At 40.6% G+C, this 72,089-nt stretch overlaps 4 protein-coding genes across 4 annotated transcripts; all 4 read right to left on the reverse strand.

Moving 5' to 3' along the window:
* Nucleotides 1–15,883: 15,883 nt before the first annotated feature.
* LOC131900154 (periphilin-1-like) lies at nucleotides 15,884–16,960 on the reverse strand. The gene has a single exon (XM_059251521.1). The coding sequence runs from the start codon at nucleotides 16,958–16,960 to the stop codon at nucleotides 15,884–15,886; it is 1,077 nt and encodes a 358-aa protein (XP_059107504.1).
* A 9,749-nt stretch (nucleotides 16,961–26,709) lies between these two features.
* On the reverse strand, nucleotides 26,710–27,786 carry LOC131900155 (periphilin-1-like). The gene has a single exon (XM_059251522.1). It carries the CDS (start codon nucleotides 27,784–27,786, stop codon nucleotides 26,710–26,712), a length of 1,077 nt encoding a protein of 358 aa, XP_059107505.1.
* A 9,753-nt stretch (nucleotides 27,787–37,539) lies between these two features.
* On the reverse strand, nucleotides 37,540–38,616 carry LOC131900156 (periphilin-1-like). Its single transcript, XM_059251523.1, has one exon. The coding sequence runs from the start codon at nucleotides 38,614–38,616 to the stop codon at nucleotides 37,540–37,542; it is 1,077 nt and encodes a 358-aa protein (XP_059107506.1).
* Nucleotides 38,617–48,374: 9,758 nt separating this feature from the next.
* On the reverse strand, nucleotides 48,375–49,459 carry LOC131898935 (periphilin-1-like). Its single transcript, XM_059250237.1, is given in 2 exon segments — nucleotides 48,375–49,320; nucleotides 49,322–49,459. Coding segments are annotated over 2 exon segments (1,065 nt in total). The 5' UTR covers nucleotides 49,441–49,459.
* Nucleotides 49,460–72,089: the final 22,630 nt, after the last annotated feature.

A 72,089-nucleotide genomic window follows, 5' to 3' on the forward strand; every position in this document is an offset into this window, starting at 1 on the left:
TGTTCATCACTGATATCAAAACTTATAAAAATATGATTAGAAATAATAATTCTGCAAGGATGACTAGACTGCTACTCACATCACAAGGGGGCTACCTGGAAAACAGGACCCCAAGAAAGACAAAGGGATCACCCAATGACAGAGATATGGAATGAGATCTACATGAACAGCCTGGACATGAGTGGGGGTAGTGAAGGGCGAGGGTCGAGGGAAAGAGAGCTTGGGGGAGCAGGAGATCCCAGCTGGATCAACAACAGAGAGGGGGAACAAGGAATAGGAGACCATGGTAAAAGAAAACCACATGAGAATAGGAAGAAGCAAAGTGCTAGAGAGGCCCACAGAAATCCACAAAGATACCCCCACAACAGACTGCTGGCAATGGTTGAGATACAGCCCGAACTGACCTACTCTGGTGATGGGATGGCCAAACACCCTAATTGTCATGCTCGAAACCTCATCCAACTACTGAGGGATCTGGATGCAGAGATCCATGGCTAGGCCCCGGGTGGATCTCTGGGAATCCAATTAGGAAGAATGAGGAGGGTTTATATGAGCAAGAATTGTTGAGACCAAGGTTGGATAAAGCACAGGGACAAATAGCCAAATGAATGGAAACACATGAAATATGAACCAATGGCTCCCCAACTGGATCAGGTCCTCTGAGTGGGTGAGACAGTTGATTGGCTTGGTCTGTTTGGAAGGCATCCAGGCAGTGGGACCAGAGCCTGTGCTCATTGCATGAGTCGGCTGTTTGAAACCTAGGGCCTATGCAGGATCGCTTGGCTCGGCCTGGGAGGATGGGACTGGACTTACCTGGACTGAGTCTACCAGGTTGATCTCAGTCTGCAGGGAAGGCTTTGCCCTGGAGGAGATGGGAATGGGGGCAGGCTGGGGGAAGGTGAGGGGGGTGGGAGGGGGAGAACAAGGGAATCCGTGGCTGATATGTAGAACTGAATTGTATTGCAAAATAAAAATCAAAAAATCCTACAAAAAATAATAATAATTCTGGCCTAAATATATTTTATTAATTTTGATCAAATAGCAAACAAAATTTGATATATGTAAATGACACATTTCAGATTCCATTCTCTGGCTATCCTGCTGTCTTGTTGAGACTCCAAGGATTCATAATTTTGCTTTGACAAAATTCACCACTGTTATCATATTGCTAATATGTCTAAAGATTTTGACATTTTAAAAAGGTTATTATAAACTTCAGGAGATCAAAACTCACCAGCACTCACAAGCCAAGAAGGACTGGGAGAATTATAACGTGACTACAGATTATTTCTCCCACATACAAATTTTCTGTATTTTCTTCGGCTGGGGAGTTCCCTCTCACTCTGGGCTGATATACTCTTCTCTCATCAGCTAAAACGATGCATTTAATATTCCATAGGTACACCTGTGGTGATATTTTATTTGTACTGAAATGTGATTTTATTTGTATGTTAATAAATTAAATTGCCTTTGGGTCAGAGCTAATAGCAAGCCATAGCAGAAGCCTGGCAGTGGGGGTGCACACTTTTAATCCACATCACATGACAGACATATCTCTGTGTGTTCAAGGACACAGCCAGCATGGAGACATGTCTTTAATCTCAATACCAACCATAGAAGACCTGGAGGTCTGTATAGACAGGCAGTGATGAAGAGGTCATGTGGTTGGGTTTACAAACAATGAGAAGGCAGAACAGAAAGTCAATAAAAAAAACAGATACACAGGAAGTAGGTCTCTTTCTGAGGGGAAGGACAGTAGCAGCAGGAAGGGTAAGAAGGTGGTTTTAAGTCTCAGCTCTCAGCTACTGCTCTGACCTCTTAAGCATTTAACTCTGCATTTGACTCTACGTTTCTTATTAAATAAGACTGTTCATCTACATCTGGTGCCCAGTGTTCGTGGTACAAATTCATGAAAAAGCCACTTGCCTGTGGCCTTTCAGGCCCCCGCTCACACCTGAGTTACACATAGCCAGTTGTGGCAGCTTGGCAGCCTACCAGCTGACTGACTCCCTAGCTGGGGACAGCTTGGCCTAGGCCCCAGGGCTGACCAACTGAATGTAGCTACACCAGTGCTATGAAAAACTCAGGCCTGCCAGAACTACCGCTAATTGCAGTAGCTACATGCAACTGCAGATAGAGCTGCTGTTGGCTGAAATGTCAAAGCACCTGGTCGGAGCTTAAGGAAGCCTGAGCCCAGGCTCGACTGGACTCAAGCGGGAACACATGGCTAGATATAAGCATTTAGACAGAATTCTTGGCTATGCTTTCTCTCTCTCTCTCTCTCTCTCTCTCTCTCTCTCTCTCTCTCTCTGGAATCACACCTCGGACACTAGGTAGCTGTTTTGAAATTCCCTCAGATTTCTACTGTTCTATGCAGACTTGGTAAGTCAATTAAGGTATCAGATATTTTAAAGGAAAAAAAAACTATTTAAAAGAGAAAATTTTTTCCACATTAAAAAAAAGGGTTTTATGTGTACATTGGTAGAAAATTGGGCTTTGTTTGATAAAATTTTAGGCAGTCTTCAAATGAAACAACTATATGAGCAGATTAATGTTGATGGGATTATGCACATTATTACTTTCCTTATCCTTATTTTACTATTTAAAAAGATAGTCAATTTGAGTGCCAGGATAAAAGCTTCCTAAGACACCAACAACTCTACCTTTAAAATGATTAACAGACAAGCCTGTATGGGTTCATCAATGGCCTTTAACAACAGAGAAACTGCAGGCTTTAGAAGAGCTGGTAGAAGAACACTTACATGCTCAGCATATTGAAGAATCAACCAGCCCTTGGAATTCTCCTGTATTTGTTATTAAAATACAGAAGAATTAAAATATTCTTAATTATATTACATTAAATTAAATTATCATATTAATTATACTATTAGTATTATAATTAATATAATTTTTAATTATTATAATTATCATAATAATATTAAACTATTATATTAATATTAAAATAATTAAAAATTAATATTAAAAAGAAATCTGGTAAATGGAGAATGGTAACAGACCTTAGAACATTTTACAAAGTAATTCAGCCAGTGGGCTCTCTACAACTTGGAACTCCGTTGCCTACTCTGTTACCAAAAGGATGGCTTCTCATAGTAATTGATTTAAAAGACTGTTTTTTTTCAATACCCTTACAAGAAAAAGACAGAGAAAGATTTGCCTTCATGGTGCCTACTTACAATAATCCTCAACCAGTTAAGAGGTTTCAATGGAGAGTCCTCCCACAGGGAATGTTGAATAGCCCAACCCTGTGCCAATATTTTATACAACAGCCTTTGGAAGTGACACGTAAAAAATTTCCTAAATCTCTAATTTATCATTATATGGATGATATTTTACTAGCTGACTCAAATGCAGATACTTTAGAAAGAATGTTTGAAGAGGAAAAGAAAATTTCGCCTTACTGGGTATTACAAATTGCTCCTGAAAAGATGCAAAGAGGAGATTCTATTAATTATTTAGGATATAAAATAGGTCTACAAAAAAATTAGACCCCAAAAGGTGCAAATTAGGAGAGATCGACTACAGACTCTTAATGACTTTCAAAGATTATTTGGAGACATTTCTCACCTATGAAATATAGTTGGGGTAAAAAATGATGAACTGAATAATTTGTTCAAAACCTTAGAAGGTGACAAGGACTTAAGTAGTCCAAGAGAATTATCACCTGAGGCTGAGAAAGAACTGGCCTTGGTAGAAAAGAAAGTACATGAAGGGCATGTATATTGTATTGATCCAAAGCTGGATTGCATTTTGATTATTTTAAACTCTAGGCATTCTCCTACAGGAATATTAATGCAGAGGGAAGATATTATGTTGGAATGGATATTTTTCCCAAACAAACCAAATAAAAAATTAAAAACTTATGTGGAAAAAAATCTCTGACTTGATTTGGAAAGGAAAATTGAGACTTCATCCATTAGCAGGAATAGACTGAGTAGAAATTATCCTAACTTTAACTAAGGAGGATATTGAAAAATTATGGACAGAAAGTGAACCTTGGCAAAGAGCTTGCAGTAATTTTTTGGGAGAAATTAATAGCAAATATCCAAAACGCGATAGAATTAATCAAATAAAGAGAGATGATTGGATTTTGCCTTGAATTGTATGGGAAATACCCATATATGGAATTCATACATTTTATACAGATGCCAACAAACAAGGAAAGGCAGGTTACAAATCAGAAAATTTAAGTAAAGTGGTTCAAAGTCCTTATAATTCAGTTCAAAAATCGGAATTGTATGCTATTCTGTTGGTATTAATGGATTTTTCAAAACCTCTCAACATAGTTACTGACTCTCAGTATGCTGAAAGAGTGGTATTACCTATTGAGACTGCAGAATTTATCCCTGGTGCTTCAGAACTAACTTCAATATTTATTCAATTACAAGATAGAATCAGGAAAAGGAGTCATCCTTTATATATAACTCAAATCCTATCCCATACTGGTCTGCCAGGCACTCTAGCACAAGGCAATGATAAGATTGATAAATTATTGATAGGAAATGTGCTGGAGGCCTCAGAATTTCATAAAAAACATCATGTCAATAGTAAAGGTTTAAAAAAGGATTTTTCCATTACCTGGCAACAAGCCAAGGAAATTATAAGGAAATGTCCTACATTTTCCTTTTACAAACAGACACCATTTCCAGAACAATGTAACCCAAAGGGTACTCAGAGGAATGAAATCTGGCAGATGGATGTGTTTCACTTTTCAGAATTTGGAAAATTAAAATATGTACACCATACCATTGATACTTATTCAGGATTTCAATGGGCAACTGCTTTGAGATCTGAAAAAGCTGATTCTGTAATCACTCATTTACTAGAAGTTATGGCCATCATGGGTATACCTGCCCAAATTAAAACTGACAATGCTCCAGCCTATGTCAATGTTAAAATGAAACAGTTTTTTGCTTATTACAATATAAAGCATATTACAGGTATACCACATAATCCTACAGGCCAAGCAGTTATAGAAATATCAAACAGAACTCTAAAGGATATACTAAATAAACAGAAAGGAGTAACAAAAACCCCCAGAAATAGACTGCATAATGCTCTATTAACTTTGAATTTTCTCAGTCCTAATGAGAAAGGAACAACAGCTGCAGAGAGGCATTGCATAACAGAAAAAACTACAGAATTAAATCAGCCTATATACTTTAAGGATATGCTGACCTCAGAATGGAAACCAGAATATGTGTTCTGTTGGGGACGAGGTTTTGCTTTTGTTTCTACAGGAGAAGATAAGCTGTGGATACCATCAAAATTGATAAAGGTTTGATTTGAACAAGGGAGACCTCTTAGAGGAGGTGATAGTTCATCAACCAACATGACTATACAATTTAAACTAACTTACATTTTTAACACATACTTTTTCACTTAATCAGACAATAACTTCTCGAAAGGGAACCTGCCCTAAATTAGTCTTGGGGAGAGGTTTTTGTTTTTGTCTTTTAGGAGAATGAAGGCTAAGGAATCTGAAGAACACTGGACAAATGAGACATCTGAAGAAAAAGGACAAATCATCTGTCCCAAGAAAAAGAGTAAAATGGCCTACTGGTATATCATTTATAAAATTTTATAAGTCTTCCTAAATGTTTGTTTCTGCTCTTCTCTAAAGAAATTTAACACTGTTGGTCTTCCTGTACCCCCAGTTCAATTAAAATTTAAAGCTGACTTTGGAGTTGGAGAATGGCTCTCTCCTTCTTTAAACTCAAGCAGGTTGTTAAAAGGAAAATGCAAACTCCCTGTATCATGCCAGAAGAAAGAGCCATCTTCTGCTATGGGACAGGAGAAAAACCAAATTAATTAAGGGACTATTCTATTACTACTAATCTCAATTCTTTGATTCTATTCTGATTTCTAAACTTTTCTTAAAGTATGAATTTTATATCAAAGTTTACAGAATTTATATATATTATGTATATATGTACATTTTAAACTTTGTTAAGACATTAATGGTCATATAGAGTACTAATTCTAGAAAAAAGGCTTCAATTAGCTGCTTATACATGTCTTTGTGTTCGAGTCTCTTATCAGTTTTCTTGCAGGAAATCACAGCCAGGCCTATCATCAACTGAAGTCTCCAGGAAGAAGATGGGGCCCCACAGCAACCACAATTCCACATGGACAATAATAATACCACTAAGCTGACAAACATCATCTACAGATCAGCTTTGCACTACAAAATGCTAAGAGCAGTTTTGAGAGGGCTAGCTGAGATGATCCACTTTCAAAGACTACTTAAATAGGACTTGAGATAAGTACTTGACTTTGGCATTATGTTCAAACTGGACAACAAAGGAAATAGCTACCTTTCCTAGAATTTGACAATTAACCCAAAATTTTTCTTTTCAGAACAAAGATACATTCACCCACTCCCAGCAGGAAGCAATTTTAAGAATACAATGCCCACATTCCCAAAGAGGTGGTGTGGAGCAGGTGGATTTTTGGTCTTTTAATGAGTTTTGTGTCTGGGATAATTTTCATTGTTTAGGAGGGTTGGTTACAAGTTGTTGTTAAGGGTTAGGAAAAGGGCTAAACAAAGGAGAATAGATTTAAGGTTCTTGTTTAAAAAAAAAGACAGTTACTAGTTTTAAATACTTTACACTGGATTGGATTTTTTTATTGTATACAAATTATATATATTTAGATTGATATTGTTAGAGAATGATATACGTAAATTTCTAATCTTGTTCAAGATATTGTACTTATACTGTTCATTTAACAATGTAATGCAATTTGCTGATCCTTGAATGTCATTATTACCAACTATCAGGATATAAAGAAATGAAAGTTAGTAGTTAGACATTACAATAGAACTTGTAGTCATATTAGGTATGTTTTCAAGATTGAGCAGATATATTTTAGATAGACAGGTCCTCTTCAAACCCATCAGAGAGCTACAGAATATGGCATTTAAAGTGTTTTAATAACTTAGAAAAATTTTTCTTTTTTGTTATGACTATGAGACATATCGGCTCCTGACAGTACCAATCTACTTCAGAGAAAATATAGGCATTGAAGAAACTGCATATGGAGTTAACTTTCATCGTGGCAAAAGTTAGCCACTGGACAACAAAGTATCCTCAAATTAACTGCTGACAAATACGACAAAATGGACAGACAGGACACAAAACAAAGGACTACCAATTCTTGCCAAGACAAGTGTGGTTGTGGCTTTAAAAAAAGGCATCTTCTGAAGCCAGGATAATAGGGCACCATCCCTGAAGTGGCCTTTGCAATCGGGAAAAGGTACAGTGCCCTTTTCTCCAAAGACAACTGAACAGGCAGTGGGCCGATGGCTTCTGATGTGCAGTGGAACAGCAGCTGAAACAGTTATTCTTTTTATTTTATTTTACAATATAATTTAATTCTACAAATCCGCCATGGATTCCCTTGTTCTCTCCCCTCCTGCCCCCTCCCCCCCCCCCAAAACAGTTATATTTGAAGAGTAACTAAGCTCACACCTCTCAGTGGTAGACTGGCATTTAATAGAGGGATGTGGAGAAGAATGGGATGTTGAGATGAAGTCACACACACACATAGCCAAGAAGAATGGACAGCTGAATTAAAAAAACATCAACAATCTCCAGAATTTAAAATCCTGAATCATGACATGACACTATTGGAATTCAGGTGTTTCTGGTATGTTGACTGCTCTCACCAAATGTGAGGTCGAACTGTTGACATTGTGTACATCCTAGTTCACAAATGAGTCTGTCAGATACGCTAAGCCTATAGGCTGAAGATGATGTCCCAACACTGTGGAGAAACCTTAGGTGACTGTCCAGGCAGCTGGCTGTTACTGTCAACTCACATGTTTGGAAGTTGCTTGCATGCACTTCCTGTTTTTATTTTTGTTAGCTAATATTATTTCCTTCTTGGGTCTCAGAGGGAGTTGAAATTTAGTTAGTTATAACTGAAGATTAGTTAGGATAGAAAGTGAATTAGGTACATTTTGCACTTACCAAAATAGGATAGATAATGGAATTATTTTCTCTGAATTTGTCAAATAAAAATGCACTAGACATTTTTTAGGTATCTATTGCTTGTATATATGGTATATAGTTATTGTACTTTTGTATATAGTTTTCTTATATTATTATATCTGTTTTATTAAAATAGAAAAGGGGAAATATGGTGATATTTTATCTGTACTGAAATGTGATTTTATTTCTATGTTAATAAGTAAATTTGCCTGGGGGTCAGAGCTAATAGCAAGCCATAGCAGAAGCCTGGTGGTGGTGGTGCATGCCTTTAATCCCAGCACTTGGGAGGCAGAGCTAGGTAGATCTCTGTGTGTTCAAGGATACAACCAGCATGGAGACACTCACCATTAATCTCAATACGAACCATAGAAGACCTGGAGTCCTGTATAGATGGGCAGTCACAAAGAGGTCATGTGGTTGGGTTTACAACCAATGAGAAGGCAGAACAGAAAAAAGTATATAAAGACAGATACACAGGAAGTAGGGCACTCGCTAAGGAGGACAGCAGCCACAGTGAAGGTTAAGGTTTTTAGCTCTTAGCTATTGCTCTGACCTCTTGGGCTTTTAACTCTGCAATTGACTCTGTGTTTCTTATTTAACTTGATGGTTACATCTACAAGCTGCAAAGGAAAAAGTTCAAGTAACATATGAAGGAAGACCTATCAGAATTACACCCAGCTTCTCAAAGGAGATTCTGAAAGCAAGAAGGTCCTAGACAGACCTTTTGCAAACACTAAGGGATCACAGATGCCAGCCCAGAATACTATACCCAGTAAAGTTTTGAATGACCATAGACAGAAAAGCAAAGTATTCCATTATACAACAGGATTAAACAATACCTATCCACAAATCCAGCCCTATAGAAAGTACTAGAAGGAAAACTCCAACCCAAGGAAGTTAGCTGCTCCCACAAAAAAAAAGGCAATAGATAGCAGCAAATCTCAAAGAAGGAAAATGCATACACACAAACGCCACCACCAACAAAAAAAATAACAGGAATTAACAACCACTGGTCATTAATATCTCTTACTATCAATGGACTCAATTTGCCCATAAAAAGACACAGGCTAACAGAATGGATATGAAAACAGGATCCATCCTTCTGCTGCATACAAGAAACACACCTCAACTGCAAAGAAACACACTACCTCAGAGTAAAACTGGAAAAAGAATTTCCAATCAAATGGACTTAAGAACCAAGCTGGAGTGGCTATCCTAAATTTTAACAACATAGACTTCAAACTAAAATCAATCAAAAGAGATTGGGAAGGACATTACATACTCATCACAAGAAAGATCCACCAAGATGAAGTCTCAATTCTGAATATTTATGCCCCAAATACAAGGGCACCAACATATGTAAAAGAAACATTAATAAAGCTTAAATCGCACATCAAACTCCACACATTAGTAGTAGGAGACTTCAACATCCCACTCTCAATACTGTACAGATCTGCCACATTGAAACTTAACAGAGAAATAAGGGATCTAACAGATGTTATGACTCAAATGGACCTAATAGATATCCACAAATATCCCACCATAACAATAAAGAATATACCTTATCCGTAGAACCCCATGGAACTTTCTCTAAAATCAACCACATGCTCGGTCACTAAGCAAATCTCAATAGATACAAAAAAGTTAGAATAACATACTGTAGTCTATCAGACCACCATGGTTTAAATTTAGATTTCAACAACAACAAAAATTACAGAAGGCCTACAATCTCATGGGAACTGAATAATCCTCAACTGAATCACCAATGGGTAAAGGAAGAAATGAAGAAAGAAATTAAAGACTTCCTACAATTCAATGAAAATGAATGTACTACATACTCAAACTTATGGGACACTATGAAAGCAGTGCTAAGAGGAAAATTCATAGCACTAGATGCCCATATAAAAAAAAATGGAGAAATCTCACACTAGTGACTAAATAGCACACCTATAAGTTCTAGAACAAAAAGAAACAAACTCACCCAGAAGGAAGAGATGCCAGGAAATAATCAAATTGAGAGTTGGAGTCAATGAAATACAAACAAAGAGAACAAACCAAAGAATCAATGAAACAAAGAGTTGGTTCTTTGGGAAAATGAATAAGATAAACAAGCCCTTATCCAAACTAACCAAATGGCAGAGAGAGAGAGCGAATCCAAATTAACAAAATCAGAAATGAAAAGGGAGACATAACAACAGACAACGAGGAAATCCAGAGAATCATCAGGTCATACTTCTAACACCTGTACTCTTCAAAATTGGAAACAGACAATTTTTCTAGACAGGTACCACATACCAAAGTTAAATCAAGACCAGATAAACAATTTGAATAGACCAATAACCCCTAAGGAAATAGAAACAGACATTAAGAGTCTCCCAACCAAAAAAATCCCAGGACAAGATGGTTTCAACACAGAATTCTACCAGATTTTTAAAGAAGAGTTAATACCAACACTCTGCAAATTATTCCACACAATAGAAACAGAAGGGACATTACCAAACTCCTTTTATGAGGCTACAGTTACTCTGATTCCCAAGCCAAACAAACATTCAACAAAGAAAGAGAATTAGAGACCAATCTCCCTCATTAACATTGATGCAAAAATACTCAGTAAAATATTGGCAAACCAAATCCAAGAACACATAAAAAAAAAGGATCCACCAGAATCAAGTAGGCTTCATCCAAGACATGTAAGGATGGTTGAAAATACTACATTTACTGTAAATTTATAATTTACAGCAAGAAAACAGCCAACATCAAAAAGTTCAAAAAGATTCTACTAAAAGCAGGAACAAGACAATGCTGTTCACTCTCTCCATATTTATTCAATATAGTACTTGAAGTTCTCTTGAGTTTCTCTCCATCAAGCTGTTGGCTTGCTGTAAATTGTCTTTATTATGTTTAGGTATGTTCCTTGTATTTCTGAACTCTCTAAAACTTTTATCAAAAAGGGGTGTTGGATTTTGTCAAAGGCCTTCTCAGCATTTAATGAGATGATCATGCGGTTGTTTTCTTTCAGTTTGTTTATATGGTGTATTACATTGACAGACTTTCATATGTTCAACCACCCTTGCATCCCTGGGATGAAGCCTACTTGGTCATGGTGGATAAATTTTTTGATGTGTTCCTGAATTTGGTTGGCCAGTATTCCATTGAGTATTTTTGCGTCAATGTTCATGAGGGAGATTGGTCTGTAATTTTCTTACTTTGTTGCATCTTTGTGTGTTTTCGATATCAGGGTAACTGTAGCCTCATAAAAAAAATTGGGCAGGCTTTTGAGAATCTGGTGCCTGTGGTGTGATGCCTTGTGCAGCCTTGGTGCAGTGGGAAGGGGCTTGGACTTGCTCGGGCTTAGTGTGCTGGGCTCTACTGACTCCACATGGGAGACCTTGATTTGAGAGAGGTGGGGATGTTGGGTGGCTTGGAAGAGAGGGCTGGTGGTTGGAGAAGGAAGGAGGTGGGATCTGTGGGTGGTATGTAGAGTGAGGAGACAATGTCTTAATAAAGAAAAATGAAAAAAGAGAAAGAAATGGTTCATGTCTCAGTGGTTAACAGCATTTTTCTCTTGCAGAGGACCAAGCTTCAATTCCCATAAACTACTTAGAGGCTCACAACATTCTTTATCTCCAGTTCCAGAAGAACTGACACCTCTTCTGATTTCTGTGGGCATGACATACATGTAGTGTGCATATATATGCAGGAAAACTCATACCTTATAAGCAAGCTATGAAGTTCTTTGGCATGTGTCCAAAGTTCTTGACATCCTACCCCAGATACTTGCTCAGTCTTGTTCATTACCACTCTATTCACATAGACTAGGAAAGAGAAATAACCTAAATAGCTTTCAACTAATGAATGGGTAATGAGAATGCAGTACATATACACTGTGGAATACTATTTATCTGTAAAGAAAATGAAATCTAGAGGCAAAGGGATGGAACTAGAAAATATTGTATTAAGTGAATTAACACAGACACAGAAAGTCAAATGACACATGTTCCCATTCTTCTGTGATTCCTAACTCCAAATCTTCAGATGTGAATATTAAACCTGAGTAAATTCAGAAACTATGAAAGTCAAGTGGTAGCACAGAGGGGAGGGCATGGGAAGGAGCCCTAGAATGAAGAATAACAATATACAAATGATGTGAGGGGAAATAGTGAAAACAGGGGAGATTTTCATTGGAGTGGAGAGAAGGTGGTCAATACAATTGGGGATGGAGAGGAAGAGGTGTAAATAACAGTAAGGTTGCTTGAAAAAAGCCACAGCAATTGTGCTGGCTAGTTTTGTGTCAACTTTACACAAACTAGCATCATCTGAGTGGAGGGAGCCTCAACTGAGAAAATGCCTCCAAAAGATTGGGCTGTAGGCAAGCCTGTAGGGCATTTTCTTAGTTAGTGATTCATGGGGTTGGCCCAGCAAACTGTGGGGGGTACAATCTCTGGTCTGGTGGTTCTGGGTTCTATAGGAAAGCAGGCTGAGTAAGCCATGGGGAGCAAGCTAGTAAGAAGTATTCCTTCATGGCCTTTGCATCAGCTCCTGCCTCCAGGTTCCTGTCCTGACTGATGAACAGTGATATGGAAGGTAAGCCAAATAAACCCTTTCCTCCTCAACTCATTTTTGAGTCATGGTGCTTCATCACAGCAACAGAAACCCTAAATAAGACATGATTATTTATCTAATATTACTTGTGTGTGTGTGTTTGTGTGTGTGTGTGTGTGTGTACATCTGTACTTTAAATGACAATTCCCCCACCTCAGATGTCAATATTTCTACAAAAAGCCATAGACTGTCTAGCAAAATCTCTAGTAACAGGGATGAAAAACTCCCTTTTGAGTTTTTGGTAAGGGGAGTTTGAGAGTCCCAAAACAATATGGGGTATTGACATTGCCCTTGACCATCTCACAAAAGTTGGAGGTAAGTCTCTCTTGCTGAAAATACCATGTGCTTCAGACACAGGATTGGAAGGATCCAAGCTGGAACTGACCTGAAAGTCTGCACCCTGAGGACTAGTTTTCACAGTACTGGCTGCTGTTCAATCAGCCAAGGGAAGGAAACAACAAATACACCTAACCAGCTGTGACATCAAAGTACCACAAAGACCAGCTTGGCAAAAAATCAATAAGTATGTAGTGTGGAATAATTGTTTTGTACACTGTGAAGATGTGTCTTTGTCAAGGCACCTTCTGATATCTTTAATAAAGAGCTGAATGGCCAATAGCTAGGTGGAAAGAGGTAGGACAGGAGTTCCGGGCAGAAAGTGAGGAAGAGAGATGAATCTAGGCATGTGATAGACACCAGGGCACATGGAGAGGAAACAGGAGTTGCAAGACAGAAAAGAGGTAAAAAGTCATGAGGCAAAACATAGATTGATATAAATGGGTTAAGTTATGGGAGCTAGTGGGACAAGCATAAGCTATAGGCTGAGCTTTTCATAATTAATAGTATGTCCCATGTCATTTCTAAAATTGTGAGCTGAGGGCCCAAAGGAAAAAAACTAGGCCTGTAAGTATGCATCATAACTCTTACATCTTGGCCATAAGGAAGAGAATACTGAGGATGGTACCACATGTGTTTAATCCCAGCATGCAGGAGGCAGAGGCAGGGCGATTTCTGTGATTTTGAGGCCAACCTGGTCTACACAATGGTTTCCAATCTAGCTAGGTCCAGACTGTAAAACCTTTACTCAAAAAAAGGAGATAATGAAATTGGGTTGTAATTAAAACCATGATTTTTAATGTATCTATTGTCCCAAATTGTATATTTTGGCTCAGTGCTATGCTGGGAAGGATCAAGAAGTGAGTGGAATGTTCTAATTTTCTCTTCGCTTGTTCACTGACTCACTTAGAATGTGAGGGGACCTCTGCTGCCCTTGCTGTCTTCGGTCACATTTCTTTTTTTTATTTTAATTTTTATATACTTTTTTTTTTCGTTTTACTTACCAACCCCAGTTCTCCCTCCCTCCCCTTCTCCTGCTTCCTCGCAAGTTCTCCTCATCCCATCCTCTGGCAATGGGACCAGGTCTTATCCTGGGTACACGAAATGGCTTTATTTTTTAATTTTTTAATTCAATTTACATACCAACTACAGATCACCCTCTCAACGCTCCTCCAATTCCTCCCTCCTTTCCCCCCAATGACCCATGCCCTCCTCCAAAAGGGTTAGTCCTTCCATGGGGGAACAGGAAAGCCTGGTACATTTAGTTGAGTCAGGACCAAGCTCCTCCACCATGCGTCAAGAGTGAGCAAGGTGTCCCACCACAGGTAATGGGATCCAGAAAGCCAGATCATGCACCAGGGATAGATCCTGATCCCACTGCCAGGGGCCCCTCAAAGACACCAAGTTTCTCCCGCATGCAGAGGGTGGTATAGTCCCATGAGGGCTCAACGGCTATTGGTCTAAAGTTCGTGAGTTTCCACGAACTTGGTCCAGTTGTCTCTGTAGATTTCCCCATCATGATCCTGACCCCGTCTTCCTCATTCTTATTCCCTCTCTCAACTGGCTCCTGGAGCTCGGCCTGGTTCTTGGTTGTGGATTTCTTTACCTGCTTCCATCAGTTACTGGATGAAGGCTCTATGATGACAGGATATTTATCGATCTGATAACCAGGTTACGCCAGTTCAGGCACCTTCTCCACTATTGCTAGTAGTTTATTCTGGGGTCATCCTTGTGGATTCCTGGAAATTCCCCTAGCACCAGGTTTTTCCCTAGACCCATAATGACACCCTCTATCCAGACATCTCTTTCATTACTCTCCCACTCCAAGTTCCCTAGGTTAACCATGTTCTCAATCCCCAAACCCTTCCCCCACTGCCCCCCTCACCCCCAGTTTACTCATGTAGATATCCTCTGTTTCTCCTTCCCAAGGTGATCCATGTGTCCCTCTAAGGGTCCTCCTTGTTTCCTAGCTCATGAACTGCCTTTTTAGAGCACATTCCCTGTGGTGTGATGCCTTATTCTGCCTTGTTTCTATGATAACACATGTGAAGAGGGAGATTCTCTAAGTCTACAGAACTAAGATCACGGAAACTAACCAAGAAATCTATCATTTTATCCCAATCATGAGCTCCTTGTCAGGTCCCTCTTTAATAAAGAACAGGCCTAAAACAAAACTCCAGGTTGTTGTATAGTCGAATTTGTTATCACTACCAGAAGAGTTTCTGAGAAATTTCAAATTAAAATGCATCTTTGTCTCAAGTTACCCCCTCCTATCGGTCTTATCTATAATGTTGTTCAGAGAGAGCAGTTAGGAGCCTCACTTCATAGACGAGACAAACTAAGTTCAATGACTTGAGAGGAAGGTTTTGTTTCAATGTGTCCTTTAGAGATTTTTTAAGTGCTTCTTTCCTATACAAAAGAAGAATTATTCTCAAAGCAAATATTGCAAGACAGCTAAGTTCTACTTCCTTAAGACAGCATATTTTGACACCACTGAAAGTTGCAAAGCAGAAAAAAAGCAGGCAACAAGTGAAACTCAACTCAAAATGCTAACAATGCCTATGATGCAACCTGGAATGATCTCTAACTACAAATTATACCCCGGAGACCAGCACATCATGGAAGACTATTGATCATGAGTTAAGTACAGAGAGCTTCTCTCCAGAACTGCCTTTTCAAACATTAAAAAATTAATTGAACATCATTTTTGGAAGGGAGGGGATGTATTAAGATGGATTAGACGATTCTACACATAGGGAAAACATTTTAATTAAGCGACTTTAAAAACTGTTGTAGATGTTTATTTGATACTAGCAACGGGGTCAGTTATCATAAAGTATTTCTCTTCATCACAAAATAGTAAGGATTTCAAAAGTACAAAGGGAAAAATCTAGAAGCTTTAAAAATTTGTTTGAACTGAGCCCTAATTCTTCTCAAAAAGGGCCTCCAAAATCTGGAGTAGAATTATCATACTCCATAATGAAATGCTTGAGTTCTTCAACATGTTGCTCACCTATTTCATGCAAACTCTGCTTCATTGCAAACTGTATAGATTTTTCTAAGGAACGATCCTTTTCAACCAGCCTTTCCACCACCATCCCGAAAGTTTCACAGACTTGTCGGTAAACCTTCTCAATCTCCGTGATTTTTGATGCAATCACTTTTGAGCGACTGCTAAGCTGGCTGTCTTCACACAATTCTGTGCCAGCTGTTGTGTTGGACTCGGGTTCTTCTGTCTGGTTGATACATAACGGAGCCTTGGATCCCGTCTCAAACTCGGACATTTCAGCCAAGTGATTTTCTTCTGACTTCTTGGGATTTTCATTAGCCCACTTGCTTGCAGCATCAGCCTGTTCCTTCTCAGTCAGCCGGCTGGGGCTTTTTAACACCTTGGATGAAGAACCTGAAGGCACAGTATCTCTTGATGTTTTCAAAAACTGGATGGCTCTCTCTTTACATCGATGTCGAGACTGATGGAAGGAGCGCATCCTGCTTCTACTGCTGAGACTGGAGCCAAATCTGCTGTGTAGGGAGTCCTGCCCGCCCACACGTGATTCTCTCAAAAAAGGAGCGCCCCATTTATGGGGAGATCGTTGTCTTGAATAATGGGAAGAATACAAACGTCTTCTTCTAAAGCCGTTTCTCATGACCCTGTACTGAGGCTGTCGGCTTGTGGCATACTCATCTCTTGACCATCGGTAGCCATAGGGGCCTCTTTGGTAGGGTGGGCCACTTCTTGGATTCTGAGAAAAACAGCGGCCCTCATCACTTTTTTGGTAATCCACGTGACAGTAGTATCTACTGTAGCCTCCTTCATCGGGTCTGGCTAGCAGAGATGATCTCTTGTCTCCCAGAGGCGGTCTCTTTGGCACGTTAATTAATCGATGGTTGCCATCACTGGGATGGCAACAAGGAGGCGCTTGTTTTCGTGGAAGTCGCTTGTAGTCATAGCATCCCTGTGCTTGATTTCCTGGAAGTCGCTTATAGTCACACCATCCTTCAGACCACATCTCATCTCGTGGAAGCCACTGGACTTCTGCGAACAGAAATGTGTACTTCCGTTCCTGTTCACTTTCAATTTCCAACCATACTCATGGCTCAGTTCAAGAATCTGTTATTGTCTAAAAATTCGTCCTTGGAACTCTCCAACACAAACGTTCCACCACTGCTGCTGAAACCCCACCAACAGCTCTCTAATTAGACTTAGGACCACTCAACAGCAGGGAAATCATGCCAGGTGCTTGAAAGCTAGGAAATTAGCTGGGGCTAGTGAGGTCATGCGTCCTAGAGGAGAATGCAGTACTACTACTTGACTAAATCAGTACAATTCCTAAGTGAATTCCAGTTACTACAAATAAGTGTAGCTCTCACCCCTCACCAAAAAAAGCTTCTCTTTGCAAAATAGAGAGACCATTGCACAAAATCACAACCACTCAAATTCAGAGAACAAGTGATTGTGGGGTGTCTAGCCCCAAGATACACACACACACACACACACACACACACACACACACATATATATATATATATATATCAACTCCTTTGCCTAAGGCTCAGGGAACATTATTAAGAGGAAGAGGAAAGTTTGTAGGAACCAGAAATCAAAGGGAAGCTTCACGCATGATATTTCAACAATATGACTGCCTAAACAAGACCTGAATAAAGACAATACCAATCAATATGCTCACTTGAAAGGGGGAAATCTCATAGAGTTCACCCCTAAACAAAGAAGTACAGACTGCTAAAGAATTAGTCTTCCCCAGGGATGACCCTTTTAACTGGTTACCAATATCAAGTCGTTGCTCTGAATCATATACATATACAAGAAACACTAAATAGACTGGGAATGCTGTAATTATATATTTATGGGTGTGTGTGTGTGTGTGTGTGTGTGATAATTAAGGAAAAGAGATCATGAATTTGAAATGTAACCAGGAAGAGAGGATATAGAAGGGAAGGAAATAGAAAAGGAAAGAATGTGATTGTATTATCATCTTTAAAAATTTAAAAATTGAATAAAATATAAATAAACATTGAAAACATATAAGGAAAAGAACATAAACACATAAAATATTTATTTAACAGTGAACAAATGTAAAATGATTTAAAATTAATTTATGTAATAGCAAAAAATCATAATATTCTAATAAAATTCACTAGTGAAAACTATAAAGTATGTTAAAATACAAGCTTATAAAATATTTATTTAACATATTGAACAAATGTAAAATGAATTAAAATTAATTTATGTAACAGGAAAAAATCATAATGTCATAACATTGTATATAGTTTTTCTTACATTAATTATAACTTTTGTCCTTTTTTCTTTATATTAAAATAGAAAAGGAGAAATATGGTGATATTTTATTTGTACTGAAAAGTGATTTTATTTGTATTTAATAAACAAAATTGCCTGGGGATCAGAGCTAATAGCAAGCCATAGCAGAAGCCGGGCAGTGGTGGCAGACACCCTTAATCCAGATCACATGACAGACAGATCTCTGTGTGTTCAAGGATACAGCCAGGATGGAGACACATGTCTTTAATCTCAATACCAACCATAGAAGACCTGGAGGTCTGTATAGACAGGCAGTGATGAGGAGGTCATGTGGTTGGGTTTACAACCAATGAGAAGGCAGAACAGAAAGTCAATAAAAAGACAGATACACAGGAAGTAGGTCTCTTTCTGAGGGGAAGGACAGTAGCAGCAGGAAGGGTAAGAAGGTGGTTTTAAGTCTCAGCTCTCAGCTACTGCTCTGACCTCTTAAGCTTTTAACTCTGCATTTGACTCTATGTTTCTTATTTAATAAGACTGTTCATCTACATCTGGTGCCCAGTGTTCGTGGTACAAATTCATGAAGAAGCCACTTGCCTGTGGCCTTTTGGGTCCCCGCTCACACCTGAGATACACATAGCCAGTTGTAGCATCTTGGCGGCCTGCCAACTACCCGACTCCCCAGCTTGGGCAAGCTCGGCCTAGGCCCCAGGGCTGACTGACCGACTGTAGCTACACCGGTGCTATGAAAAACTAAGGCCTGCCAGAACTACCGCTAATTGCAGTAGCTACACTCAACTGCAGATAGAGCTGCTTTTGGCTGAAATGTCAGCACACCTGGTTGGAGCTAAAGAGACTCAAGCAGGAACACATGGCTAGATTTAAGCATTTAGCCAGAACTTGTGGCTGGGCTGAGCTTTCTTGTGCTCTCTCTCTCTCTCTCTCTCTCTCTCTCTCTCTCTTTGGATTCACACCTTGGACACTAGGTAGCTGTTTTGGAATTCCCTCGGATTTCTACTGTTCTATGCAGACTTGGTAAGTCAATTAAGATATCAGATATTTTAAAGGAAAAAAACTATTTAAAAGAGAAATTTTTTTCCACATTAAAAAAAATGGGTTTTATGTGTACATTGGTAGAAAATTGGGCTTTGTTTGATAAAATTTTAGACAGTCTGCGAATGGAACAACTATATGAGAAGATTAATGTTGATGGGATTATGCACATTATTACTTTCCTTATCCTTATTTTACTATTTAAAAAGATAGTCAATTTGAGTGCCAGGATAAAAGCTTTAGAAAAACCTGTTAAACCTGTTAAAATGAATTGTAGAGAAATTCAGATTCAGACAGAAGAAATTAACAGTGAAATGGTTTCAGGATTGGAATTTAAGGTTACAGAAAGAAAGCCTCTTTACACACAATCACCCTTAATTTATCTGGTAATCATACAGCAGCTACCTTAGGGCACTCGCTAAGGAGGACAGCAGCGGCAGTGAAGGTTAAGGTTTTTAGCTCTTAGCTATTGCTCTGACCTCTTGGGCTTTTAACTCTACAATTGGCTCTGTGTTTCTTATGTAACATGAAGGTTACATCTACAAGCTGCAAAGGAAAAAGTTCAAGTAACATATGAAGGGAGACCTATCAGAATTACACCCAGCTTCTCAAAGGAGAGTCTAAAAGCAAGAAGGTCCTAGACAGACCTTTTGCAAACACTAAGGGATCACAGATGCCAGCCCAGAATACTATGCCCAGTAAAGTTTTCAATGATCATAGACAGAAAAAAAAATTATTCCATGATAAAACCAGATTAAACAATACCTATCCACAAATCCAGCCCTATAGAAAGTACTAGAAGAAAAACTCAAACCCAAGGAAGTTAGCTGCTCCCACAAAAAAAAAGGCAATAGATAGCAGCAAATCTCAAAGAAGGAAAATGCATACACACAAACGCCACCACCAACAAAAAAATAACAGGAATTAACAATAACTTGTCATTAATATCTCTTACTATCAATGGACTCAATTTGCCCATAAAAAGACACAGGCTAACAGAATGGGTACGAAAACAGGATCCATCCTTCTGCTGCATAAAACAAACACACTTCAACTGCAAAGACAGACATTACCTCGGAGTAAAAGGCTGGGGAAAGACTTTCCAATCAAATGGTCTTAAGAAGCAAGCTGGAGTGGCTATCCTAAATTCTAACAACATAGACTTCAAACTAAAATCAATCAAAAGAGATTGGGAAGGACATTACATACACATCACAAGAAAGATCCACCAAGATGAAGTCTCAATTCTGAATGTTTATGCCCCAAATACAAGGGCACCAACATATGTAAAGGAAACATTAATAAAGCTTAAATCGCACATCAAACTCCACACATTAGTAGTAGGAGACTTCAACATCCCACTCTCAATACTGTACAGATCTGCCACATTGAAACTTAACAGAGAAATAAGGGATCTAACAGATGTTATGACTCAAATGGACCTAATAGATATCCACAGAATATTCCACCATAACAATAAAGAATATACCTTATCCGTAGCACCCCATGGAACTTTCTCTAAAATCAATCACATACTCGGTCACAAAGCAAATCTCAATAGATACAAAAAAGTTAGAATAACCTCCTGTAGTCTATCAGACCACCATGGTTTAAATTTAGATTTCAACAACAACAAAAATTACAGAAGGCCTACAATCTCATGGGAACTGAATAATCCTCAACTGAATCACCAATGGGTAAAGGAAGAAATGAAGAAAGAAATTAAAGACTTCCTACAATTCAATGAAAATGAATGTACTACATACTCAAACTTATGGGACACTATGAAAGCAGTGCTAAGAGGAAAATTCATAGCACTAGATGCCCACATAAAGAAATTGGAGAAATCTCACACTAGTGACTAAATAGCACACCTATAAGCTCTAGAACAAAAAGAAACAAACTCACCCAGGAGGAAGAGATGCCAGGAAATAATCAAATTGAGAGTTGGAGTCAATGAAATACAAACAAAGAGAACAAATCAAAGAATCAGTGAAACAAAGAGTTGGTTCTTTGGGAAAATGAATAAGATAGACAAGCCCTTATCCAAACTAGCCAAAAGGCAGAAAGAGAGAGAGCATCCAAATTAACAAAATCAGAAATGAAAAGGGAGACATAACAACAGACAACGAGGAAATCCAGAGAATCATCAGGTCATACTTCTAACACATGTACTCTTCAAAATTGGAAACAGACAATTTTTCTAGACAGGTACCACATACCGAAGTTAAATCAAGACCAGATAAACAATTTGAATAGACAAATAAGCCCTAAGGAAACAGAAGCAGCCAACATCAAAAAGTTCAAAGAGATTCTACTAAAAGCAGGAACAAGACAATGCTGTTCACTCTCTCCATACTTATTCAATATAGTACTTGAAGTTCTCTTGAGTTTCTCTCCATTAAGCTGTTGGCTTGCTGTACATTGCCTTTATTATGTTTAGGTATGTTCCTTATATTTCAGAACTCTCTAAAACTTTTATCATGAAGGGGTGTTGGATTTTGTCAAAGGCCTTTTCAGCATCTAATGAGATGATCATGCGGTTGTTTTCTTTCAGTTTGTTTATATGGTGTATTACATTGAGAGATTTTCATATGTTCAACCATTCTTGTATCCCTGGGATGAAGCCTACTTGGACATGGGGGATAAATTTTTTGATGTGTTCCTGGATTCGGTTGGGCAGTATTCCATTGAGTATTTTTGCATCAATGTTCATGAGGGAGATTGGTCTGTAATCTTCTTACTTTGTTGCATCTTTGTGTGTTTTCGATATCAGGGTAACTGTAGCTTCATAAAAAAAATTTGGGCAGGCTTTTGGGAATCTGGTGCCTGTGGTGTGATGCCTTGTGCAGCCTTGGTGCAGTGGGAAGGGGCTTGGACTTGCTCGGGCTTAGTGTGCTGGGCTCTACTGACTCCACATGGGAGACCTTGATTTGGGAGAGGTGGGGATGTTGGGTGGCTTGGAAGAGAGGGCTGGGGGTTGGAGAAGGAAGGAGGTGGGAACTGTGCGTGGTATGTAGAGTGAGGAGACAATTTCTTAATAAAGAAAAATGGAAAAAAAAGAGAAAGACATGTCTCATGTCTCAGTGGTTAACAGCAATTTTCTCTTGCAGAGGACCAAGCTTAAATTCCCATTACCTACTTAGAGGCTCACAACATTCTTTATCTCCAGTTCCAGAAGAACTGATACCACTTCTGATCTCCGTGGGCATGACATACATGTAGTGTGTATACATATGCAGGAAAACTCATACCTGATAAGCATGCTATGAAGTTCTTTGGCATGTGTCCAAAGTTCTTGATATCCTACCCCAGATACTTGCTCAGTCTTGTTCATTACCACTCTATTCACAAAGACTAGGAAAAGGAAATAACCTAAATAGCTTTCAACTAATGAATGGGTAATGAGAATGCAGTACATATACACTTAGGAATACTATTTTTCTGTAAAGAAAATGAAATCTAGAGGCAAAGGGATGGAACTAGAAAATATTGTATTAAGTGAATTAACACAGACACAGAAAGTCAAATGACACATGTTCTCATTCTTCTGTGATACCTACCTCCAAATCTTCAGATGTGAATATGAAAACTGGCGTTTGTGCAGAAACTATGAAAGTCAAGTGGTAGCACAGAGGGGAGGGCATGGGAAGGAGCCCTAGAGTGAAGAATAACAATACACAAATGATGTGAGGGGAAATAGTGAAAACAGGGGAGGTTTTCATTGGAGTGGAGAGAAGGTGGTCAATACAATTGGGGATGGAGGGGAAGTGGTGGAAATAACAGTAAGGGTGCTTGAAAAAAGCCATAGTGATTGTGCTGGCTAGTTTTGTGTCAACTTTACACAAACTAGCATCATCTGAGTGGAGGGAGCCTCAACTGAGAAAATGCCTCCATAAGATTGTGCTGTAGGCAACCCAGTAGGGCATTTTCTTAGTTAGTGATTGGTGGGTATGGCCCAGCAAACTGTGGTTGGTACAATCTCTGGGCTGGTGTTTCTGGGTTCTATACAAAAGCAGGCTGAGTAAGCCATGGGGAGCAAGCTAGTAAGAAGTATTCCTTCATGGCCTTTGCATAAGCTCCTGCCTCCAGGTTCCTATCCTGACTGATGAACAGTGATATGGAATGTAAGCCAAATAAACCCTGTCTTCCTCAACTCAATTTTGAGTCATGGTGCTTCATCACAGCAACAGAAACCCTAAATAAGAAAATGATTATTTATCTAAAATTACTTGTATGTGTTCCTCTGTGTGTGTGTGTGTGTGTGTGTGTGTGTGTGTGTATACGTCTGTACTTTAAATGAAAATTCCCTCAGCTGAGATGTCAATGTTTCTATAAAAAGCCATAGACTGTCTAGCAAAATCCCCAGTACCAGGGATGAATCACTCCCTTTTGAGTTGTTGGTAAGGGGAGTTTGAAAGTCCCAAAACAATATGGGGTAATGACATTGCCCTTGACCATCTCACAGAAGTTGGAGGTAAGTCTCTCTTGCTGAAAATACCATGTGCTTCAGACACCGGACTGGAAGGATCCAAGCTGGAATTGACCTGAAAGTCTGCACTCTGAGGACTAATTTTCATAGTACTTGGTGCTGTGCAAGCAGCCAAGGGAAGGAAACAACAAATACACCTAACCAGCTGTGACATCAAAGTACCACAAAGACCAGCTTGGCAAAAAATCAATAAGTATGTAGTGTGGAATAATTGTTTTGTACACTGTGAAGATGTGTCTTTGCCAAGGCGCCTTCTGATTGCTTTAATAAAGAGCTGAATGGCCAATAGCTAGGTGGAAAGAGGTTGGACAGGACTTCCAGGCAGAAAGTGAGGAAGAGAGATGCATCTAGGCATGTGACAGACACCAGGGCACATGGAGAGGAAACAGGAGTTTCAAGATGGAAGAGAGGTAAAAAGTCATGAGGCAAAACATAGATTGATATAAATAGGTTAAGTTATGGGAGCTAGTGGGACAAGCATAAGCTATAGGCTGAGCTTTGCATTATTAATAGTATGTCTCCATGTCATTTTTTAAATTGTGAGCTGGAGGCCCAAAGGAAAAAAACTCTGCCTACAAGTATGCATCATACCTCTTACATCTTGGCCATGAGGAAGAGAATACTGAGGATGGTAGCACATGTGTTTAATCCCAGCATGCAGGAGGCAGAGGCAGGGGGATCTCTGTGATTTTGAGGACAGCCTGGTGTACACAATGGTTTCCAGTCTACCTAGGTCCAGACTGTAAAACCTTGACTCAAAAAAAGGAGATAATGAAATTGAGATGTAATTCAAACCATGATTTTTAATGTACCTATTGTCCCAAATTGTGTATTTTGGCTCAGTGCTATGCTGGGAAGGATCAAGAAGTGAGTGTAATGTCCAAATTGTCTCCTCTCTCTTCCCTGACTCACTTACAAGTTGAGGGGAGCTCTGCTGGCCTTGATGTCTTTTGCCACATTTCTTTTTTCATTTTAATTTTTTATATACTTTTTTTTTTAATTTTACTTACCAACCCCAGTTCTCCCTCCCTCCCCTTCTCCCGCTTCCCTGCAAGTTCTCCTCATGCCACCCGCTGGCAATGGGACCAGGTCTTATCCTGGGTACACGAAATGGCTTTATTTTTTAATTTTTTAATTCAATTTACATACCAACTACAGATCACCCTCTCAACGCTCCTCCAATTCCTCCCTCCTTTCCCCCCAATGACCCATGCCCTCCTCCAAAAGGGTTAGTCCTTCCATGGGGGAACAAGAAAGCCTGGTACATTTAGTTGAGTCAGGACCAAGCTCCTCCACCATGCGTCAAGAGTGAGCAAGGTGTCCCACCACAGGTAATGGGATCCAGAAAACCAGATCATGCACCAGGGATAGATCCTGATCCCACTGCCAGGGGCCCCTCAAAGAGACCAAGTTTCTCCCGCATGCAGAGGGTAGTATAGTCCCTTGAGGGCTCCACATCTGTTGGTCTAAAGTTCGTGAGTTTCCACGAACTTGGTCCAGTTGTCTCTGTAGATTTCCCCATCATGATCCTGACCCCGTCTTCCTCATTCTTATTCCCTCTCTCAACTGGCTCCTGGAGCTCGGCCTGGTTCTTGGTTGTGGATTTCTTTACCTGCTTCCATCAGTTACTGGATGAAGGCTCTATGATGACAGGATATTTATCGATCTGATAACCAGGTTATGCCAGTTCAGGCACCTTCTCCACTATTGCTAGTAGTTTATTCTGGGGTCATCCTTGTGGATTCCTGGAAATTCCCCTAGCACCAGGTTTTTCCCTAGACCCATAATGACACCCTCTATCCAGACATCTCTTTCATTACTCTCCCACTCCAAGTTCCCTAGGTTAACCATGTTCTCAATCCCCAAACCCTTCCCCCACTGCCCCCCTCACCCCCAGTTTACTCATGTAGATATCCTCTGTTTCTCCTTCCCAAGGTGATCCATGTGTCCCTCTAAGGGTCCTCCTTGTTTCCTAGCTCATGAACTGCCTTTTTAGAGCACATTCCCTGTGGTGTGATGCCTTATTCTGCCTTGTTTCTATGATAACACATGTGAAGAGGGAGATTCTCTAAGTCTACAGAACTAAGATCACGGAAACTAACCAAGAAATCTATCATTTTATCCCAATCATGAGCTCCTTGTCAGGTCCCTCTTTAATAAAGAACAGGCCTAAAACAAAACTCCAGGTTGTTGTATAGTCGAATTTGTTATCACTACCAGAAGAGTTTCTGAGAAATTTCAAATTAAAATGCATCTTTGTCTCAAGTTACCCCCTCCTATCGGTCTTATCTATAATGTTGTTCAGAGAGAGCAGTTAGGAGCCTCACTTCATAGACGAGACAAACTAAGTTCAATGACTTGAGAGGAAGGTTTTGTTTCAATGTGTCCTTTAGAGATTTTTTAAGTGCTTCTTTCCTATACAAAAGAAGAATTATTCTCAAAGCAAATATTGCAAGACAGCTAAGTTCTACTTCCTTAAGACAGCATATTTTGACACCACTGAAAGTTGCAAAGCAGAAAAAAAGCAGGCAACAAGTGAAACTCAACTCAAAATGCTAACAATGCCTATGATGCAACCTGGAATGATCTCTAACTACAAATTATACCCCGGAGACCAGCACATCATGGAAGACTATTGATCATGAGTTAAGTACAGAGAGCTTCTCTCCAGAACTGCCTTTTCAAACATTAAAAAATTAATTGAACATCATTTTTGGAAGGGAGGGGATGTATTAAGATGGATTAGACGATTCTACACATAGGGAAAACATTCTAATTAAGAGACTTTAAAAACTATTGTAGATGTTTATTTGATACTAGCAATGGGGTCAGTTATCATAAAGTATTTCTCTTCATCACAAAATAGTAAGGATTTCAAAAGTCCAAAGGGAAAAATCTAGAAGCTTTAAAAATTTGTTTGAACTGAGCCCTAATTCTTCTCAAAAAGGGCCTCCAAAATCTGGAGTAGAATTATCATACTCCATAATGAAATGCTTGAGTTCTTCAACATGTTGCTCACCTATTTCATGCAAACTCTGCTTCATTGCAAACTGTATAGATTTTTCTAAGGAACGATCCTTTTCAACCAGCCTTTCCACCACCATCCCGAAAGTTTCACAGACTTGTCGGTAAACCTTCTCAATCTCCGTGATTTTTGATGCAATCACTTTTGAGCGACTGCTAAGCTGGCTGTCTTCACACAATTCTGTGCCAGCTGTTGTGTTGGACTCGGGTTCTTCTGTCTGGTTGATACATAACGGTGCCTTGGATCCCGTCTCAAACTCGGACATTTCAGCCAAGTGATTTTCTTCTGACTTCTTGGGATTTTCATTAGCCCACTTGCTTGCAGCATCAGCCTGTTCCTTCTCAGTCAGCCGGCTGGGGCTTTTTAACACCTTGGATGAAGAACCTGAAGGCACAGTATCTCTTGATGTTTTCAAAAACTGGATGGCTCTCTCTTTACATCGATGTCGAGACTGATGGAAGGAGCGCATCCTGCTTCTACTGCTGAGACTGGAGCCAAATCTGCTGTGTAGGGAGTCCTGCCCGCCCACACGTGATTCTCTCAAAAAAGGAGCGCCCCATTTATGGGGAGATCGTTGTCTTGAATAATGGGAAGAATACAAACGTCTTCTTCTAAAGCCGTTTCTCATGACCCTGTACTGAGGCTGTCGGCTTGTGGCATACTCATCTCTTGACCATCGGTAGCCATAGGGGCCTCTTTGGTAGGGTGGGCCACTTCTTGGATTCTGAGAAAAACAGCGGCCCTCATCACTTTTTTGGTAATCCACGTGACAGTAGTATCTACTGTAGCCTCCTTCATCGGGTCTGGCTAGCAGAGATGATCTCTTGTCTCCCAGAGGCGGTCTCTTCGGCACGTTAATTAATCGATGGTTGCCATCACTGGGATGGCAACAAGGAGGCGCTTGTTTTCGTGGAAGTCGCTTGTAGTCATAGCATCCCTGTGCTTGATTTCCTGGAAGTCGCTTATAGTCACACCATCCTTCAGACCACATCTCATCTCGTGGAAGCCACTGGACTTCTGCGAACAGAAATGTGTACTTCCGTTCCTGTTCACTTTCAATTTCCAACCATACTCATGGCTCAGTTCAAGAATCTGTTATTGTCTAAAAATTCATCCTTGGAACTCTCCAACACAAACGTTCCACCACTGCTGCTGAAACCCCACCAACAGCTCTCTAATTAGACTTAGGACCACTCAACAGCAGGGAAATCATGCCAGGTGCTTGAAAGCTAGGAAATTAGCTGGGGCTAGTGAGGTCATGCGTCCTAGAGGAGAATGCAGTACTACTACTTGACTAAATCAGTACAATTCCTAAGTGAATTCCAGTTACTACAAATAAGTGTAGCTCTCACCCCTCACCAAAAAAAGCTTCTCTTTGCAAAATAGAGAGACCATTGCACAAAATCACAACCACTCAAATTCAGAGAACAAGTGATTGTGGGGTGTCTAGCCCCAAGATACACACACACACACACACACACACACACACACACATATATATATATATATATATCAACTCCTTTGCCTAAGGCTCAGGGAACATTATTAAGAGGAAGAGGAAAGTTTGTAGGAACCAGAAATCAAAGGGAAGCTTCACGCATGATATTTCAACAATATGACTGCCTAAACAAGACCTGAATAAAGACAATACCAATCAATATGCTCACTTGAAAGGGGGAAATCTCATAGAGTTCACCCCTAAACAAAGAAGTACAGACTGCTAAAGAATTAGTCTTCCCCAGGGATGACCCTTTTAACTGGTTACCAATATCAAGTCGTTGCTCTGAATCATATACATATACAAGAAACACTAAATAGACTGGGAATGCTGTAATTATATATTTATGGGTGTGTGTGTGTGTGTGTGTGTGTGTGTGTGTGATAATTAAGGAAAAGAGATCATGAATTTGAAATGTAACCAGGAAGAGAGGATATAGAAGGGAAGGAAATAGAAAAGGAAAGAATGTGATTGTATTATCATCTTTAAAAATTTAAAAATTGAATAAAATATAAATAAACATTGAAAACATATAAGGAAAAGAACATAAACACATAAAATATTTATTTAACAGTGAACAAATGTAAAATGATTTAAAATTAATTTATGTAATAGCAAAAAATCATAATATTCTAATAAAATTCACTAGTGAAAACTATAAAGTATGTTAAAATACAAGCTTATAAAATATTTATTTAACATATTGAACAAATGTAAAATGAATTAAAATTAATTTATGTAACAGGAAAAAATCATAATGTCATAACATTGTATATAGTTTTTCTTACATTAATTATAACTTTTGTCCTTTTTTCTTTATATTAAAATAGAAAAGGAGAAATATGGTGATATTTTATTTGTACTGAAAAGTGATTTTATTTGTATTTAATAAACAAAATTGCCTGGGGATCAGAGCTAATAGCAAGCCATAGCAGAAGCCGGGCAGTGGTGGCAGACACCCTTAATCCAGATCACATGACAGACAGATCTCTGTGTGTTCAAGGATACAGCCAGGATGGAGACACATGTCTTTAATCTCAATACCAACCATAGAAGACCTGGAGGTCTGTATAGACAGGCAGTGATGAGGAGGTCATGTGGTTGGGTTTACAACCAATGAGAAGGCAGAACAGAAAGTCAATAAAAAGACAGATACACAGGAAGTAGGTCTCTTTCTGAGGGGAAGGACAGTAGCAGCAGGAAGGGTAAGAAGGTGGTTTTAAGTCTCAGCTCTCAGCTACTGCTCTGACCTCTTAAGCTTTTAACTCTGCATTTGACTCTATGTTTCTTATTTAATAAGACTGTTCATCTACATCTGGTGCCCAGTGTTCGTGGTACAAATTCATGAAGAAGCCACTTGCCTGTGGCCTTTTGGGTCCCCGCTCACACCTGAGATACACATAGCCAGTTGTAGCATCTTGGCGGCCTGCCAACTACCCGACTCCCCAGCTTGGGCAAGCTCGGCCTAGGCCCCAGGGCTGACTGACCGACTGTAGCTACACCGGTGCTATGAAAAACTAAGGCCTGCCAGAACTACCGCTAATTGCAGTAGCTACACTCAACTGCAGATAGAGCTGCTTTTGGCTGAAATGTCAGCACACCTGGTTGGAGCTAAAGAGACTCAAGCAGGAACACATGGCTAGATTTAAGCATTTAGCCAGAACTTGTGGCTGGGCTGAGCTTTCTTGTGCTCTCTCTCTCTCTCTCTCTCTCTCTCTCTCTCTTTGGATTCACACCTTGGACACTAGGTAGCTGTTTTGGAATTCCCTCGGATTTCTACTGTTCTATGCAGACTTGGTAAGTCAATTAAGATATCAGATATTTTAAAGGAAAAAAACTATTTAAAAGAGAAATTTTTTTCCACATTAAAAAAAATGGGTTTTATGTGTACATTGGTAGAAAATTGGGCTTTGTTTGATAAAATTTTAGACAGTCTGCGAATGGAACAACTATATGAGAAGATTAATGTTGATGGGATTATGCACATTATTACTTTCCTTATCCTTATTTTACTATTTAAAAAGATAGTCAATTTGAGTGCCAGGATAAAAGCTTTAGAAAAACCTGTTAAACCTGTTAAAATGAATTGTAGAGAAATTCAGATTCAGACAGAAGAAATTAACAGTGAAATGGTTTCAGGATTGGAATTTAAGGTTACAGAAAGAAAGCCTCTTTACACACAATCACCCTTAATTTATCTGGTAATCATACAGCAGCTACCTTAGGGCACTCGCTAAGGAGGACAGCAGCGGCAGTGAAGGTTAAGGTTTTTAGCTCTTAGCTATTGCTCTGACCTCTTGGGCTTTTAACTCTACAATTGGCTCTGTGTTTCTTATGTAACATGAAGGTTACATCTACAAGCTGCAAAGGAAAAAGTTCAAGTAACATATGAAGGGAGACCTATCAGAATTACACCCAGCTTCTCAAAGGAGAGTCTAAAAGCAAGAAGGTCCTAGACAGACCTTTTGCAAACACTAAGGGATCACAGATGCCAGCCCAGAATACTATGCCCAGTAAAGTTTTCAATGATCATAGACAGAAAAAAAAATTATTCCATGATAAAACCAGATTAAACAATACCTATCCACAAATCCAGCCCTATAGAAAGTACTAGAAGAAAAACTCAAACCCAAGGAAGTTAGCTGCTCCCACAAAAAAAAAGGCAATAGATAGCAGCAAATCTCAAAGAAGGAAAATGCATACACACAAACGCCACCACCAACAAAAAAATAACAGGAATTAACAATAACTTGTCATTAATATCTCTTACTATCAATGGACTCAATTTGCCCATAAAAAGACACAGGCTAACAGAATGGGTACGAAAACAGGATCCATCCTTCTGCTGCATAAAACAAACACACTTCAACTGCAAAGACAGACATTACCTCGGAGTAAAAGGCTGGGGAAAGACTTTCCAATCAAATGGTCTTAAGAAGCAAGCTGGAGTGGCTATCCTAAATTCTAACAACATAGACTTCAAACTAAAATCAATCAAAAGAGATTGGGAAGGACATTACATACACATCACAAGAAAGATCCACCAAGATGAAGTCTCAATTCTGAATGTTTATGCCCCAAATACAAGGGCACCAACATATGTAAAGGAAACATTAATAAAGCTTAAATCGCACATCAAACTCCACACATTAGTAGTAGGAGACTTCAACATCCCACTCTCAATACTGTACAGATCTGCCACATTGAAACTTAACAGAGAAATAAGGGATCTAACAGATGTTATGACTCAAATGGACCTAATAGATATCCACAGAATATTCCACCATAACAATAAAGAATATACCTTATCCGTAGCACCCCATGGAACTTTCTCTAAAATCAATCACATACTCGGTCACAAAGCAAATCTCAATAGATACAAAAAAGTTAGAATAACCTCCTGTAGTCTATCAGACCACCATGGTTTAAATTTAGATTTCAACAACAACAAAAATTACAGAAGGCCTACAATCTCATGGGAACTGAATAATCCTCAACTGAATCACCAATGGGTAAAGGAAGAAATGAAGAAAGAAATTAAAGACTTCCTACAATTCAATGAAAATGAATGTACTACATACTCAAACTTATGGGACACTATGAAAGCAGTGCTAAGAGGAAAATTCATAGCACTAGATGCCCACATAAAGAAATTGGAGAAATCTCACACTAGTGACTAAATAGCACACCTATAAGCTCTAGAACAAAAAGAAACAAACTCACCCAGGAGGAAGAGATGCCAGGAAATAATCAAATTGAGAGTTGGAGTCAATGAAATACAAACAAAGAGAACAAATCAAAGAATCAGTGAAACAAAGAGTTGGTTCTTTGGGAAAATGAATAAGATAGACAAGCCCTTATCCAAACTAGCCAAAAGGCAGAAAGAGAGAGAGCATCCAAATTAACAAAATCAGAAATGAAAAGGGAGACATAACAACAGACAACGAGGAAATCCAGAGAATCATCAGGTCATACTTCTAACACATGTACTCTTCAAAATTGGAAACAGACAATTTTTCTAGACAGGTACCACATACCGAAGTTAAATCAAGACCAGATAAACAATTTGAATAGACAAATAAGCCCTAAGGAAACAGAAGCAGCCAACATCAAAAAGTTCAAAGAGATTCTACTAAAAGCAGGAACAAGACAATGCTGTTCACTCTCTCCATACTTATTCAATATAGTACTTGAAGTTCTCTTGAGTTTCTCTCCATTAAGCTGTTGGCTTGCTGTACATTGCCTTTATTATGTTTAGGTATGTTCCTTATATTTCAGAACTCTCTAAAACTTTTATCATGAAGGGGTGTTGGATTTTGTCAAAGGCCTTTTCAGCATCTAATGAGATGATCATGCGGTTGTTTTCTTTCAGTTTGTTTATATGGTGTATTACATTGAGAGATTTTCATATGTTCAACCATTCTTGTATCCCTGGGATGAAGCCTACTTGGACATGGGGGATAAATTTTTTGATGTGTTCCTGGATTCGGTTGGGCAGTATTCCATTGAGTATTTTTGCATCAATGTTCATGAGGGAGATTGGTCTGTAATCTTCTTACTTTGTTGCATCTTTGTGTGTTTTCGATATCAGGGTAACTGTAGCTTCATAAAAAAAATTTGGGCAGGCTTTTGGGAATCTGGTGCCTGTGGTGTGATGCCTTGTGCAGCCTTGGTGCAGTGGGAAGGGGCTTGGACTTGCTCGGGCTTAGTGTGCTGGGCTCTACTGACTCCACATGGGAGACCTTGATTTGGGAGAGGTGGGGATGTTGGGTGGCTTGGAAGAGAGGGCTGGGGGTTGGAGAAGGAAGGAGGTGGGAACTGTGCGTGGTATGTAGAGTGAGGAGACAATTTCTTAATAAAGAAAAATGGAAAAAAAAGAGAAAGACATGTCTCATGTCTCAGTGGTTAACAGCAATTTTCTCTTGCAGAGGACCAAGCTTAAATTCCCATTACCTACTTAGAGGCTCACAACATTCTTTATCTCCAGTTCCAGAAGAACTGATACCACTTCTGATCTCCGTGGGCATGACATACATGTAGTGTGTATACATATGCAGGAAAACTCATACCTGATAAGCATGCTATGAAGTTCTTTGGCATGTGTCCAAAGTTCTTGATATCCTACCCCAGATACTTGCTCAGTCTTGTTCATTACCACTCTATTCACAAAGACTAGGAAAAGGAAATAACCTAAATAGCTTTCAACTAATGAATGGGTAATGAGAATGCAGTACATATACACTTAGGAATACTATTTTTCTGTAAAGAAAATGAAATCTAGAGGCAAAGGGATGGAACTAGAAAATATTGTATTAAGTGAATTAACACAGACACAGAAAGTCAAATGACACATGTTCTCATTCTTCTGTGATACCTACCTCCAAATCTTCAGATGTGAATATGAAAACTGGCGTTTGTGCAGAAACTATGAAAGTCAAGTGGTAGCACAGAGGGGAGGGCATGGGAAGGAGCCCTAGAGTGAAGAATAACAATACACAAATGATGTGAGGGGAAATAGTGAAAACAGGGGAGGTTTTCATTGGAGTGGAGAGAAGGTGGTCAATACAATTGGGGATGGAGGGGAAGTGGTGGAAATAACAGTAAGGGTGCTTGAAAAAAGCCATAGTGATTGTGCTGGCTAGTTTTGTGTCAACTTTACACAAACTAGCATCATCTGAGTGGAGGGAGCCTCAACTGAGAAAATGCCTCCATAAGATTGTGCTGTAGGCAACCCAGTAGGGCATTTTCTTAGTTAGTGATTGGTGGGTATGGCCCAGCAAACTGTGGTTGGTACAATCTCTGGGCTGGTGTTTCTGGGTTCTATACAAAAGCAGGCTGAGTAAGCCATGGGGAGCAAGCTAGTAAGAAGTATTCCTTCATGGCCTTTGCATAAGCTCCTGCCTCCAGGTTCCTATCCTGACTGATGAACAGTGATATGGAATGTAAGCCAAATAAACCCTGTCTTCCTCAACTCAATTTTGAGTCATGGTGCTTCATCACAGCAACAGAAACCCTAAATAAGAAAATGATTATTTATCTAAAATTACTTGTATGTGTTCCTCTGTGTGTGTGTGTGTGTGTGTGTGTGTGTGTGTGTATACGTCTGTACTTTAAATGAAAATTCCCTCAGCTGAGATGTCAATGTTTCTATAAAAAGCCATAGACTGTCTAGCAAAATCCCCAGTACCAGGGATGAAACACTCCCTTTTGAGTTGTTGGTAAGGGGAGTTTGAAAGTCCCAAAACAATATGGGGTAATGACATTGCCCTTGACCATCTCACAGAAGTTGGAGGTAAGTCTCTCTTGCTGAAAATACCATGTGCTTCAGACACCGGACTGGAAGGATCCAAGCTGGAATTGACCTGAAAGTCTGCACTCTGAGGACTAATTTTCATAGTACTTGGTGCTGTGCAAGCAGCCAAGGGAAGGAAACAACAAATACACCTAACCAGCTGTGACATCAAAGTACCACAAAGACCAGCTTGGCAAAAAATCAATAAGTATGTAGTGTGGAATAATTGTTTTGTACACTGTGAAGATGTGTCTTTGCCAAGGCGCCTTCTGATTGCTTTAATAAAGAGCTGAATGGCCAATAGCTAGGTGGAAAGAGGTTGGACAGGACTTCCAGGCAGAAAGTGAGGAAGAGAGATGCATCTAGGCATGTGACAGACACCAGGGCACATGGAGAGGAAACAGGAGTTTCAAGATGGAAGAGAGGTAAAAAGTCATGAGGCAAAACATAGATTGATATAAATAGGTTAAGTTATGGGAGCTAGTGGGACAAGCATAAGCTATAGGCTGAGCTTTGCATTATTAATAGTATGTCTCCATGTCATTTTTTAAATTGTGAGCTGGAGGCCCAAAGGAAAAAAACTCTGCCTACAAGTATGCATCATACCTCTTACATCTTGGCCATGAGGAAGAGAATACTGAGGATGGTAGCACATGTGTTTAATCCCAGCATGCAGGAGGCAGAGGCAGGGGGATCTCTGTGATTTTGAGGACAGCCTGGTGTACACAATGGTTTCCAGTCTACCTAGGTCCAGACTGTAAAACCTTGACTCAAAAAAAGGAGATAATGAAATTGAGATGTAATTCAAACCATGATTTTTAATGTACCTATTGTCCCAAATTGTGTATTTTGGCTCAGTGCTATGCTGGGAAGGATCAAGAAGTGAGTGTAATGTCCAAATTGTCTCCTCTCTCTTCCCTGACTCACTTACAAGTTGAGGGGAGCTCTGCTGGCCTTGATGTCTTTTGCCACATTTCTTTTTTCATTTTAATTTTTTATATACTTTTTTTTTTAATTTTACTTACCAACCCCAGTTCTCCCTCCCTCCCCTTCTCCCGCTTCCCTGCAAGTTCTCCTCATGCCACCCGCTGGCAATGGGACCAGGTCTTATCCTGGGTACACGAAATGGCTTTATTTTTTAATTTTTTAATTCAATTTACATACCAACTACAGATCACCCTCTCAACGCTCCTCCAATTCCTCCCTCCTTTCCCCCCAACGACCCATGCCCTCCTCCAAAAGGGTTAGTCCTTCCATGGGGGAACAAGAAAGCCTGGTACATTTAGTTGAGTCAGGACCAAGCTCCTCCACCATGCGTCAAGAGTGAGCAAGGTGTCCCACCACAGGTAATGGGATCCAGAAAACCAGATCATGCACCAGGGATAGATCCTGATCCCACTGCCAGGGGCCCCTCAAAGAGACCAAGTTTCTCCCGCATGCAGAGGGTAGTATAGTCCCTTGAGGGCTCCACATCTGTTGGTCTAAAGTTCGTGAGTTTCCACGAACTTGGTCCAGTTGTCTCTGTAGATTTCCCCATCATGATCCTGACCCCGTCTTCCTCATTCTTATTCCCTCTCTCAACTGGCTCCTGGAGCTCGGCCTGGTTCTTGGTTGTGGATTTCTTTACCTGCTTCCATCAGTTACTGGATGAAGGCTCTATGATGACAGGATATTTATCGATCTGATAACCAGGTTATGCCAGTTCAGGCACCTTCTCCACTATTGCTAGTAGTTTATTCTGGGGTCATCCTTGTGGATTCCTGGAAATTCCCCTAGCACCAGGTTTTTCCCTAGACCCATAATGACACCCTCTATCCAGACATCTCTTTCATTACTCTCCCACTCCAAGTTCCCTAGGTTAACCATGTTCTCAATCCCCAAACCCTTCCCCCACTGCCCCCCTCACCCCCAGTTTACTCATGTAGATATCCTCTGTTTCTCCTTCCCAAGGTGATCCATGTGTCCCTCTAAGGGTCCTCCTTGTTTCCTAGCTCATGAACTGCCTTTTTAGAGCACATTCCCTGTGGTGTGATGCCTTATTCTGCCTTGTTTCTATGATAACACATGTGAAGAGGGAGATTCTCTAAGTCTACAGAACTAAGATCACGGAAACTAACCAAGAAATCTATCATTTTATCCCAATCATGAGCTCCTTGTCAGGTCCCTCTTTAATAAAGAACAGGCCTAAAACAAAACTCCAGGTTGTTGTATAGTCGAATTTGTTATCACTACCAGAAGAGTTTCTGAGAAATTTCAAATTAAAATGCATCTTTGTCTCAAGTTACCCCCTCCTATTGGTCTTATCTATAATGTTGTTCAGAGAGAGCAGTTAGGAGCCTCACTTCATAGACGAGACAAACTAAGTTCAATGACTTGAGAGGAAGGTTTTGTTTCAATGTGTCCTTTAGAGATTTTTTAAGTGCTTCTTTCCTATACAAAAGAAGAATTATTCTCAAAGCAAATATTGCAAGACAGCTAAGTTCTACTTCCTTAAGACAGCATATTTTGACACCACTGAAAGTTGCAAAGCAGAAAAAAAGCAGGCAACAAGTGAAACTCAACTCAAAATGCTAACAATGCCTATGATGCAACCTGGAATGATCTCTAACTACAAATTATACCCCGGAGACCAGCACATCATGGAAGACTATTGATCATGAGTTAAGTACAGAGAGCTTCTCTCCAGAACTGCCTTTTCAAACATTAAAAAATTAATTGAACATCATTTTTGGAAGGGAGGGGATGTATTAAGATGGATTAGACGATTCTACACATAGGGAAAACATTCTAATTAAGAGACTTTAAAAACTATTGTAGATGTTTATTTGATACTAGCAATGGGGTCAGTTATCATAAAGTATTTCTCTTCATCACAAAATAGTAAGGATTTCAAAAGTCCAAAGGGAAAAATCTAGAAGCTTTAAAAATTTGTTTGAACTGAGCCCTAATTCTTCTCAAAAAGGGCCTCCAAAATCTGGAGTAGAATTATCATACTCCATAATGAAATGCTTGAGTTCTTCAACATGTTGCTCACCTATTTCATGCAAAGTCTGCTTCATTGCAAACTGTATAGATTTTTCTAAGGAACGATCCTTTTCAACCAGCCTTTCCACCACCATCCCGAAAGTTTCACAGACTTGTCGGTAAACCTTCTCAATCTCCGTGATTTTTGATGCAATCACTTTTGAGCGACTGCTAAGCTGGCTGTCTTCACACAATTCTGTGCCAGCTGTTGTGTTGGACTCGGGTTCTTCTGTCTGGTTGATACATAACGGTGCCTTGGATCCCGTCTCAAACTCGGACATTTCAGCCAAGTGATTTTCTTCTGACTTCTTGGGATTTTCATTAGCCCACTTGCTTGCAGCATCAGCCTGTTCCTTCTCAGTCAGCCGGCTGGGGCTTTTTAACACCTTGGATGAAGAACCTGAAGGCACAGTATCTCTTGATGTTTTCAAAAACTGGATGGCTCTCTCTTTACATCGATGTCGAGACTGATGGAAGGAGCGCATCCTGCTTCTACTGCTGAGACTGGAGCCAAATCTGCTGTGTAGGGAGTCCTGCCCGCCCACACGTGATTCTCTCAAAAAAGGAGCGCCCCATTTATGGGGAGATCGTTGTCTTGAATAATGGGAAGAATACAAACGTCTTCTTCTAAAGCCGTTTCTCATGACCCTGTACTGAGGCTGTCGGCTTGTGGCATACTCATCTCTTGACCATCGGTAGCCATAGGGGCCTCTTTGGTAGGGTGGGCCACTTCTTGGATTCTGAGAAAAACAGCGGCCCTCATCACTTTTTTGGTAATCCACGTGACAGTAGTATCTACTGTAGCCTCCTTCATCGGGTCTGGCTAGCAGAGATGATCTCTTGTCTCCCAGAGGCGGTCTCTTCGGCACGTTAATTAATCGATGGTTGCCATCACTGGGATGGCAACAAGGAGGCGCTTGTTTTCGTGGAAGTCGCTTGTAGTCATAGCATCCCTGTGCTTGATTTCCTGGAAGTCGCTTATAGTCACACCATCCTTCAGACCACATCTCATCTCGTGGAAGCCACTGGACTTCTGCGAACAGAAATGTGTACTTCCATTCCTGTTCACTTTCAATTTCCAACCATACTCATGGCTCAGTTCAAGAATCTGTTATTGTCTAAAAATTCGTCCTTGGAACTCTCCAACACAAACGTTCCACCACTGCTGCTGAAACCCCACCAACAGCTCTCTAATTAGACTTAGGACCACTCAACAGCAGGGAAATCATGCCAGGTGCTTGAAAGCTAGGAAATTAGCTGGGGCTAGTGAGGTCATGCGTCCTAGAGGAGAATGCAGTACTACTACTTGACTAAATCAGTACAATTCCTAAGTGAATTCCAGTTACTACAAATAAGTGTAGCTCTCACCCCTCACCAAAAAAAGCTTCTCTTTGCAAAATAGAGAGACCATTGCACAAAATCACAACCACTCAAATTCAGAGAACAAGTGATTGTGGGGTGTCTAGCCCCAAGATACACACACACACACACACACACACACACACATATATATATATATATCAACTCCTTTGCCTAAGGCTCAGGGAACATTATTAAGAGGAAGAGGAAAGTTTGTAGGAACCAGAAATCAAAGGGAAGCTTCACGCATGATATTTCAACAATATGACTGCCTAAACAAGACCTGAATAAAGACAATACCAATCAATATGCTCACTTGAAAGGGGGAAATCTCATAGAGTTCACCCCTAAACAAAGAACTACAGACTGCTAAAGAATTAGTCTTCCCCAGGGATGACCCTTTTAACTGGTTACCAATATCAAGTCGTTGCTCTGAATCATATACATATACAAGAAACACTAAATAGACTGGGAATGCTGTAATTATATATTTATGGGTGTGTGTGTGTGTGTGTGTGTGTGTGTGTGTGATAATTAAGGAAAAGAGATCATGAATTTGAAATGTAACCAGGAAGAGAGGATATAGAAGGGAAGGAAATAGAAAAGGAAAGAATGTGATTGTATTATCATCTTTAAAAATTTAAAAATTGAATAAAATATAAATAAACATTGAAAACATATAAGGAAAAGAACATAAACACATAAAATATTTATTTAACAGTGAACAAATGTAAAATGATTTAAAATTAATTTATGTAATAGCAAAAAATCATAATATTCTAATAAAATTCACTAGTGAAAACTATAAAGTATGTTAAAATACAAGCTTATAAAATATTTATTTAACATATTGAACAAATGTAAAATGAATTAAAATTAATTTATGTAACAGGAAAAAATCATAATGTCATAACATTGTATATAGTTTTTCTTACATTAATTATAACTTTTGTCCTTTTTTCTTTATATTAAAATAGAAAAGGAGAAATATGGTGATATTTTATTTGTACTGAAAAGTGATTTTATTTGTATTTAATAAACAAAATTGCCTGGGGATCAGAGCTAATAGCAAGCCATAGCAGAAGCCGGGCAGTGGTGGCAGACACCCTTAATCCAGATCACATGACAGACAGATCTCTGTGTGTTCAAGGATACAGCCAGGATGGAGACACATGTCTTTAATCTCAATACCAACCATAGAAGACCTGGAGGTCTGTATAGACAGGCAGTGATGAGGAGGTCATGTGGTTGGGTTTACAACCAATGAGAAGGCAGAACAGAAAGTCAATAAAAAGACAGATACACAGGAAGTAGGTCTCCTTCTGAGGGGAAGGACAGTAGCAGCAGGAAGGGTAAGAAGGTGGTTTTAAGTCTCAGCTCTCAGCTACTGCTCTGACCTCTTAAGCTTTTAACTCTGCATTTGACTCTATGTTTCTTATTTAATAAGACTGTTCATCTACATCTGGTGCCCAGTGTTCGTGGTACAAATTCATGAAGAAGCCACTTGCCTGTGGCCTTTTGGGTCCCCGCTCACACCTGAGATACACATAGCCAGTTGTAGCATCTTGGCGGCCTGCCAACTACCCGACTCCCCAGCTTGGGCAAGCTCGGCCTAGGCCCCAGGGCTGACTGACCGACTGTAGCTACACCGGTGCTATGAAAAACTAAGGCCTGCCAGAACTACCGCTAATTGCAGTAGCTACACTCAACTGCAGATAGAGCTGCTTTTGGCTGAAATGTCAGCACACCTGGTTGGAGCTAAAGAGACTCAAGCAGGAACACATGGCTAGATTTAAGCATTTAGCCAGAACTTGTGGCTGGGCTGAGCTTTCTTGTGCTCTCTCTCTCTCTCTCTCTCTCTCTCTCTCTCTCTCTCTCTCTCTGTCTTTGGATTCACACCTTGGACACTAGGTAGCTGTTTTGGAATTCCCTCGGATTTCTACTGTTCTATGCAGACTTGGTAAGTCAATTAAGATATCAGATATTTTAAAGAAAAAAAAACTATTTAAAAGAGAAATTTTTTTCCACATTAAAAAAAATGGGTTTTATGTGTACATTGGTAGAAAATTGGGCTTTGTTTGATAAAATTTTAGGCAGTCTGCAAATGAAACAACTATATGAGAAGATTAATGTTGATGGGATTATGCACATTATTACTTTCCTTATCCTTATTTTACTATTTAAAAAGATAGTCAATTTGAGTGCCAGAATAAAAGCTTTAGAAAAACCTGTTAAACCTGTTAAAATGAATTGTAGAGAAATTCAGATTCAGACAGAAGAAATTAACAGTGAAATTGTTTCAGGATTGGAATTTAAGGTTACAGAAAGAAAGCCTCTTTACACACAATCACCCTTAATTTATCTGGTAATCATACAGCAGCTACCTTAGGGCACTCGCTAAGGAGGACAGCAGCGGCAGTGAAGGTTAAGGTTTTTAGCTCTTAGCTATTGCTCTGACCTCTTGGGCTTTTAACTCTACAATTGGCTCTGTGTTTCTTATGTAACATGAAGGTTACATCTACAAGCTGCAAAGGAAAAAGTTCAAGTAACATATGAAGGGAGACCTATCAGAATTACACCCAGCTTCTCAAAGGAGAGTCTAAAAGCAAGAAGGTCCTAGACAGACCTTTTGCAAACACTAAGGGATCACAGATGCCAGCCCAGAATACTATGCCCAGTAAAGTTTTCAATGATCATAGACAGAAAAAAAAATTATTCCATGATAAAACCAGATTAAACAATACCTATCCACAAATCCAGCCCTATAGAAAGTACTAGAAGAAAAACTCAAACCCAAGGAAGTTAGCTGCTCCCACAAAAAAAAGGCAATAGATAGCAGCAAATCTCAAAGAAGGAAAATGCATACACACAAACGCCACCACCAACAAAAAAATAACAGGAATTAACAATAACTTGTCATTAATATCTCTTACTATCAATGGACTCAATTTGCCCATAAAAAGACACAGGCTAACAGAATGGGTACGAAAACAGGATCCATCCTTCTGCTGCATAAAACAAACACACTTCAACTGCAAAGACAGACATTACCTCGGAGTAAAAGGCTGGGGAAAGACTTTCCAATCAAATGGACTTAAGAAGCAAGCTGGAGTGGCTATCCTAAATTCTAACAACATAGACTTCAAACTAAAATCAATCAAAAGAGATTGGGAAGGACATTACATACACATCACAAGAAAGATCCACCAAGATGAAGTCTCAATTCTGAATGTTTATGCCCCAAATACAAGGGCACCAACATATGTAAAGGAAACATTAATAAAGCTTAAATCGCACATCAAACTCCACACATTAGTAGTAGGAGACTTCAACATCCCACTCTCAATACTGTACAGATCTGCCACATTGAAACTTAACAGAGAAATAAGGGATCTAACAGATGTTATGACTCAAATGGACCTAATAGATATCCACAGAATATTCCACCATAACAATAAAGAATATACCTTATCCGTAGCACCCCATGGAACTTTCTCTAAAATCAATCACATACTCGGTCACAAAGCAAATCTCAATAGATACAAAAAAGTTAGAATAACATACTGTAGTCTATCAGACCACCATGGTTTAAATTTAGATTTCAACAACAACAAAAATTACAGAAGGCCTACAATCTCATGGGAACTGAATAATCCTCAACTGAATCACCAATGGGTAAAGGAAGAAATGAAGAAAGAAATTAAAGACTTCCTACAATTCAATGAAAATGAATGTACTACATACTCAAACTTATGGGACACTATGAAAGCAGTGCTAAGAGGAAAATTCATAGCACTAGATGCCCACATAAAGAAATTGGAGAAATCTCACACTAGTGACTAAATAGCACACCTATAAGCTCTAGAACAAAAAGAAACAAACTCACCCAGGAGGAAGAGATGCCAGGAAATAATCAAATTGAGAGTTGGAGTCAATGAAATACAAACAAAGAGAACAAATCAAAGAATCAGTGAAACAAAGAGTTGGTTCTTTGGGAAAATGAATAAGATAGACAAGCCCTTATCCAAACTAGCCAAAAGGCAGAAAGAGAGAGAGCATCCAAATTAACAAAATCAGAAATGAAAAGGGAGACATAACAACAGACAACGAGGAAATCCAGAGAATCATCAGGTCATACTTCTAACACATGTACTCTTCAAAATTGGAAACAGACAATTTTTCTAGACAGGTACCACATACCGAAGTTAAATCAAGATCAGATAAACAATTTGAATAGACAAATAAGCCCTAAGGAAACAGAAGCAGCCAACATCAAAAGTTCAAAGAGATTCTACTAAAAGCACGAACAAGACAATGCTGTTCACTCTCTCCATACTTATTCAATATAGTACTTGAAGTTCTCTTGAGTTTCTCTCCATTAAGCTGTTGGCTTGCTGTACATTGCCTTTATTATGTTTAGGTATGTTCCTTATATTTCAGAACTCTCTAAAACTTTTATCATGAAGGGGTGTTGGATTTTGTCAAAGGCCTTTTCAGCATCTAATGAGATGATCATGCGGTTGTTTTCTTTCAGTTTGTTTATATGGTGTATTACATTGAGAGATTTTCATATGTTCAACCATTCTTGTATCCCTGGGATGAAGCCTACTTGGACATGGGGGATAAATTTTTTGATGTGTTCCTGGATTCGGTTGGGCAGTATTCCATTGAGTATTTTTGCATCAATGTTCATGAGGGAGATTGGTCTGTAATCTTCTTACTTTGTTGCATCTTTGTGTGTTTTCGATATCAGGGTAACTGTAGCTTCATAAAAAAAATTTGGGCAGGCTTTTGGGAATCTGGTGCCTGTGGTGTGATGCCTTGTGCAGCCTTGGTGCAGTGGGAAGGGGCTTGGACTTGCTCGGGCTTAGTGTGCTGGGCTCTACTGACTCCACATGGGAGACCTTGATTTGGGAGAGGTGGGGATGTTGGGTGGCTTGGAAGAGAGGGCTGGGGGTTGGAGAAGGAAGGAGGTGGGAACTGTGCGTGGTATGTAGAGTGAGGAGACAATTTCTTAATAAAGAAAAATGGAAAAAAAAGAGAAAGACATGTCTCATGTCTCAGTGGTTAACAGCAATTTTCTCTTGCAGAGGACCAAGCTTAAATTCCCATTACCTACTTAGAGGCTCACAACATTCTTTATCTCCAGTTCCAGAAGAACTGATACCACTTCTGATCTCCGTGGGCATGACATACATGTAGTGTGTATACATATGCAGGAAAACTCATACCTGATAAGCATGCTATGAAGTTCTTTGGCATGTGTCCAAAGTTCTTGATATCCTACCCCAGATACTTGCTCAGTCTTGTTCATTACCACTCTATTCACAAAGACTAGGAAAAGGAAATAACCTAAATAGCTTTCAACTAATGAATGGGTAATGAGAATGCAGTACATATACACTTAGGAATACTATTTTTCTGTAAAGAAAATGAAATCTAGAGGCAAAGGGATGGAACTAGAAAATATTGTATTAAGTGAATTAACACAGACACAGAAAGTCAAATGACACATGTTCTCATTCTTCTGTGATACCTACCTCCAAATCTTCAGATGTGAATATGAAAACTGGCGTTTGTGCAGAAACTATGAAAGTCAAGTGGTAGCACAGAGGGGAGGGCATGGGAAGGAGCCCTAGAGTGAAGAATAACAATACACAAATGATGTGAGGGGAAATAGTGAAAACAGGGGAGGTTTTCATTGGAGTGGAGAGAAGGTGGTCAATACAATTGGGGATGGAGGGGAAGTGGTGGAAATAACAGTAAGGGTGCTTGAAAAAAGCCATAGTGATTGTGCTGGCTAGTTTTGTGTCAACTTTACACAAACTAGCATCATCTGAGTGGAGGGAGCCTCAACTGAGAAAATGCCTCCATAAGATTGTGCTGTAGGCAACCCAGTAGGGCATTTTCTTAGTTAGTGATTGGTGGGTATGGCCCAGCAAACTGTGGTTGGTACAATCTCTGGGCTGGTGTTTCTGGGTTCTATACAAAAGCAGGCTGAGTAAGCCATGGGGAGCAAGCTAGTAAGAAGTATTCCTTCATGGCCTTTGCATAAGCTCCTGCCTCCAGGTTCCTATCCTGACTGATGAACAGTGATATGGAATGTAAGCCAAATAAACCCTGTCTTCCTCAACTCAATTTTGAGTCATGGTGCTTCATCACAGCAACAGAAACCCTAAATAAGAAAATGATTATTTATCTAAAATTACTTGTATGTGTTCCTCTGTGTGTGTGTGTGTGTGTGTGTGTGTGTGTGTGTATACGTCTGTACTTTAAATGAAAATTCCCTCAGCTGAGATGTCAATGTTTCTATAAAAAGCCATAGACTGTCTAGCAAAATCCCAGTACCAGGGATGAAACACTCCCTTTTGAGTTGTTGGTAAGGGGAGTTTGAAAGTCCCAAAACAATATGGGGTAATGACATTGCCCTTGACCATCTCACAGAAGTTGGAGGTAAGTCTCTCTTGCTGAAAATACCATGTGCTTCAGACACCGGACTGGAAGGATCCAAGCTGGAATTGACCTGAAAGTCTGCACTCTGAGGACTAATTTTCATAGTACTTGGTGCTGTGCAAGCAGCCAAGGGAAGGAAACAACAAATACACCTAACCAGCTGTGACATCAAAGTACCACAAAGACCAGCTTGGCAAAAAATCAATAAGTATGTAGTGTGGAATAATTGTTTTGTACACTGTGAAGATGTGTCTTTGCCAAGGCGCCTTCTGATTGCTTTAATAAAGAGCTGAATGGCCAATAGCTAGGTGGAAAGAGGTTGGACAGGACTTCCAGGCAGAAAGTGAGGAAGAGAGATGCATCTAGGCATGTGACAGACACCAGGGCACATGGAGAGGAAACAGGAGTTTCAAGATGGAAGAGAGGTAAAAAGTCATGAGGCAAAACATAGATTGATATAAATAGGTTAAGTTATGGGAGCTAGTGGGACAAGCATAAGCTATAGGCTGAGCTTTGCATTATTAATAGTATGTCTCCATGTCATTTTTTAAATTGTGAGCTGGAGGCCCAAAGGAAAAAAACTCTGCCTACAAGTATGCATCATACCTCTTACATCTTGGCCATAAGGAAGAGAATACTGAGGATGGTAGCACATGTGTTTAATCCCAGCATGCAGGAGGCAGAGGCAGGGGGATCTCTGTGATTTTGAGGACAGCCTGGTGTACACAATGGTTTCCAGTCTACCTAGGTCCAGACTGTAAAACCTTGACTCAAAAAAAGGAGATAATGAAATTGAGATGTAATTCAAACCATGATTTTTAATGTACCTATTGTCCCAAATTGTGTATTTTGGCTCAGTGCTATGCTGGGAAGGATCAAGAAGTGAGTGTAATGTCCAAATTGTCTCCTCTCTCTTCCCTGACTCACTTACAAGTTGAGGGGAGCTCTGCTGGCCTTGATGTCTTTTGCCACATTTCTTTTTTCATTTTAATTTTTTATATACTTTTTTTTTAATTTTACTTACCAACCCCAGTTCTCCCTCCCTCCCCTTCTCCCGCTTCCCTGCAAGTTCTCCTCATGCCACCCGCTGGCAATGGGACCAGGTCTTATCCTGGGTACACGAAATGGCTTTATTTTTTAATTTTTTAATTCAATTTACATACCAACTACAGATCACCCTCTCAACGCTCCTCCAATTCCTCCCTCCTTTCCCCCCAACGACCCATGCCCTCCTCCAAAAGGGTTAGTCCTTCCATGGGGGAACAAGAAAGCCTGGTACATTTAGTTGAGTCAGGACCAAGCTCCTCCACCATGCGTCAAGAGTGAGCAAGGTGTCCCACCACAGGTAATGGGATCCAGAAAACCAGATCATGCACCAGGGATAGATCCTGATCCCACTGCCAGGGGCCCCTCAAAGAGACCAAGTTTCTCCCGCATGCAGAGGGTAGTATAGTCCCTTGAGGGCTCCACATCTGTTGGTCTAAAGTTCGTGAGTTTCCACGAACTTGGTCCAGTTGTCTCTGTAGATTTCCCCATCATGATCCTGACCCCGTCTTCCTCATTCTTATTCCCTCTCTCAACTGGCTCCTGGAGCTCGGCCTGGTTCTTGGTTGTGGATTTCTTTACCTGCTTCCATCAGTTACTGGATGAAGGCTCTATGATGACAGGATATTTATCGATCTAATAACCAGGTTATGCCAGTTCAGGCACCTTCTCCACTATTGCTAGTAGTTTATTCTGGGGTCATCCTTGTGGATTCCTGGAAATTCCCCTAGCACCAGGTTTTTCCCTAGACCCATAATGACACCCTCTATCCAGACATCTCTTTCATTACTCTCCCACTCCAAGTTCCCTAGGTTAACCATGTTCTCAATCCCTAAACCCTTCCCCCACTGCCCCCCTCACCCCCAGTTTACTCATGTAGATATCCTCTGTTTCTCCTTCCCAAGGTGATCCATGTGTCCCTCTAAGGGTCCTCCTTGTTTCCTAGCTCATGAACTGCCTTTTTAGAGCACATTCCCTGTGGTGTGATGCCTTATTCTGCCTTGTTTCTATGATAACACATGTGAAGAGGGAGATTCTCTAAGTCTACAGAACTAAGATCACGGAAACTAACCAAGAAATCTATCATTTTATCCCAATCATGAGCTCCTTGTCAGGTCCCTCTTTAATAAAGAACAGGCCTAAAACAAAACTCCAGGTTGTTGTATAGTCTAATTTGTTATCACTACCAGAAGAGTTTCTGAGAAATTTCAAATTAAAATGCATCTTTGTCTCAAGTTACCCCCTCCTATCGGTCTTATCTATAATGTTGTTCAGAGAGAGCAGTTAGGAGCCTCACTTCATAGACGAGACAAACTAAGTTCAATGACTTGAGAGGAAGGTTTTGTTTCAATGTGTCCTTTAGAGATTTTTTAAGTGCTTCTTTCCTATACAAAAGAAGAATTATTCTCAAAGCAAATATTGCAAGACAGCTAAGTTCTACTTCCTTAAGACAGCATATTTTGACACCACTGAAAGTTGCAAAGCAGAAAAAAAGCAGGCAACAAGTGAAACTCAACTCAAAATGCTAACAATGCCTATGATGCAACCTGGAATGATCTCTAACTACAAATTATACCCCGGAGACCAGCACATCATGGAAGACTATTGATCATGAGTTAAGTACAGAGAGCTTCTCTCCAGAACTGCCTTTTCAAACATTAAAAAATTAATTGAACATCATTTTTGGAAGGGAGGGGATGTATTAAGATGGATTAGACGATTCTACACATAGGGAAAACATTCTAATTAAGAGACTTTAAAAACTATTGTAGATGTTTATTTGATACTAGCAATGGGGTCAGTTATCATAAAGTATTTCTCTTCATCACAAAATAGTAAGGATTTCAAAAGTCCAAAGGGAAAAATCTAGAAGCTTTAAAAATTTGTTTGAACTGAGCCCTAATTCTTCTCAAAAAGGGCCTCCAAAATCTGGAGTAGAATTATCATACTCCATAATGAAATGCTTGAGTTCTTCAACATGTTGCTCACCTATTTCATGCAAACTCTGCTTCATTGCAAACTGTATAGATTTTTCTAAGGAACGATCCTTTTCAACCAGCCTTTCCACCACCATCCCGAAAGTTTCACAGACTTGTCGGTAAACCTTCTCAATCTCCGTGATTTTTGATGCAATCACTTTTGAGCGACTGCTAAGCTGGCTGTCTTCACACAATTCTGTGCCAGCTGTTGTGTTGGACTCGGGTTCTTCTGTCTGGTTGATACATAACGGTGCCTTGGATCCCGTCTCAAACTCGGACATTTCAGCCAAGTGATTTTCTTCTGACTTCTTGGGATTTTCATTAGCCCACTTGCTTGCAGCATCAGCCTGTTCCTTCTCAGTCAGCCGGCTGGGGCTTTTTAACACCTTGGATGAAGAACCTGAAGGCACAGTATCTCTTGATGTTTTCAAAAACTGGATGGCTCTCTCTTTACATCGATGTCGAGACTGATGGAAGGAGCACATCCTGCTTCTACTGCTGAGACTGGAGCCAAATCTGCTGTGTAGGGAGTCCTTCCCACCCACACGTGATTCTCTCAAAAAAGGAGCGCCCCATTTATGGGGAGATCGTTGTCTTGAATAATGGGAAGAATACAGACGTCTTCTTCTAAAGCCGTTTCTCATGACCCTGTACTGAGGCTGTCGGCTTGTGGCATACTCATCTCTTGACCATCGGTAGCCAAAAGGGCCTCTTTTGTAGGGTGGGCCACTTCTTGGATTCTGAGAAAAACAGCGGCCCTCATCACTTTTTTGGTAATCCACGTGACAGTAGTATCTACTGTAGCCTCCTTCATCGGGTCTGGCTAGCAGAGATGGTCTCTTGTCTCCCAGAGGCGGTCTGTTTGGCACAACGGTTGCCATCACTGGGATGGTTCCAAGGAGGCGCTTGTTTTCGTGGAAGTTGCTTGTAGTCATACCATCCCTTTGCTTGATTTCCTGGAAGTGGCTTGTAGTCACACCATCCTTCAGACCACATCTCATCTCGTGGAAGCCACTGGACATCTGCAACCAGAAATGTGTACTTCCCTTTCTGTTCACTTTCAATTTCTAAGGATACTCATGGCTTAGTTCAAGAATCTGTTATTGTCTAAAAATTCGTCCTTGGATCTCTCCAACACGCACGTTCCACCGCTGCTGCTGAAACCCCACCAACAGCTCTCTAATTAAACTTAGGACCACTCAACAGCAGGGAAATCATGCCAGGTGTTTCAAAGCTAGGAAATTAGCTGAGGCTAGTGAGGTCATGCGTCCTAGAAGAGAATTTAGTACTACCACTTGACTAAGTCAGTACAATTCCTAAGTGAATTCCAGTTACTACAAATAAGTGTAGCTCTCACCCCTCACCACAAAAAGCTTCTCTTTGCAACAGAGAGAGACCATTGCAGAAAACCACAACCACTCAAATTCAGAGAACAAGTGATTGTGGGGTGTCTAGCCCCAAGACACACACACACACACACACACACACACACACACACACACACACATATCTCAACTCCTGGGCCTAAGGCTCAGGGAGCATCATTAAGAGGAAGAGGAAAGTTTGTAGGAACCAGAAATCAAAGGGAAGCTTCACAGTTGATATTTCAACAATATGACTGCCTGAACAAGACCTGAATAAGGACAATACCAATCAATATGCTAACTTGAAAGGGGGAAATCTCATAGGGTTTACCTCTAAAGAAAGAACTACAGACTGCTAAAGAATTAGTCTTCCCCAGGGATGACTCTTTTAACTGGTTACCAATATCAAGTCGTCAGCTCTGAATCATATACTTATACAAGAAACACTAAGTAGACTGGGAATGCTGTGTTTTATATTTATGGGTGTGTGTGTGTGTGTGTGTGTGTGTGTGTGTGTGTGTGTGTGTGTGTGTGTTGTGTGTTAATTAAGGAAAAGAGATCATAAATTTGAAAAGTAACCAGGAGGAGATGATATGGAAGGGAAGGAAATAGAAAAGGAAAGGATGTGATTGTATTATCATTTCTAAAAATTTAAAAATTAAATAATATATAAATAAACATTGAAAACATATAAGGAAAAGAACATAAACACATAAAATATTTATTTAACAGTGAACAAATTTAAAAGGAATTAAAATTAATTTATGTAGTAGCAAAAAATCATAATATTCTAATAAAATTCACTAGTGAAAAAAATAAAGTACCTTAAAATACAAGCTTATAAAATATTTATTTAACATATTGAACAAATGTAAAATGAATTAAAATTAATTTATGTAACAGGCAAAAATCATAATGTCATAACATTGTATATAGTTTTTCTTATATTAGTTATAACTTTTGTCCTTTTTTCTTTTTATTAAAATAGAAAAGAGGAAATATGGTGATATTTTATTTGTACTGAAATGTGATTTTATTTGTATTTAATAAATAAAGTTGCCTGGTGATCAGAGCTAATAGCAAGCCATAGCAGAACCTGGGCCGTGGTGTCAGACACCTTTAATCCAGATCAAATGACAGACAGATCTCTGTGTGTTCAAGGATACAGCCAGCATGGAGACACACGCCTTTAATCTCAATACCAACCACACAAGACCTGGAGGTCTGTATAGACAGGCAGTGATGAGGAGCTCATGTGGTTGGGTTTACAACCAATGAGGAGGCAGAACAAAAAGTCAATAAAAAGACACACAGGATGTAGGTCTTTTTCTGAGGAAAAGGACAGTGGCGGCAAGAATTGTCATAAGTACATGACGAGAGGCGGCAGGAAGTTTTTAGGTCTCAGCTCTCAGCTACTGCTCTGACCTCTTGGGCTTTGAACTCTGCATTTGGCTCTGTATTTCTTATTTAATAAGACTCCTCATCTACATACTCCTACGAGAAATAGTTTCTTCCTTAAAACTCCTCAACTGCATGTTCTATCATTAATACAGAAATTCTAATCATTTAGAGAGTTACAGGTTGTCATGCTCTGGACCACAGACATGCTGTCTAGCTGCAGGTCTGCACCCCTTTCTCCAGCCCACACAGATGTGCTACCCAGCTCAGCCCTGCATCCCACCCTCCAGCTCAAGAGACAGGACACTACATGTCTCATAGAGCCTATGCTTCCTGGGCTTCCACAGCATTGTAGCCATCAGGACCCCCAGCTTCACACCCATATCAGCACGAAGCAACCAAGAATGATTTCTACAGCCTTTGTCACTTACCCATCTTTCTATATTGAACTTTCCAGCCTAGGGGTGGAATGTCCCTTTAAATATGTTCTATTATTGTATAACTTCTGCCCATGATCCTGAAATATATACACTATCAGACATTCTCCTCATGTACTTATGACAATTATTCTGTATACAAGCCTTGCTAGTATACCCTAGGTAAGCTTCAACTGCAGCCTTGGCCGCACAGATGCTCGTGACTAACTCAGTTAACTCCTTATCTAACAATGCCTCTTGAAAATACAATTTAACTAAATTAATACCACCAATCAGAGATTAATAGATAGAGTTAATGTTTCAAACTAATCATTTCTTTATAACAACTGAGACTCATAGTATTCAGACACTTGACCATATTATGTGGTACTAGTTAATGATAGATTTTTTTATGTTATTCCGTTGCTCCCTTTTTGGGACAGAGATATTCTAACTTACACAACTATTCCTATTAGATAGTTATACTAATTCTCAGCTTACCATTTACAGAGACTATCAATTATAAATATATATTATTATTGATACAAATATTAGGTATCCATATTAATTAACCATTACTTTTTATTTTTCAAGTCAGTCATCTTCATATTTAAATTTATCCACGTTTTTTACTGCCCTAGAGAGAATTAAACATTATCCTATTTTTTTTTACTAAATGCAAAAACCAGAACTGCTGTAAGCCACAGGAAAATGTAATGGAATTCACCTACTATCACAAAAGCTACTACCTTGAAAAGTCAAGGATATTTCTAAAGGTCAAGCCGTGGCTAAAGAAATCCTGGTGACATTTTAGCTTTTGTATATATATTAGCTGATTCCTGCAATGATTTCCTTGTATGCTATGTATGCTTCCAAGAACTCATAACAGTGTATCTTATCTGAAACACCTATCAAACATCCAGGGTCAAACAACCTCCTGAATTAAGGTAAATTAAGCTCAGACCTTCCTTTCTTATACAACCTTAGTGGTATTCTTACTAACATTTTAAACTCCTAACATTTACCTAACCACCTCTAGGAATGAAGTTTGAGCACATAAATTCCCTTTGATATATTGACCCATTTTAGCTCTTAGTAGACTTCCTCCTTTACCACTCCCCTTTTGAGTTGTTAAAGAAAGCCTGATGGTCACTGCCTGAGGAAAACTCTTGTCTGCTTTTATGACTCAGTAAGATTTCAAGCCTGGTGACCTGGCTTTAGCTAGAGTAGTACTATTGCATGGGTATATGACTGTAAACCTCAGAGACTTAGAGAGGACTTTTTGAGGATTTTGAATGGAGAGGATTTTGACTGGAGAACTAGATGGAGAACGTGAGGATGAGATGGAAGATGAAGAAGAGCCAGATGGGGAAAAACAAGATGGGTAAGAACAAGATGAGAAAGACCAAGATTGGGGTAAAACTAACATGAGAGAATTAAGAATTCAGAACATAGAGGGGGCAGTAGATAGAGGCAGCGAGAAATCAGGCAAGAGAGGAGCTAGGCATGAGTTTGAACTGAAGCTGTATAAGTAACAGTATAAGGTAAACGGACTAAGAGCGCAGTGTACTTGGATTCTTTCCCCAAAAATAATTCTTGCCGTTTGCAGGATCTCTTCTGGGCCCCTGTGAAGAATAGTATTAAGGCTGGTCCTTAATAATATTTGAGAATTTTCATTATTAAATTCACTATGCATAGAAGTTATTGTAGTAGAACAAGTTTATCAAAGGGAAAACTTGAAATTTCTTTTAAATATTACCATTTTAGAGCACTCATTCATGTATGTATAAACTACCCTATTTATCTTAAATAGATTACCTGAACTAAACATAGTCATTGTAAGATAAATCGAGAAAGTTATTTTGTGCTGACATTAGAATTGCCAAGCTAATTCTCAAAAAGTGTATATTATCTGATTTGATATTCATATTTCCTGTCCATTTTACCCTACACCAAGTTCTTCATGCCTAGCAGCATTCATGCTAGTATGCAAATCCAATGTTTTCAAGGACCTCAAATGACCAACATGAAATTCAGATGAGTGAGTCAAAGATACGTGAGAGTTATGATATGTGATAGTATTCAGATAAACACAGGGAACTATAAAATTAGACAAGAAGCCAATTTATCCCAGATTGTAGGAAAGGAATGGGTTTCCTAGAGACAGATATATTTAAAATTGAAAGTAGTGGGATAAATTGGGGCTAAACAATGGAAGGCATTGTGAAGTGTTCAGAAACTCCAAGGAGAAAGCATGTGCCAAATCACTAAGGCAATGCACAGGAAGATAATTTGAGGACAGGAAAGTGCCCCAGTGCTTCTGAATGGTGCAAGCCTGAGTGTCTGTGGAGGCAAAGGGAAACAGAAATCCTTCACAAAAACAAATACAGCACTGAAATAATTAAACAAAAACCTTTCATCCAGCAACAACAAAATTGCTCAAAGGAAAACTGGTAAAATGTGCAATAATCAAACCAGGTTTCTCTATCAGTAAGATAACATCTTCATCCATATCCTTAAAAATACACTTTCTCAGTATATTAATTGCTATATAAATCTGACCTCTCAAAGAATCAACTTGACCAGGGGTTTCAAAACTCATTCTATACAACTCTGCCACAGCTAGATCTTTAGAATGAAAGTGAATGGCCCATGGGGAGCCACTAATTTCAACCATTATTCACTTGGTGCCTTCAGAAGATTGTATGACCTTCCAAAAGCAATCCATATATGTAAATGTTATAGGACCCAACATGTAAACCGTGACAAACAGAACAATTGTTTAAGGCTGCATTCGGGAGTCTAGCTGTGTCTGTGTTGTGAATCTGTGAACTTAAGCAAAAGCAGATAAGAGTATTGGAAAAACAACTTGCATCTGTACTCTAAGGAGACTATTTTTCTTCTTTTTATTGTCTACACAATAAATATCTATATATAATAGGTACTTCCATAATAAGAGCATTGCAGTAAGTATTATTAAGCAATCTAGGGATGTATTTCAGCATACAGAAAGACATTCACAGATGTTGTCACAAATTTAGCTACAAAATCCCAGGACAGGCCATGCTAAAAATGCAGAGTAGCATTTGTAATATCAATTCCAGGCACCCTCTGTTCTATTTAAACAACATTACTTGTTCTTTCCCTAACACAATCAGCAGTGATTTGCTGGCCCGCAGGCTCTGAGGAGCAAGGGTCCGGATCACCCTTTCTCACTCAGTTAGGAGGCTCAAGCAGATCTCACCGCAACACTGATGGTAGCCTGACAACAGGTACCGTCCTGGTGCAAGAGGGACCTGACAGTCTCCTAAGCACCCCTTGCCTTTCCCAATCATGGTGCCCCTTCCAAAGTCCTTATCATGGCCGCCAACAGTGGGCACCAGACTAGCTAGCACTCGTGACCCTAAGGAAGAGAAGAGGGTCCTCAGCGTCCCTCCTCATTCAGAAAACTTGGATGTTTGCCCTGCAGCTGCATGCAGAACGGCCAGGTGAGGCAGCTCGGGACTGGCCCGTGCAGGCCGAGGACAGTCATTCCAAGGGCCCCTCCTGAGAGCTGCTGGATTGCTGAGACCAACTGTCACTCGAATTCTGTGTGCTTCTTCCGGACATGTCTGCAGTTCTCAGGAAAGGAGAGCCTCTCTGACAGGATACTGCTTAGATGCCGCTTGCTGTGAGTCACCATTGCCAAGTATATTCCCTACCTCTTGAGAGGGGTAATTTCCCATTTCCCTTTTTCTTGTTCAACTACCTTATTGGCTAAATGGCCAGACGTGTGGAGAGAGGCCAGTGAGCCTCAGCCCAGACGTTGCCCTCTTACCATAGACTGCAATTTTCCCAGCTTCCCCAGCCTGGGACCCCCTTCACTGTCCCCCAAAGAGATGGTGACCATAGACCACAGTTTTCCCAGCCTCCCATGCCCTTCAGTGTCCCCCAAAAGGATGATTGTAGCTAGAGTTTTCCTGCCTGGCCCACAGTCAGTACAAATCTCTCTCACCTGCCAGTCCCACAGCCACTCAGACCCGACCAAGTAAACACAGAGACTTATATTGGTTACAAACTGTATGGCCATGGCAGGCTTCTTGCTAACTGTTCTTACAGCTTAAATTAATCCATTTCTATTAATCTATACCTTGCCACATGGCTCGTGGCTTACCGGCATCTTCACATGCTGTTTGTCATCGTGGCGGCTGGCAGTGTCTCTCTGACTCAGCCTTCCACTTCCCAGCTTTATTCTCCTCCTTGCCCCGCCTATACTTCCTGCCTAGCCAACGGCCAATCAGTGTTTTATTGATTAATCAGCAACACATTTGCCATACATCCCACAGCAGATGATGACCATAGACCAAGGTTTTCCCAGCCTCCCTGACCTGAGACACCCTTAGGTGTCCCACAAAGGGATGATGACACCTCACCCCACTGGGGGAAGGACTGGACCAGCATAAAAGACCCAAGGGACTTTGCACCTCCAGGGCGGTTCGACTGACTAGACACAAGTTCAGGAGCCAGAAGCCCTATGAGGACAAAACATTCAAAGTCCCCGACTCGTGGACTGCAGATAGTCTGCAGAGTCTTAGGGCTTCTATAATGAGTACATCCAATAAGAAGACCCTGGACCCCATAAAAGAGCTGAAAGAGAACAAGGGAGGAAAAGTTCCACTTTTGCGGGAGGTTCCTGAGTGCAGGAGTAACCCACTGAGCAGGAAACCCAGACCATCTGCCTTACAGCCTGCCACCAGGCCCATACCTAGGAAGGTGAAAAGAAGCATGACTATGTCTACTGTGTTTGAAAAGCCTATGGACATTGACCAGTTGCACACCAGAGTAAGTGCAACATCTTCAGAACACTGTGCTGGAGATGCTAGTGAAAAGTTCAAAGATGACACAGTGCCTGGACCATCTTCTGCTGACTCTCCCACTGACCAACGTGGACTGGTATTCTCCCCACTTATTCAAGGATCTCTGCAAACTTCCCCACATGCCCATGGAGCTCTGGGATGTTCCCCCTCTTCCCAAGATGCTCAGGAACTATTCCTCTCCACTCAAGAGGTTCTGGGAGGACTCCAATGTGACCAAGGAGCTATGGGCCATTCCACATCTGCACAGGAATTCCAGAGACCTCCCACTTGTGCTCGAAGGAAAATCAAACATATCTCCTCTTCCAGAAGGGGTTTCAGAAGTCCATCCTCTAACCATGGGGTCACCAATCGTTCCAGTTCTTTCCCAAAGAGTTTTAGACAAGGCCCTTCTGATCAAGGGGGCCTCCAACAGGCCCCATCAGACAGAGGCTTCCAAACCTTCTCCAAAAGGGGGACTCAGTAATTTCTCATTTTCCAAAAATGGATTGAGTCCCACCACCTCTCCCCAGGGGACTTTCACAACTTTGACAGCTGCCAAAGGTGGCTGGAGAGCTACTACCTCTAATGAAGACAGTCAAGGACTTTTCCACTCTCCCCAAAAGGACCCTAAGCAACCCAATTCTGCTGAAGTGAGTTTGAGTCCTGCCTCCTCTGACCAAGGGAATTTCATAACTTTACCATTAAAGCAAGAGGGCTTTAAATGTCCTCAACCACTAAAAAATGAGCTCAGCTCTTCCCTTACAGCCAAAAGCCTTACGGCAAACACTATTCCCCAAGTGTGCTTCACACCACCCATCTCTGGCCAAGCACAAACAAAACTATCCACATCTATACCAGGAGCTCAAGGACCTTTGCCATCTTCAGAAGGGGTCCTAGAGGGTTCCATATATATGCATGAGGTGTTAGGAACTCCCAAGTCTGCCCAAGGGACTCTTGGGCCTTCTCAACACACACAAAGGGCTCTAGCGCCTTCACCATCTTCCTCAGGGGTTCTGAGTCCTCCCATATCTGTCAAGGGGACTCTAGGATTGTCCACATCTAGAGTAGAGGGTCCAAGACCTATTCTCTCTCACAAAAGGAGATTCAAACCTTCTGTTATGAAACGGGCCCTACACATTGCCACTGTAGCCAAAGGAGATGGAGAGATGCTCCCTTTAAACAAGGGGATTTCACAGTGTCCCTATCAGACCAAGAGGGCTTCAAATATCCCCTGCTGGCCAAAAAGGCCATCCTGTCTCATCATCGGGCCCAACATAACCAAACATATTCCAAGATATTTTAAGTGAGCCACACATTGCCACCTGCCCCAATGGCTCCTGGACATTCCTCATTAACATGAACAAGTCCATCCCCTTCCCCATCTTTGAAAAAAGATGATAAATCTCACCTATATACACAAGCATCTCTGGAACTGAGCACATCAGCACAAGGCTCTCTAGATCCTTTACCATCTACTCAAGAGCCTGAGCAAGATCCCCTTTATGCAAAACCCACTTTAGAACAGCCCACATCTGCACAGGAGACTGAAGGACATTCAATATCTACCTCGGAGACTCTGGGATCTAATCAAAGTGCCCAGAAAGAACTAGGAGATTTTCCAACTGCCCAAGTACCTCTGATAATTTCCTTATCTATGCAAGGAACTCTAGCATTTGGTTCATCTGCACAAGAGGCTCTGGGTCCTTCCCTATCTGCCCAAGGGCCTCTAAAACTCTCCACACCCACACAAGGAACTGTAGAAACTCTGCCATCTTCTCAAATGGCTTTGAAACATCTAACTTCTTCCCAGGAGGTTCCAAGATATTTTCTGTCTGCCCAAAGTACTTTTCAAGGTTCAGGAACTTCCAAAAGAGCTATAGGACCTTTCCTACATAGCCATGAAACTCAAGGACCTTTTTTGTCCTCAGCAGAGGATGCAGAACATTCACCATCTGCACCAGATGCTCAGGAATATCCTCTATCAGTTCCAGGGACTCTAGAACATTTGCTGTCTTCTAAAGGGAATAAAGAACTCACTACAACGGCAGAAAAGACTGCCTGTGAAAACCTTCCAAAGGGCTCTGGAACCTTCAGTACATTCCTCTCCTTCTGTCCATGGTCCTAGAGAGACTTCACTATATAACAAAATGCCTAGAGGACTTTCCTTACATGCTCCTGGTGATCCAGCACTTCTGTTCTCTGATCATTGGCCTCTAGAACTTAGTATATCTGCCCAGGGTCCTCTGAGTCCTTCAGCATCTACCAAAGTAACTCTAGAATCCTTGTCATCTTCTGGAGACATCCTAGGAACACTCCAATCTACACAGAGTTGTCATGGGCAATTGTCCCATGTAGGAGGTACTTTAGAAACTTCATCTTCTCTAGGGACTTCAGTGTATCGACCTTGTGCTCCAAAGCCTCTGTGACTTTCCTCTTTACAACAAGGGAATCAAGCAACTTCTCATTGACCACAAGGATCTGTGGGTTCCTGCCTATCTACACAAGGGACTAAAGGAATGTCCTCATCTACACAAAGGGCCGAAGGACATCCTCCATCTTCTCAAGGGCTTTCAAGCACATCCTCTCACACATAAGGTAGAGTAGCACATTTACCATCTATGCCAGTGTCTTGGGGACCTACCCACCTTGCACAAAAGATGGTAGGAACTTTGAAAACTGCACAAGGGTCTCCAAGATTTTCTATAACTGCACAAGAGTCTCTAGAACCTTTGCCACCTCCCTGGGAGACTCCAGGATATTCATCATCTGCACCAGGTGCAGGCAAATCTTTGACAGCTATGCCAGGATTTGTGGTATCTGATGAAGGGACTCTGAAGCTTTCCCTATCTACCCAGGCAACCTTGAGTCCTTTCCTTTCTTCCCAAAGCCTTTGGGAAGCTTCCCTGTCTGTAGAAGGGACTTTGAATCTCTCCACACATACACAAAATACTCTAGGACCTTCTGTTTCTTCCCAGAGACCTCTTGAGTCTTTGCAGTCTGCCCAAAAGGGTCAACAAACAGATTCATCAGCTGCAGATTCTTTCGGATCTATGCCTTCTTCAAAAGCACACATGGTAATTTCTTCATCTGGACAAGAGACTCTAAGATCTACAATATCTTCACTGGGACCTTTGGTAATATCCTTATCTGTTCAAGTGAGTTCAGGACCTTTGTTATCTTGACAAGAAGCTGGAGGACCTTGCCTGCCTTCACAGGGAACTCCTGAAGTTTGTACATGTACACATGGAGATCTAAGGATATCCACTTCTTCAATAGGAGATTTGGGGTCTTCCCCATCTACTCCTGTGACTATAGGATCTTCTTCACCTGCCCAAGTAAATTTGGGAGTGTCTCCACCTGTATCATTGTCTCTGAGACCTCCCCTCTCTGCTCAGGGTGTTCTAGGAACATCCACATCTGCCCAAGGGGCTATGAAATTTTCACCAGCAGGCCAGGGGAATAAAGAGCCTTTGCCATATGCCCAAGACAAGCTGAGACTCGAGTCTCCTTCCCTGAGAACTTGGGAACCTTCCCAATTTTCCCAGGAGAAAGAGTCTCTAGGATATTCACCGTTTGCCCAATGGTCTCCAGAAACTTCCACATCTTCCCACAAAGTGCTAGGCCTTCTTATGATCAAGGGACTGTAGCAAAGTTTCCATCTGTCCCAGGAGATGGACTTTCTCCCTCTGCTCAGGGCATACTGTGAACTTTCCCATCTTCCCACATTAGTCTAGACACATCATATGTCCAGAGATCTGTAGAGGCTTCATTAGATGTGCACGGTGCTCTACCACTTCAGCCTCATTTTCCAGGATATGTGGGACTTTCCCAACATATTCAGAAGACATCACAAAGTTTGCCATCTCCCCAAATGGTTTCTAAATTTTCTTAGTCTTCATCAGGGACTCTAGGAAACTTGTCACCTCTCCCAGGTTCTCTGGAACATTCAGTATCTGCCCAAGGTGCTGTGTGCCTACATGAATCTGACCAACCAATTTAGGCATCTTCAACATCTCTCCACGAAACTTTTAAATTTTCTCCATCTTCTGAAGGTTCAGTTGGACCTACTCCACTTGTACCAGGGACTTTGGAATCTTTATTATTAACCCAATTTTGTCTGAAATTGTCTAGATCTGCCCAAGGACCTCTAAGACCTTCACTGTCTCAGAAAGGGTATTTAGGAGATTCACTATCAAGCCAAGGCTCACTGAGAAATAACCATAGCAGCACAAGAGTATATAGGACATTCAAATCCTGATCAAGGGTCTCCAGAAACTTCCACATCTTCCCAAGAGAATCTTGGCCTTTCTTTAGCCCAAGAGACTTTAGCATATTCATCAAGTGCTTCAGCATATTGTGGACTTTCCCAATCTTCAGAAGGTACTCTAGGAACATCGTCATCCACCAAAAGTGCCAGGGAAACACCATCATCTGCCCAAGAGTCTCCAGAAATGTCCACATCTTCCCAAGAGGGTATAGTCCCTTCTTTAGCTCAAGAGGCTTTAGCACATTCACCATCTGCTTCAGGAGATTGTGGGATTTCTCAGTCTTCAGAAGGTACTCTAGGAATATCACCATCTACTCGAGTTGCTAGGGATACCACCTCATCTGCCAAAGAGCCTCCTGAAATTTCCACATCTTCCCAAGAGTATCTTGGACCTTCTTCAGTCAAAGAGGCTTTAGCACATTCCTCATCTCCTCCAGGAGAATGTGGACTTTATCAATCTTCAGAAGGTTCTCTAGGAACATCACCATCTACCCAAGGTGCAAGAGAAACACCACCATCCATTCAATGTTATACAGACTCTGCATCGTCTACTCAAAGTGTTTTAGGAATCCAGGCTCCTTTGGAGGGATCTCTGTGTCCTTCCCAATTGCCCCTAGAGACATCAGAAACTTTGCCATCTTACCAAGAGCTTTATAAGACTTTAGAATCTGTCTGTAGGTCTCTGGAAACTTTGGTCTCTGTCCTAGAGTCCATGAGACTTTCCCCTTCTGACCAAGGTGCTTCGGGCCCTTCTCTCCTAGAGACCCTGAGACTTTCCCCATCTGACCAAGGTGCTTTGGGCCCTTCTCTATCTGACAAAGTGATACTGGGATCACGAACAATTCCCCAGGAAACTGTGGAAACTTCTCTATCTGATTAAGGGTCTGTGAAATCTGCCCCATCTCAAATGGGGCCTCTAAGACCTTCACTAACAGACCAAGGTTTACAGGAAGTGTCTTTGGATGAAAGGAGTCCTACAAGATTCACCACCTCACCAAATCTATTTAGGAAATGTGTTGTCTACACAAGGGGCTCTGGGACTATCCACATCAGCACAAAATTCTCTTGGACATTCATCATCTGCTCAAGCATCTCCAGATACTCCCTTGTCATCCCAAGAGTCTCCAAGTCCTTGTTTGGACAAAGGATCTTTAGGACAGTTATCATCTGATTCAGGGGATCTTAGACTTTCTGGATCTACCAAGGGGACACTAGGAACATTGCCATGTACCCAAAGTACTCCAGACATACCATCTTCTACCCATGGGATTATAGAAACTTCACCACCTTCCCATGATTCTCTAGGAATTCTACCTCCTTCGGTGGAGACTCCTCAACCTTCCACCCTTATGCCAGACCCATCAGATATTTTTCCCCCTACCAAAGAGATTTGTAATATGTCAGACCAATCCCCAGGAACTTCAGAAACCTTGCCATCTACCCCAGGGTCTATGGGACTCTCAATATCCTCCCAACATTCTGTGGGATATTCTGTCTCTGAAGAAGAAATTTTGAAACCATCAATATCTCCTAAGGAAACTCTGGAACCTTCTTCATCTGAACAAGGGTCTATGAGACCCACTGCATCTGCATCTAGGACTGTACTATCTCTCTCAGAACAAGGTTGTCAGAAAATATCTTCAGGTGTACAAGGAGATTCCGATGTTCTCCTTCTGACCAAAGGGAATTCAGTGATGTGCCCTCTAATCAAGAGTAGGCCAGAACTTCAATTTCTGCACCCCCAACATACGCCTCCTGCCCATGGTGTCTTCAGTCCTTACAAGCCTGTCAAATTGAAGTTCTGTTGATGTTCATCTCAAGAGGGGAGCCTGGGCCCTACTCTCTCTTTCCATGGCATCTTCAGATCTTCTTATCCACAAGCTGGCCTCATATTTTCCCACTTTGTGTCCCACATGAAAAATGGGAGTTTAGAATGTTTCCTTGTCATCAATCATCTGTCAAAATTTTGACCTCCATTCCATGCTATATAAAATGAATCTTTTTTAAAAACTTCAAAGGTTCCATGGACAAAGAAAAGTCTCATCTTAATTTTTGTCTCCTCAAAAAGAAGGTATGCAGCATCAATGGGTAAAAAGAATCGAAGCCAGAGTATATGCTCTTCCCGAAGACCTTGTGGAAGTAAAACCCAAGATGGTCATGACCGTGTTTGCCTGTTTGATGGGCCGGGGGATGAAGAGAGTGTAAAATAACCAATCTGAACAGAACCAAACTTACTCACAGGTGCATGATTAGCAAATCAGCTATTCCCAGAGGAAGTGCTCATGGCTTAAGGAATTCTTGGTCATTTAAAGGACATTTTATTTTCATTAACAAGACTAGCTCATCATGACAGCCTTCGGGGAAAGACTTTTAGTAACAAGCAAATCCTCTTTCCCTTCGAGTGGGATCTGTTCAGGACACCTGAACATGCTCACAGCCGACCACATGCTCTCTCCTCCTAGAATGTTGCCCTTGACATTTCCTGTTGCTGTGTAATATCTCTCTGAGTACCGTTGCACTCTTAGGGTGTCCGTCTCTTGAGACTTCTTAGACAGGCACATTAGGAACAGTATCAGCTTGCCATTTTGCCTTCCTTGCTCAACCAGTTTTTGCTGGAGAACTGTGGGCAGACACCATGTGGAGATGAGTGTCCCTTGTTCACTTGTAGTGCTGAAAATCTGCTGAAGTAACTGACTGTGCAGAATGGACTAGAAGTTTTCTCATTCTTTTATTCTTGAAATCAGTATCTTTTTACAGTATTCTTTCTACATGATTATTTTCTATACATTTAAGAGTATTTTGATTACAGTCAACAAGACTGCTGATCTGCGACTTAATTTAAAGGGACTTCAAGATAGTAAAAAGAAAAGAAAAGAAAAGAAAAGCATAAACCATAGACTCAGGAAAATGAACCCTACAGTTGTATTTCCCCCTCACACCCAGGCTTAAATCAGAAGAAATATTTGGTCTTCAATGAGTCCATTCCACACATGCTTCTTTAATTTTGTAATCTTTATCACAAAACTCTTTTTCAATCTGAAATGCTGTTGAATATGACACTTTTGAGGAGAGAGTGAGCTCAGAGTTTAGATAGGGATTCAATGAGCAAAGAATGCTAAGTGTACCATAGATTTTTAAAGGTAACACCTGTAACAAGGAGACTTGGTCACACAAAAGGGAAAGTATGTATGTCAGACTCGATGTTCTCTTCCTTTGTCAATCTTTTTTGCTATAGTTCTCAAGGGTGTTATGTAATCTTACTTCAGAGTAATCTTACTCTGAAAAGTGATGTAATCTGGTACCAACATAGTAGTCCAAATAAAGGCATTTGCATTGTAATTAGTCTCTCAAGTTTTTTTATTTGTTTTGTTTTAAAGGTTTGTTTTTAGTCTTATTGTGTTTTGGGTAGAGGGGTACCTATGTCCTCCAGAGAGGGCATTGGTTTCCCTGGATCTGGAGTTTCAGTTTGTTGCAATCTACTTGATGAGGGTGCAGGCCACCAAACTTGAGTCATCTGAAAGAGCAGCCTGTGCTCTTAATGGCTGAGAGGTGGTAAGATGGGCCATCCTGAGCAATGCAGGGAGTATAGAAGCATCATGTAGCCTCTGTCTACACAACCATGCTCCTGGTTGTGTCCACCAAAAATATCTCAATCATGGCCTATTGTCCCCTGGGATAAAAAAAATGAACCTCAGCTGACAAGCACAGGGTTAGATGCCCTTTTAAGGTTTTGCGTGATTAATAACATGAAGTCCAGTACTTTTAGAATCTAGTTACATGACAGCATTATAAAATAGTTTGGATAAACATGATGACATACACCTGTTGTTACAACACTTGGGAGGCTGAGGCAGAAGCATGGCCAGTTCTAAGACAGCCTCAGCAGCTTGGTGAAACCGTGTCAGAAAGAAAGAAAGAAAGAAAGAAAGAAAGAAAGAAAGAAAGAAAGAAAGAAAGGAAGAAAGAAAGAAAGAAAGAAAGAAAGGAAGAAAGAAAGAAAAAAGGAAAGGAAGGAAAGAAAGAAAGAGGCTTTGTACTGGTGACACATGCCTTAAATAACACCCAGCAATCAGAAGGTAGAGGAAAGTGGATCTCTGTGTGTTTGGAGAGTGCCTAGTCTACAGAGTGAGTTCCAGGACAGTCAGGGTTACACACAGAGATCTTGTCTCAAAAAAGGCAAAGAAAAAGATAAAGAGAAAAGAAAGCAAGAAACTTAGTTATACGTTCTATCTGAAAGTTTGACAAGGACTTTCTAAATACAGCACAATTTCTAAAGACATAGAATATAAGAATGAATCATTTGATAAATCTCCTTTAGGGGTGACAAGGTTTTTCTTTTCTTTATTTTTTATTGTTTTTGAAATTCACTAGTTAGGAATCTTAACAGAATGAGTGAAGGTCAGGGAGAGATTCTGCCTCAAAAAATAAAATAATTTGAAAATCTAGTAAATAGAAAAACTACATTAAGCAGAAGAGCAGCCAGGTATGATGGCATTTGCAGGTGGGGTATAGCCCAATCATTGAGAAACAGATTGAATCATCAACAGGAATGAACCTACTTTGTCTTTACTATAAGATGGCTTTCAAGCCTAAGATGGAGGCAGCCTGGTTCATCAGCTGGGGAGATGGTTCAGCAGTTAATAGCCCTTGACACTCTTGCAGAGGAGCAGCATTCCCTTACCAGCACACAAATGGCAGCTCCTAAGGGCCTAAACCTCCAGTCCCAGGTGATAGGATGCCCTCTTCTTGCCTCTGTGTGAACTGCATGCCTCTGTTACAATCAGGGCCTACAGGGAAAACATTCAAACTCATAAAACAAAACAGATATTTTAAACATTCAGAAAACTTAAAAATAATTAGCACATAAATTTTTATATGGTGAATGTTTTACCTGAGTGTATATTAGAGCACGGTGTATGTGCCTGATACCCACAGTAGCCAGAAGAGCTTGTCAGATCCCCAGGGACTAGAGTTACAGCAATGAGTCACAATGTGGGTGCTGGAAATAGAACCTCAATCATTTGGATGAGCAGCCAGAGCTCTTAACCACAAAGCCATCTTCCCAGAGCGCCCCCCATGCACCACATTACTATTTATTTGTTTGTTTGTTTATTATTTATTTATTTATTTATTTATTTATTTATTTATGTTTATTTAGACAGAATTTCTCTGTGTAGTCCTGGCTGTCCTGGACTCACTCTGCAGACCAGGCTGGCCTAGAACACAGAGATCTGCCTGCCTCTGCCTCTTGAATGCTGGGGTTAAAGGCATGCAGCACCCCTGCCCAGCCACACATTATTTTAAATTATTTATTTAGACAAGCTTTTGTGTATGCCAGGCTAGCCTCTGACTCACTGGGGGTCATTTGAAACTTCTGATCCTCCCTGCCTCTACACTCTAAGTGTTGGATTTATAAGCTTGTGCCACTATGCTTTGTTTACTTGGTACCAGGAATCTAACTCCAAGGCTCTGTGCTCCTGCACTATACCAAATGTGCTATTCTCAGCCCTAAGCATTCTCCATACTCCGCTTATGTGTATAGGTGTTTTGCCTGCATATGTCTATGTACCTGGTACTTACAGAGGCCAAATAGGGTGTCAGAGCCCCTGGGACTGCAGTTACAAATGGTTGTGAACCACCTTGTGATGGCTGGGAATTGAACCTCGGTCCTCTGGAAGAGCAGTCCTTACTCTTAATTGCTGAGCCATTTTTCTAGCTCTACTAAGCATTCTTTTCTAGTAAGGAGGGAGCAAAGGATTTGTGCCACAGGAAACCCACGCAAAGCCATTTAGGTCTATGCCTGTCCAGGTGATCGACAGAGTAAAAGGTTTTTGACTTGTGAATGGCCATTACTCCCTAAGGAAAAAGAGAAGAAAAACTAAGCAAATCAGGAAGGGCTTCTGCAGACCAGTGAAGACCTCTTATCCAAGCCCAGGGGTCTCTGGGGAAATTTCCCTTGAGAGGTGATAGGAATTGAAACCACGGCCCCATGGTCCTGCATGCCTGGCAGGACACTTACTCATTTCCACCTAGTCATTTCTGGGTCATATGTCTTATGTGACCCATGACCCCGTAGTTGTGTAAGCACGTGGCACAGCCACGTGATCTATGGGCATGCGTGGAATAGCCACATGGGCCTGTGTGCACAGGTGGGACTTGGCCTTTAAAAGACAGCCCCTATGTACCCCACCCCGTTCACACATGTGTCCTTTCAGCAGGCCTGATCACACCTATTCTTTTCTCCTTGTCGTAATAAAACTCTTTTTTTTTTAAAAAGATTTATTTATTACATATACAGCATATATGACTGAAGGCCAGAAGAGGGCACCAGATCTCATTACAGATGGTTGTGAGCCACCATGTGGTTGCTGGGAATTGAACTCAAGACCTTTGGAAGAGCAGTCAGTGCTCTTAACCTCTGAGCCATCTCTCCAGCCCGTAATAAAACTCTTGTTAGTGGATTCTGTTGTGTTTCCTCACTTTTCCTCGCAGGGTGAGAGCGCACCTAAAAACCATCAGGAGGAGTCTCAAGCTCCCTTCACTTCCCACTTCCTAAGAGATGTAATTGCACCTGAGTCTTTGCCCCTCCCCCAAGCATCCCTCTCCAGGAGAAGGCAATGGGGATATTGTGAGATTTCTTGCTGCCCTGGAAAGCAAAGAAAGACACCTCCTTGTCCAGGAGAAAGAACCTCATGGGCTCCAATGCTCTCCTTCCCCTCCCCTCTGAGTTATCTATTTCTACCCAAACAGTCAGGAAGTGAGTGAGAGATAAACAAGCCTGTGAAGTCAGGACCTTTGAGCCAAAGCTGGGCACATCAGCAGGCCCTTGGTCAAAAGGGGAGCCTCAGCTGGGAACGAATACAGGGGGTTGGGACTGTAGGGAATGGAGGCAGAAAACTCCACACTGATGGAGGCATTTAAAAGCCAGTTGAGGGGCTGCTGGTGTGGCTTGGCATGTCTGAGAACCTGGGTTCCATCCCCAGCTCCTCATTAAGACAAGGCCATTTTAAACCACTCCTGCCTTGGGATTTCAGTGCCTTTACTCTTTTACTTTCTACCACGGATCTGGTTTCAAAAGGATACTCCTGATTGAGACATCCCTAAGGAAAACAAATGAAGGAAATATTTTACAGAAGCCTGTTTCAAACAGGACTTTCTTTCTGTTGTAATTTTGATGGTGTGACCTCCTAGGCTTTTGCTGGTGCTGGAGACAATGCCCTGCCCAAGGCCTAGAGATAGTAAACACCTGCTTGGGCTACTGCCTTTCACATGTAAAATAACCAGAAGCTAACTCACCTTCCATCCCAACCCTTCAGGAGTATTTCCCTACCCTAATCTCCCTGGGGCCAGTTACTAGGTAAATCTGGCCTCACCCACTGAAACCATTCAAATTAGCCAGTCTTTAACCTGAGGACCTAGCCTAACCCCCTTCTTACCTATAGAAATCACAAGGAAGGGACTTTTCTACAGCCCCCAACCTTCCTTTTTTATATCAACCCCCACCCCGCCCACACTAGTGCTTCCCACTGTGGCCAACTTCTCTTTTAGGACCTACGAACTATATAAATGTGTTCTCAAGAATCTCTATAGTAGAATCGGAGTCCCTCTTCAGGCATGCAAGAATATATGCAGAACACTCATACATAAAATATAAATAAAATTTAAAAAATCGCCATCTTGGGGCTGGAGACTTGGTTCAATGGATAAGAGCACTGGCTGCTCTGCCAGAGGACACAGGTTCAATTTCCAGCACCTCCATGTCAGCTCACAGCTGTCTGTAACTCAGTTCCAGGCAAGCATGACCTACAGGAGACCCTGTCTCAGGTGAACAAACAAACAAACAAACAAACAAACCAAAGTGGCTTTATCTGGGATTGGGAGGCTTGGACAAGCCCTAGGACCTTACACACGCTAAGCATTCTTCCAAACTTGGCTGGCTATTTTTAGTTCAGTAAGATCATGAAGCAAATGAAAAGACAAGAGCGAAGTCCTGTTCCTTCTATATTTCTGGCCTGTGAAATCGAGCAAGACGAAATTTTAATGTTACTCACTTCTGGTCAAGGAATGAAATCATGCATCCAGACCTAGTAGGCAAATAATGGTGGTGTTCATTTACCTTTGATTGGCAGTGCTGGGATGGAACCCAGGGCCTCCTGCATGCTAATCTAGTACTCTAGCTACACCTGTTACCCATGCGCCTCTTGAAAAGATTGTGTCTTGTCTTTGGTTTTGAGACAAGATCTGGCTACATAGCATAGGCAGACTTCTGCTACCTCTGCCTTCTGAGTGCTGGGGTCATGGATGTGGGTCACCAGGTCTACCTCACATAGATTTATCGAAATGATATTAGTTAAAAGTTTAACTAAGCACCTAGACAGCTACTTACTGACAAATAAACAGAATAGGAATGTATGCACAGATGATTCAGACCGAACACCACTGGAGTAACTGAGCTAAGGTCTACTTCTGCAAACAACACAAAACACCACGCAGGACCCAGAGGGAAAAGACCAACAGCACTTTCTGGGCCAGAGGGAAGACAAGGAGCTCTCACCATGCAGCAAAGGTGTTAATACAGGAGAGGGGTGGGAACACAGTCACAGCTGTGTAAGAGCCACATATCAGCCTCTCTGGAAATGAACTGGTCCGTTTATAAATGCATTAATTGGGTGGGTATGTGCCAGAAACACTTATATCAAAGCAAGGTTCTCAACTTCCATGTAGTTGCACTATGTAACCCTTTTATTATGGCTGACTACAAATGGCAGTTTCCTGTTAACTGAAGTTCCAAGCTTTGGGCAGTGTGTGTGTGTGTGTGTGTGTGTGTGTGTGTGTGTGTGTGTGTGTAAAGCAATGCTAAAGATTCTATGAATCCAATTAGTTTGTTGGAACTTCTGGCATCTTTAGGGGATCCTGAAAAGAAAAATTTTGAATTAATTGTCAAGTCCTGGAGGAGGTAGCTATATCATTTGTTGTCCAGTCTCTGCATAATGCAAACGTGCAGGGCTTATCTCAAGTCCTTGTTCAAGGAGTCTGTGAGGCTGGATCATCGCAGATAGCCAGTTTGGAATTGTCCTGAGCAGTTTGGAGTCCAAAGCTGATCTTTGGGTGATGTTTGTCAGCTTAGTGGTATTGTTATTGTCCATGTGGAATAGTCATTGTGGGGCCCCATCATCTTTTTAGAGACTTCAAATTTGCTGTTAGGTGTGGTCATGATTCCTTGCAGAAAACTGATAGAGACTCAAACACAAAAACATGTACAGGCAGCCCGCTATCTGTGTTAATTTAGATTTTTGGAAGTTGCTTACAATGTACTTCCTGTTTTCTTAGGTAATATATCCTACTGGAGTCGTTGATGTAGTTGAAGAAAAGATAATTACAATTATAATTTTCCTTAGTTATGATAAATGATAAATACGAATCTTTAGACTCACAAATATAGGATAGATAGAATATTTTCATTGATTTTTGCCAAATACAAATCGTCTAGATATTATAACTGTAATTCTCTTCTATTATATGCAATTTTACTATGTGAAAGTTAAAACTTTCCTTTTTATTAGATAGAAAAGGGGAAGAGCTGTGGTATATTTCTGTATGCTGTGAATATGTGTTGCTCTGATTGGTTGATAAATAAAGCTGAATTGGCCTATGGCAGGGCCGGAAGGAGCCAGGTGGGAAAATCCACGGGAGATAGGGAAATGAAAAAGAAGAGGCAGGAGAGACACTATCTTGCAGTCTAAGAAGCAGCACATAATGGCACACAGGTAAAGCCATGGAACACGTGGTGACATATTGATTAATAGAAATGGGCTGATTGTAGTTATAAGAGCTACCTAATAAGAAGCTTGAACCATAGGCCATCACCATACAGTTCATAATTAATATAAGCCTCTGCAAGTTTATTTGGGTCTGAGCAGCTGTGTGACCAGGCAGGACACAAAAAAACTTCAGACTACACACCTCTCTGTATGAACTAATATCCCTGTACTATCAAGTGAAATTCTCTTGGAATAAAGCAACAGATCACTACTTTCTACCCACCTAAAGGCTTAGAATATTATTAAATGATTATTGAGCTTATAATAGATTTTACCCAGCTAGCTTCAATCTCCCATACTTGATGCTCCCATCAATAGAACTGGGGCAGAGAGAGCAAGAGCACACAGGGCAGAGGTGGCACATGCCATTAGAAATTCATTAATAATTGTTATGCAATAAGCAGGGAATTCTTTTTCTATGGTCTATCTTATGTCAATTGTTCTGGGTGTGCTACAAGCACATATTCATAATGCTATATTGTTAATGGAGCCAAAAGTTTTTGAAAACTCTAATTCAATATATTGCAAGTATATCATAGGATTTTATCATTCCTGGTTTTTCTAATAGAATTTCTTGCCAGGTGGTGGTGGCTCACTTCTTTAATCCCAGCAATTGGGAGCCAGAGGCAGGCAAGTCTCTGTGTTTGAGGACAGTCTGGTCTACAGAGCTTGTTCTAGCACAGTCAGGTCTACATGGTGAAACTCTGACTTGAAAACACACACACACACACACACACAGAGAGAGAGAGAGAGAGAGAGAGAGAGAGAGAGAGAGAGAGAGAGAGAGAGAGAGAGCTACTTAAACTTAATACCAAAGATGAGAGGAGAAAGACCACCAACCCAAGTCATCATTGCCAAATTAATTAAAGCAAGCTTTTTTATTTTTATTTGTGTACATGGGCTGCCCTCCCCTAAGTTGGAGTTCAAGAGGCCAACAATGGACATGAGGAAGAAAAAGGTTTTGTAGCTTAGAGGTAGGGGCTTTCCAAAAGGGAGGATTTGGTAGACAAAGTAGGTGGGGTTACAGGAACAGAACAAATGCATAACAAGTTAATTGTAACAGTCTCCTCAAACAAAGATATAGTTGTAAGATGGGCATAACAATTTAGTTATAACAACAGGTAGTCATAACAACTTTTTCAAGCAAAGATATGGTTATCTTTTCTCAGAACAGGCCATAGAGAACCATGTGTAGGTAAGGTTACAGGTGAGATATAGCCCAATCCTTGAGAAGCAAAGGTTTCATCATAAATAGGAATGAACATAGTTTGTCTTTATTATAAGATGATCTTTAAATCTAATATGGAGGAAGGCTGATTCATCAGTAGCCCAGGCTATTCCCAAATTCACTATGTAGCCAATGATGATCGTGAATTTCTGATCGTCCTAACTCTTCCTGGGGTTATATTCATGCACCACCATGCTTGATTTTTGTGGTGCTGGGAATCAAATCCAGCCAGGACTTCCTGCATACTCTATAAGCAACCTACCAAATGAGCTATCTCTCCACAAAAGCTGTTTTTACATTGACAGAGGAACATCCG

The sequence above is a fragment of the Peromyscus eremicus genome, chromosome X (genome assembly GCF_949786415.1).
Source record: "Peromyscus eremicus chromosome X, PerEre_H2_v1, whole genome shotgun sequence".
Taxonomy (NCBI): Eukaryota; Metazoa; Chordata; class Mammalia; order Rodentia; family Cricetidae; genus Peromyscus; species Peromyscus eremicus.

Bases quoted from the DNA above. Each gene is read 5' to 3' on its own strand.
- LOC131900154 (XM_059251521.1), bottom strand. From the start codon at position 16,960: ATGTGGTCTGAAGGATGGTGTGACTATAAGCGACTTCCAGGAAATCAA.
- LOC131900156 (XM_059251523.1), bottom strand. From the start codon at position 38,616: ATGTGGTCTGAAGGATGGTGTGACTATAAGCGACTTCCAGGAAATCAA.
- LOC131900155 (XM_059251522.1), bottom strand. From the start codon at position 27,786: ATGTGGTCTGAAGGATGGTGTGACTATAAGCGACTTCCAGGAAATCAA.